At 34.5% G+C, this 72089-nt stretch overlaps 2 protein-coding genes across 5 annotated transcripts; both read right to left on the reverse strand.

Annotated features, from left to right (window-relative positions):
- Positions 1-2679: 2679 nt before the first annotated feature.
- Positions 2680-22101, reverse strand: LOC128211606 (sortilin-related receptor-like). 3 transcript variants are annotated; one of them, XM_052916589.1, is made up of 15 exons: positions 21947-22101; positions 19332-19546; positions 18536-18630; positions 15943-16085; positions 14264-14377; positions 13770-13901; positions 12926-13030; positions 12350-12454; positions 11626-11742; positions 7313-7438; positions 5971-6087; positions 5069-5170; positions 4506-4613; positions 4046-4156; positions 2680-3035 (listed from the first exon to the last, which is right to left on the reverse strand). In XM_052916589.1, the coding sequence occupies exons 1-15, from the start codon at positions 21993-21995 to the stop codon at positions 2929-2931; spliced, it is 1746 nt and encodes a 581-aa protein (XP_052772549.1). In that variant the 5' UTR covers positions 21996-22101; the 3' UTR covers positions 2680-2928. The 3 variants fall into 3 exon arrangements, with proteins under 3 accessions (XP_052772549.1, XP_052772548.1, XP_052772550.1); XM_052916588.1 differs by having other exon boundaries at positions 12926-13042; XM_052916590.1 differs by lacking the exon at positions 12926-13030.
- Positions 22102-29947: 7846 nt separating this feature from the next.
- LOC128212463 (uncharacterized) lies at positions 29948-51196 on the reverse strand. 2 transcript variants are annotated; one of them, XM_052917937.1, is made up of 8 exons: positions 50766-51196; positions 42705-42744; positions 42178-42442; positions 40392-40498; positions 37022-37153; positions 36295-36460; positions 32186-32286; positions 29948-31792 (listed from the first exon to the last, which is right to left on the reverse strand). In XM_052917937.1, the coding sequence occupies exons 1-8, from the start codon at positions 50778-50780 to the stop codon at positions 31680-31682; spliced, it is 939 nt and encodes a 312-aa protein (XP_052773897.1). In that variant the 5' UTR covers positions 50781-51196; the 3' UTR covers positions 29948-31679. The 2 variants fall into 2 exon arrangements, with proteins under 2 accessions (XP_052773897.1, XP_052773898.1); XM_052917938.1 differs by lacking the exon at positions 50766-51196 and adding an exon at positions 47456-47548.
- Positions 51197-72089: the final 20893 nt, after the last annotated feature.

The following is a 72089-nucleotide window of genomic DNA, read 5'->3' on the forward strand; positions in this document are numbered from 1 at the left end:
CAAAATTGGTCCCGACCGCGTGATAAATTGCGTCATAAGTGGTGTAGTAAACGAAAAGTTATTTTTGATTTTAGTCTCTTTTTTAAAGCAATACGTGGCCTTCCGACATAGCATATATGATGTTATTTATCAAGTGGTATACACACACACTGAATTAGCATTGGTTAACACTGGTTATCATTTTACACTTTAATTGACCAATAAAGGAATGATATAAACAGTAAATAATTACACACGTTTGTTTATTGCGATGGAGAACCTTACCAATTCGGACACGTCACCAAGCGTGATGAGACTCTTCCAATTGGCGCCATGGTAACTATTACATGACTATCTATGAAGGTGCCAAATGAAATTATTAACGTTTCGAAGAATAAAAGCTTTAGGTGTATTGTTATAATGAAGTGATTTAATTTATCATAGTTCTGTTATACTAAGATTTTATGGCGGGGATGAGTTATCAGTTTTCTTCAAGAAATTGTAGTTTTCTGTTCGTCACTGGGGTTTATTTCCATTGTGTCGTTTTGGACTTCGTTGGTTAAGGGATTTAAAGGTTAATTTTGATCACAAATCTGATCAAGAGAAGCGGAAGCACAGACGTGGTGGGCGGCGGTGTCACCAAGAATTACGTCCGCTTCTTTTAACAACCCGATCGTCGTTGGGCGTGGTCGAGGAACACCAAGACCCAAAGCAGCAATGAGCATCTCGTTTGAGCAACCACGCCCGAAGACTAAAAAAATAATATCATAAGAAATGGCGTTTTTAAGACAAAAAAAATAGTTTAATCAGTCAGAAATACAATAACTTAGTTTCGAAAGTGTTGAACACTGTGTTGTAATATTCCAATATCAAGGGGTTTTGAATGATTTGGGGTATTAGAATGTAAAGGGGGTGCTGAAAATCCTCATTTTCAAGCTAAGTAAAGAAAGGAAGTGACAGCATTTACATTCTTTTACAATATTGGATTGAAATAATTTGCTAGCGATAATATGGTAGTAATATTGGATTGATATGTGCCATGGTAACTCTTATAATATTTAACAAGATAGTAGTGCATGTAGTTGTTTCCCTTAATAATAGTTCACATTGTGTGAAGATAGTTGCGTTAAAGGTAATAAGACTTTATCATTTCTTTGTACTTATTGTGAACAGGAGTCATGTTCGGATTTGTAAGATGGTTGTAGACTACCTGTTTCCATGCAACCAGAGGAACTATTCTCAGAAGATAAAGACGTTATTTCTTCCGGCAGAGAAAGCCCTACTGTCCGTTATTATCATTCAACTTCAGATAAATGCAGAGTAAAGTGTAAAAAATCAAATATGAAGTGACAGTTACTCAGGAAAAACAAGTTAACCAATCGATATAAAATTATGAATTGTGTAGTTTTCATTTGGCACATATCATTGCAAATGAAAGTAATCCCTGTACCGTTCCTGATTAAAATTGTCGTTCTGTCTGTATAATGAGGGTCATTAAGGCCGTAAACAAAAAAGGATCCCATAAATACTGAAAATTTAACTACGTTTGATTTAGATTCTTAAAACAGTACTTCAAGAGATATTGCTATTTCTTAAATTACATTTACAGGATATTTAAGGATTATTTAATTCCTAACTACGACGTTCACATATTACCCTTAGTACAAAAAGGATATCATTACAACTATATTTTATTACGGATGATCTTAGAAAACGTATTAGATTCTGGAAACAGTATTAAAAGAGATAGTGTTATTTTTATACTTGCATTTGCAAAATTTAACGGTAACATAGCATTGTTTTAATATCTTTGAAAGGTAGTAAGAGCACGTTTATGCTTTTCCATGAATAATAACCATGCTTTAACTATCGTGCATATATCTTAAAATGCTATAAACTTATTACGCACGCGAGTTATTGAACGCTGCCCTAGACAACATGCTACGAAACAGTAACTTAATACATCACTATTGAAATAAACACTCGCGTTAGAGCACTCGTGTATCAAATACTCGGGATACCATACGTAACTATTATGAATAAGAACATTGCATCATATGTATCAGTGGGGGAAACCAATACACCAATAACATGCTACGAAACAGGAACTTTATACATCACTATTGAAATAAACACTCGCGTTAGAGCACTCGTGTATCAATTACTCGGGATACCATAAGTAACTATTATGAATAAGAACATTGCATCTAATGTATCAGTGGATCAAACACCAATACTATTTCAAAGGGATATTTTCATTTAAAATATTTTTGTTAAGAACTTTCTACAGACAAAACATCTCAAGAGTCGGTCCACAAATAAAAACATATTGAAAGTTGAATGTTTTGCTTTTATCTATCTTAAGTAAAAATGGCTTCTTTTTTCAAACCAGTAGAATGACTCATTATATGATCGGTAGCACGTGCTTGTGATGCGACATATCATTCTGCATTTAAATACTTTTAGACACAATAAAGATAATGAAATGGATTGGGAATTGGGATCGTTATTATCCTTGTGTCACACATTTCCTTAAAGTGAAATAAAAAACGTTTATTTTTGGACAGGAATCCGAACAACGGCCTAATTTTGGCCGGGAATAACTAAAAACAAGTCTTTAGAAATCCTCACAGTATAAGATTATTAGATCAGATAGCTTCAAGTGTATTATAATTTCATAATAGGGCTTAAAATTAAAGATTTTTAAATGTATATGCGTATTTATTCAAATCAGTACACTACACAAAGATAGTAAATATTAAAAACATATTTCATTAACTGAAAGCTGGTTTTAAAAAATCACGGACCGGGGTTTGCAAAAAGTTATTTCGGCATTTTTAACAGTTTGAACCAGTTCATTTAAACATGTTTTAATCAAATTTGTTTCGTTAATAATATACAAGACAATAATATATTCCTTCAGTGAACAACGTCTTTTTGAAAGTGGATCTACACAGTTCCAGCAGTAAATCCCCCTTGCTCGTCACATCCCTGGTCGTTGGCGATACACCTTCCGTCAGGGCAGCGCCACTGTCCTTCTGCACACGGAACTTTATCTGCAACAATTTAATAAGTAACATTTTGCAAGAATAACAAACACGATGTTCTCTTGAGAAGATGACCCTGATAAAGAGCATTTGGCTTTAAGAATATAAACGTTTAAAGTTCGTGTAGTAATTAGCATGCGATTAGCATGTATTGAGGAAATTCCTGCAATCTGATTGCAATCTTAGTTTAGTACGAAAACACAACTTCATATAATTGTTCTGTTGACGTCATCCTTGCATTAATCAAAGTTTACGAAAATAATTAGAAAGGAAATATCAAAATACGGTATTTAGACTGATTGATTTGCTAAAATTAAAATTCAACACTATTTGACAAAAACAGGTGGAGAATGTTCAAGGGCGATGTTGAAAACTATCATGAATTTCCAATTAAATATACATTTTTTGAAGATAATTATATAAGACTGAATAAGAATGTTTTCCTTACCACTCATGCAAGGAGGGTCATATTTAACTATTTGCTGTTAAATTTGGATGAAATATCGGTCTTCTTAAATGCTTTAAATGAACTTCCACTGCTTGTATTGTTTGCGGTAGTCATATATAACGTTTCATTTAAAAACACAATAAAGTTGTTACGTGCATTTAAAAGAAATATGTCTTAAACTAAAGGTTATTCAAATTACATATCTAATCCATTCACAGATTTTCGTTGTATTTCTCTGGTTTCTCTGGTTTAATAATTATTTCTACAGCGTATTAGCCAAATCAGCCATTTAAAATCGGTCAAAAATCTCAGAGGATTTCATAAAAGGTGTATCCTCAAATGTCTCAAATGTCCGGAATTATTCTCATGCTTTAGAATAGGAACTACCGCTATTTTGTTTGAAATTTACGACAGTCTATACAAATGTTATGGACTCGATGGGCGTTATCAATTTAGGTTAACGCTTTCACCGTTTTAATTTTTAGCGACCATAGACATCTGAGTTTCCGTCATAAGATGACATAAAAATTATTCTTATATCAATTATTTCTTTGTTTTTAATACTATCTACTTTCGCATTGGAACTCGTCTTCTTCCTCCGCACAGTCCGGAGAACTATCACACACAAATTCTCTCGCTATGCACGAGCCATCGTTGCATAGGAACGGATTCGTCCCACAGCCTTAAATAAAGGAGTTTTCGTTTAACCACAAAAGAGCACCTTCGTACCACATTGATCATGTCGCGAATGTTGTATCAGAATGAGTCTGCTAGATATTGCGGCTTTAGGAAATAAATTAGGAAGTGTCAATAATACATGGAAGAGAAACAGTGGCTCCAGCCGTTTTAGAAACTGTAAAGAATAAAGAGTCAAAAACCTTTTCCGAGCTAGAGACAAAGGCCGGAGGTAACGATAACAATTACATTTGACTCATTTTTTCTTTAATATCATGTTCTTCAGTAAATATGTAAAAATAATGTTTGATATTAAGAGAGGTTTTTTTATTTAACTTTTATAACAAGAAAACTACCGCATTTTTGCTCGTCTTCTTCCTGTGCACAGTCCGCGAACTGGTCACACACCTGGTCTCTCAGTATGCATGATCCATCCTTGCATAGGAACGGGTCCGTTCCACAGGCTTAAAAAGATGAGTGATCGTTTAACCACAAACAATGCAATTTGTAAATCATTGGCCACGAGGCAATTTAAGGAATTGAAGTTGACGATAGTCTTTGTCATATTGGGCCTATGTCATTAGTTACGATTACCATATATCTGCTGTTATATCAAGCGGGAAAAGGCATTTATCTTCGCTTATATATATTTTATCTTACATAAGCAATCCGACAAGCAAATAGGTTAGTTATCTTATGGCTTCATAGTCCAAAATGTTTCATATTGATGTTAAGTGTCGCTAGGTAATGTTGCCACCACTTCAAGGGGTCATGCAGACAGTCTTCAGACACCAAACGTTCAAATATGAGTAAGTCACATACTGTTTCTTCAGTGGTCAGTGCTTAAACAGTGTATACCGCATTTGGTGCAAGTTTTATCCAACACACTATGGCGGAAAAAGATATATTTAACACTTACTGCAGTTTCCCGTCTCGTCGCTGGAGTCGTCACAGTCATGGAACCCGTCACACACGAAGTTACGCGGAATACAGTCTCCATTACCGCACTCGAATTCACACTCTGTTGTAAAGATAACATGAATACACCGTGAATTAGGAATGACTTGTGATGGGTCAGACACCTCATAAAAGATATATGTCCTATGTCGAAGTTCGCTGAGAATAGAATAACCCTACCCACAACTGATCAATTGTATCGACTCTTTTCAGTTTAGTATGAATATTTCTACGAATAAGTTTTTTGGTTAAAAAAAAGACACAAAATATAAGATAACCTATTATATTCCGGAAAATAAACACTAAACACACATGACGTTTTCGGATGCAGTACTGGAACATGTCGAGATTTTGTCGCGAGACTATACGACACGGGCCACGGAAGACACACTAAGAGACTAAGAGAATAAAATTTCACATGGGTAAATTGATGGACTGATCTCTCCAGTAAACACAACAAATTTACTTTAAAAAACAAATGCTGGTTGGTCAATATACGCATAGAATTGGAATTTGTATTTTAAACTCTGTCATAATAACAACATATTCTTGTGTTGAGTGAAATAATTATTGTTGAAAGTCTTTAAGCAAACATTATAGTGATATTGCAGGAAAATTAAAAATAAGAAGATTTTTTGACAGAATCCATGTAGTTGTATGTCATGATATATATTGTTGTTTATAATACGCGAAACGTCAGCGAGTCTTTCGTTACAAACGTGCCATCCTTGCTGAAAAGGGCATTATATATTCAGCAGTGGAACTATTTTTGCACAAACGCATTATTGAGAAAAGAAATGACGAAATACTGTATATTTTTTAAACAGTGCGCACTTGTCAAGTGGTTTCTTTCGGAATATTTACCTGAGCCGCAACTTAGTTCGTCAGTCATGTCAAGGCAGTTAGGAATTCCGTCACACACGAGACTCTGGCTGATACACTGAGCCCTTCCTACCTCCATAGCACAGGGAAAATCACAGCCTGGATAACAGGAGCACTTCATAAGCAGGATATAAGCGTACACAATCCTAAGTCATTCTTGACTTGATCGAACTTGATTTTTAAACCAAATCATTTATCATGATTATCTTTAACATAATTTCCTTTTAAAGACGAAAACTCCACAAGTGCTTACTTAACAAAAATATGACCTTTCTGAGCTTGATTTTTGTATAGACGACTTTTAATTGTCGAGAAATTGAGGCCCCTGGGCTCAGTCATACAATTTCATCTTTATTGCATTTCAACTCAGAAGATAGTTGGTTGGAAAATTATAACAGGTGTGAAACTATATTTATTTATATGTATATCGGTCAAATATGGTATAGATGTCCGATATTGATATTGTCTATCAAGGGGAGTCATACCCCGGAATCACTTGATATATAAGTGATTAATAAGGCTTGACCTTTTCTCAATCGTGTGTATATTTGTAGTGTTTTAGTAACTAGAATTGCTCTGTACCTCACAATCAAAACGACAAGTTTTAAATATATTGTCCCGACATTGGCAATGCCATACATGTAAGATCATTTCACACACGAACTGTCATAGTGTTTGTGATAATGCTTGTGGCCTTCATTCAGTTTTCATTAGTTGAACATAAGGCAATATATGATTGACCTTCTTATCAGAAGATCGTGAGCTTTTCAGAAAATACCAAACAAAAGGACTCATATAACTACCTACTTTAACTACCTACTTTATTCTACGTTATATATGTAAGCATTTATATTCAAAAAGTGATAAGAGTCTTTGAGATCATATGGTGAAAGGCCCAGCAGCACTATGACGTACTTTATCACGTGACATACACACACTTTGGTTCCAAAGCCGAAACATGCACAGAAACTCAATAGCTCATAGTTATGTTTTCTCGTAGAAAACACATATTCTTGTGAATTGCTTGAATTGAAATCTTAATAACATGTATGCTGACATTCACACTACAGAGTAGATGTAAACAATGACTTTTTGACAGGATTCATGTATTGCTTGTCATGATATATATTGTTGTTTATAATACGCTCAATGTATTGCATATCTTTTGTTACAAATTTGTAATCCCTGAGAAAGCATTGGTTTTAATACAACAGTAATAATATTTTAACCCTAAACAAAAAAGCATATTCAGATACAAAATGACGAAACACTACATGTTTTAAAGCAATGTGCAATGGTCATATAGTTTATTCTGAATACTTACCTGAGTCGCAATTTTGCTCGTCAGTCTCGTCTTTGCAGTGGAGAACGCCGTCACATACGAGACTCTGGTCGATACATTGAGGCTGGCCAGCCTTCCCTACCTCCAGAGGACAGGGAAATTCACAGCCTGGATAACAGACGAAGCTCATAAGCAGGATATAAACGTAAGAGTATTTAAATCATTATTTCAGAAAAGGAATGCTCGAAATATTGTGATCAAATTGTGATCATATGTTCGTTGACTCAAATTGGATGTTAAGGACCGATTTCTTGATACTGAAGGTAAACATTCCCGATTGGCTCGAATTCCTAGAGGCTTGAGGTATTTTCGCCGGTCCTTGGGACTTCAAAACAACGGGGTTCGATTGTTTAACAGTCGTTATGACAGGAACGGAATAGTCATCATACTTGTACCATTAAACTCTTTATCAGAAATACAGACAAACAAATTTCTCCAGATATATAACTAGTATCAACTATCCTAATACATTAGCCAAATGACTTGAATTTGGAAACCAAAACAGTGTATCGTGATTATCAATCAAATCTAAAAACGTAAGACTACTGGATTTGTTCCTGCAGCTTTTATTGTACTTATAAACAAATTGAATAATAACATATTGAATGCATGGGTAATTAAAATATATAACATTCATTAAACACTCAAAGGTGGCGTCGGCTGCCGATTATCATCATTCTAGGTTAGTCTTGGGGGCATTACAGACGACCGTGCTAAACATAGTGCCATCGTCGGATACCCTGATAACTTACTACGCTATGCTTTGTTGTGAACCGTGGCTGATATTGTAAGGAAAATCTCGTAGTTATGAATAATTATTAATCAACTGTTACGTATTTGACGAGATATGCCTAATATGAGAAATATGCTGGAAAGTATTTTTAAAGGTAGTCATTTTGTTTTCCGTTTTCCGACTGTTTTGCTTCGTACTATTTGGAATACTTGAACCTATTGAATGATTGAACCACTTTGTGCGGTTTGATATTACAGTTGTTATTAACCCGTTGGTGGATTTTACGACTATTATGATTTTGTACACCGACAAAATGGACGACGAAACGGTGAAACATATGACATTTTGGCAAACGATTTACGAAATTAAGACGAAACGACATGCTTCCTTACAATGTACAGTGCTTTATTCATAAGTATGTTCAATGTCACTTTAAGGATGCATGTCAAAATCAGCAAAGTCAAGTCTGGAAAAGCAGACACCATGAATGAATAAGGGATAAATACGGCTTTAATGTGAACTAAAGTTATAAGAATGTTTTTAACCAAAATGGTAATAGTTAATTAATAAAATACTTATTAATTAGGTGATTTCATATTCGCCTAGTTATTTGTCCTCGGTCAGCTGTATTTCGGGCTCAGGCAAATACAGCTAACCTCGGACAAATAACTATCCAAATATGGAATCACCTAATTAATAACATTATATTAATGAGGCAGTTTCAGTTTCGCAAGATTCCAAAGCAGAAATATGCACTGCCACTCAAAAACTCATACTTATGTTTTCCCGAAGAAAAAATATTCTGGCGAAAGCTTGATATAAAGTTCGTCCACCATTTTACTACAATTTTTTATTATCACCATCCAGGGCTTGGTTGTGGATACTCCTTTTAGAACTTGTTATCGAAGAATAACTTTTCGCAACACGCAAATTCATTGGAAGAACAGTTGTCTCTCCTGCCTCATAAATACTCATTAAATCGAGATTGTGTCAGTCAGTTGTCCCACGGTATTTAAAAAGTGTGACGGAATAAAGACCATAGTTACCGACGATGCCATAGTGTATACAATGATAAAAGTTAAAAACACGTAAAAGTTCAATATATAATTTTGGATTTTGGATGATTTTGGGATTGTTTTTAATGACTATCAATCTTTGAGCGTTCCAAGAGGATAGGCGCATTCTTAAGATACCTTTATTGATTTCAAGCATATTCTTAAAATATAAAGTATCCCAATGCTTGTTTAGTTCGATTCGGGCTGAGGCACTACGTAACACTGCAAAAGGTTAAATCAACACAATTCAGACATACCTCACACAGATTCTATACGAGACAACAAACGAACAAAAACACAGTCATTCCACGCACAACACACCGGAGACATACCACACAAAAACACCACTGATATACCACTTACAAAACACCATACACATACCACACACAAATCACCACAGAAATAACACAAAATACAACACATACGTACTACAAACAAACTTCAACATACATACCACACACAACACAACACAACACAGACCTACCTCATAAAACAATCACAGACATACCAAACACAACAGAACACAGACATTACAGACACAAACCACCACAGAAATACCGTTAACAGCACCAAAGACATACCATACATAAACATCACACACATAACACATTGACACCAAAGACAATCACCAATCACCAATCACATCGCCACAGACATATCACTCTTAAACCACCACGTAGAATCCACACACAAACACCACAGACATTGCCACATACAAACACCACAAACATACCAAACAAAAACACCACAGATATACCAAACACAAACACTACAGACATACCAAACACAAAACACCACATGCATACAAAACACAAACACCACATACATACCTCACACAAACACCACATACATTCCTCACACAAACACCACATACATACCAAACACAAACACAACATACATACCAACCACAAACACCACAGACATACACCACACAAACACATCAGACATACCACACACAAACACCACATACATACCACACACAGACACCACAGACATACCACACATAAACACCACATATATACCAAACACAAACACCACATATATAGCAAACACAAACACCTCAGACATACCACACACAAACAACACAGACATACCAAACACAAAAACCACAGACATAACACACAAAACCACCACAGACATACCACACACAAACACCACAGACATACCAAACACAAACACCACAGACATACACAACACACCTTAGACATACCAAACACAAACGCCAGAGACATAAACCACACAACACACCACAGACATACCAAACACAAACACCACACACAAACACTACATACATACCACACACAAACACAACATACATAGCACACAAAAACACCACAGACATACCACAAACAAACACCACAGACAAACCAAACACAAACACCACAGACAAAACACACAAAAACACCACAGACATACCACACACAAACACCACAGACATACCACACACAAAAACCTCATACATACCACACACAAACACCACAGACATACCAAACACAAACACCACAGACATACACAACACACCCTAGACATACCAAACACAAACGCCAGAGACATAAACCACACAACACACCACAGACATACCAAACACAAACACCACACACAAACACTACATACATACCACACACAAACACAACATACATAGCACACAAAAACACAACAGACATACCACAAACAAACACCACAGACAAACCAAACACAAACACCACAGACATAACACACAAAAACACCACAGACATACCACACACAAACACCACATACATACCACACACAAACACCACATACATACCACACACAAACACCACAGACATACCACACACAAAACACCACATACATACCTCACACAAAACACCACATACATACCACACAAAAACACCACATACATACCACACACAAACACCACAGACATACCACACACAAAACACCACATACATACCTCACACAAAACACCACATACATACCACACACAAACACCACATGCATATCACACACAAAACACCACATGCATACCACACACAAACACCACATGCATACCACACACAAACACCACATGCATACCACACACAAAACACCACAAACATACCACACTTAAATACCACACACAAAATACCACATACGTACCACACAAAAAACACCACATGCATACCACATACAAAACACCACACGCATATCACATACAAAATACCACTAACATACCACACACAAAACACCACATACATACCACACACAAAACACCACATACATACCACACACAAAAACCAAAGAAGTACCATATACAAACCAATTTTCTTTGCCACAGATGGGCCGAACTAAATGAGCGAATGCCATTTTCTAGGACGTTTGTATTACCAGTAGTGTGCGTACATTTAAGAACACATTAATCAATCAAACTATAGCCAAAGTATATTGAAACGTTCAGTGTTTATATAAGAGGACATTGTTTCTCAAATATGAATTTGAAAAAAAATCTAGACTAAATTTGAACATAAAGTGTTACGATTGACAACTACCTTGGCACCCTCGCTCATCCATCCCGTCCTGACAGTCCTCAAACCCGTCACAGATCTCCTCCCGTTTCAGACACCTCCCGTCCCCACACGTCACCGCGCAAGCTGGATCGTTGTCACCTGGTCATGAAGGCGCAAGAGTTTAAATACAACTTTTGAAAAAATATATTCTGTTCCCATATCTGTTCTAATAAAAAGCTTTGTCATCCTACTTCATGGGAGATGCCAGTTTCTAGAATGGCGCCTCCCCCTCCTCCAAAATAAATCTCAATCCTTGAACAAAAACGAACAAAATGAACACCTGTTTTCACTAAAATACATTTTTGTCCTCAAGATATGTCTGAAAAGGAACTACAATAGTTCAAAATAAGAATGTGTTTATTTGAGTTAGTTATTTCACAAAATGCCAGCTGTTTTTATTGAAGACTTTTAATGTCATTCAATGACTGATTCCTAAAAATAAACTTGATTGAGTTCAATTATGCAAAGAATGGTACGTCATCAACGACGCCCAATAGGCTTAACTTATCATCCTCTGTCAATTTGTACATATTTTTCTGATTTGTCTTTTTAAACGTATTCGATTATGAGTCTATTCACCATCGACGTGAACATAAAGGATATGGTTAATTACGTAGGTAAACAGACCTACCCATTGAAACAACAATGGGCTATTGTCTGAAAATCATTATGATGTACGTATAACTTTAAACACGTCACAACATACATTCAAAGTAGACTGAGTCGTCCACGCATTCCACCTCGCCGCTACACACGAGCTGCTTTTCAACACATGCATCCCCACACTTTATTTCAGACTCCGAGCAAATGACTGAAACAAAACGTTTTGTAATATAGCGGTGGTAAATATATTTTGAAAGAGCAATTCTTATCTCTATGATTAAGTTAAAATTAATGTATTGACCAAGTCACATTATTTTATCGTGATTATTTTAATATGAACGGCAAACCCCAAAACAATATTATTTTCTTTTTTAAAGAAACAATATGCGTAAGTGTGGCTTATATGTTTTTCCTCACACTCGGATATAAGTGTCATTACAATTATATATGAAAACAGAAAATCTTTCTAAATACTTATATACACACTAAGCACAATTAAGCATATCATCAAGATACACGTGTGGGTAACATGTTGTTAATCAGTGGTATGGACGACTACGTAAGCAGACGCGGAGACAAAGTAGTACCGAAATATCAGTTGATAACATCAATGTTATGTCACACAAACCAACGTATCTATACTATTTTATAAGTATCCATTTTTTTCAACCAATCTCACCACAACCGTTTTCGTCGTCACCCAAATAACAGTCCTCCACACCATCACAGACTTGGTCCTGATTGATACAAAGATCTTGATTTTCGCAGATATGCCCACTGCAATCTGCAATGAATACTATTGCCTTTATCCTAGCGATTATTTTGAATTTCAAAGGGGTATTATATAAGAAATCAAAAAAACTTGATGTGAGGATGACATTTTTACAGTAAACGATCGCGAATAGAAGGTATAGGGAGGGATTATTTTATTGCAGCGCCGGAATTCATAAAGCATCTTAAGTCGTTTCCTAACTGAAGTCGATTTCTTAAACTTTCATTTAGTGTTTTCAATATTAAAGGATGTTCCCTAAATTAGTTTAAAAATGATATGTTTCAGGAATTAATCTTTTATTGCATATAACCATTGTTATACATTGTACTTAAATTAATAAATTGACTAATGTTAGGTTGTTAAAAGAATACCAGCCCAGTTCTTCTTAATATCGTTTCCAATAACACAGTTTCAACACAGTTATCTCAAAATGCCAGTATTTCAGAAAAGTGTTTTCTGAATGTAACTGTATTAAGTGTATAACAATATGGACCATTGCATGGTTTGAGGACATGTCCTGAATTGTAAGGAGCAGTTGTATACATAAAAGTATACAATAGTACAGCTTTTATTTGATCCATACCCATATGTCGCAAATCCCTGATGTCATATTTTCTTATTTACCTAACGCTTAGACTCAACTGTCCCACCAGCTTCGTCACAACACTCACCACTTCAGGATGACAACAAAATTCTGAATATATTATTTCGAGTATAGAATATTTCACATTATCAGCAAGAAAAATATTACCTTGTAAACAGTCTGCTTCGTCTTTTCCATCGCCACAATCCGGATAATCGTCACACCAGTAGTCTTGGCTGAAACATCGACCCCCATCACAATCAAACTCGCCTTTAGGACATATTTTTGAAACCTCTGTTGCTGAAAAGAAAATCGACGATAATGCCCAAAATTTCTTTGACAGTTTCTTGATGGAAGGCAGTACATGGCCTTATGTTAGAAATCGAATAATGCACAGTGATGTACTTTATGGGAAATTAAAAAAAAAAAAACACTTTACAAATCTGCAAAAGCAATAGCATATGTGCCAACTTTAAATATATTTACATGATGTCCGCAAGCATCCACAATATCTTTAGAATTAAGTGTTTTATTCCGTTGTTATTAACTAATTCTACTAGAGAAACAACCTTGCAAAGTTACCGGATAAGTACCTGAAGGAGTGACAGAAATATTATCATAAGCATAATTATTTCAGTTCTTAAAAATGGTTTTGTACCGACCATTGGCACACTGGAGTTCATCTGTCCCATCATCACAGTCACGTTTTCCGTCACAAAAGTTGCTCTCGTGTAGGCATGTGTTCACATCACAGTGAATGTGGTCAGCGGGGCATTCTGTAACCAAATGTGATAATGGCTTACAGAATAAAAAAGTAACATTACTATGTTTCATTGTTATCCTGGCCATTAAGAGAACTCAAATGTCACGTTTATTTATGGTCTGAAATGCTTGTCTCGAAAAGATATAACGATAAAAATAACTTTCTTAAAGTATATTATTTCTAATTTGCTATAGTTGGTTAATGCACGGACGTACATAACACATGTGACCGTGTTAATAGTTGCATAACACACCTATCACACCAAATTTCAAAAGCATTTGTGAAGAAAGTTGTTAAAGTAGTAAATGTAGTAATGCTTTTAAGTTTGTGCACGTAAACTACTTTAAACCCCCGGTAAATTAACATTTTTCTGACCGTACCAAGGCGGTACCTAACAATCCTTGATGAACATACCTAGTTTTTTTATAAAGTATATATGCACTGTGCTGTTTTAGGAGAGTTATGCTGTTGTTTCATGTTTCTTGTTTGTGAATTTTTGCTTTTGTGATCTATGTCTTTGGCGTTTACCATGTTCCATTAAACAGGGTGTATGTTTTAATTAGGGATGGCAACGAGTAGTAAAATTGGTACTCGAGTACTCGGACAATCTTCCGATCGAGTACTCAGGTACTCGATTACTCGGATAACTTGAATTGGAATTCGGGAAAGACAAGTCCGCGTATACATGTATCGCTCATCTACATTGTGCGTTGGTCGTTATATTGGCCAATTCATCTATAAATAAGACTGTCATTATGTACATTAACAGTGAAATCAATAAAAAGAAAAAGAATATTGTTTCATGCTTTTAATTTGTCGTTTTCATTTCATTTTAAACGTGTATATGTATTACAATATAAATGGAAAGTAAAACTCGGATCATTTTTGAGCGTCTAGATGATCGAGACTACACTCAATAATGAACAACATTCAGTATATCAATAAACGAAAATTGTTTATAAACTGTTTAGGTGTTTACTCTACGGAAATTTGAAATGACAGTTTTCCTTATCAATATCCTCCAATCAATTGTGTAAATCATTGCAATAGATACGCCCATTCAGGAGTCATTGCAAGTAACGATCGTTACTAATTCGCTCGTCAACGTCCATTGTTTGGTGAAAACACACTATAATTTGTAAACAATACAATTCTGTAGGAAATATACCGCTATTAAAACTTTGCTAATTGACATCAGTGCTATTTGTTAGGGCCCTTTGTTGACAATTTGCAACTCACACAACAACTGTCAAATAGTTTATTAGGGTCAATTGTGTACACAGCGGGGATTAGAGGGGCCGAAGATTGTCGGCTTGGAAACACGAAAGATCTGTTACTTGAATTTGGTTAATTTTATAAAAAAAAATATATTGTTTCGAGTGATTTGATACTCGGTTACTCGGATGATTGATGGAATACTAGAGTACTCTGGTACTCGTTGCCATCTCTAGTTTAACATTTGGCTAGTAAGCTTGTTTATGTAGCCTTTCACATAAGTATTTCATTAAGTAGTTACAACGACTAAATGAAATGTACATTATTTACAATATATATGAATTGTATTACACGTAAACTTACGGAACCCAAGCTTAAATGATTTTTCCCTGAAGCCGAGTCCTTTAAGCCAGCCCTTGCAAGTGTAATTACCCTCGTCACGACGGGTCATGTCGTCAATGTGTAGGATCGCGTTCCGGTCATGTGTGGTGTAAACAAAATAAGGGCTGCAAACATATTCGAACACATGTTTGATTAATACATAATACAAAGTCTAACTAAATATTGCTTTAAAAAAAGCCTCATTGCGTGGACGTAGGTGAGATATAATCAATGATTAACAAGGAATATGTACTTTTGGACTGGAGACGAACTAAAGTAGGCGTCATCAGCTGGTCCTGACCTGCATATTACGTATCGAGTTCCTGTGTTTAAGTATAAAGATCCTAGTGCCAAGCATTATTTAGTTATACAGTGGAAATCGTTATTTGACCTTAAGGTCACCTTGACCGTTAACCTACTGGCTGGAAAATCGATAGGGGTCATCTACAAGTCATGACATACTGGCATTCCAAGTATGAAGTTCCTATGTGCAAGCGTTCTTTAGTTATTATGCAGAAAGAGTTTTTGACCGTGCGGTCACTGCTACCTATACTGCGACCTTGACCTTAAACCTACTGATCGCATCATCAATTGGGGTCATCAAGTAGTCATGATCCACTGGCATACTAAGAATGAAGATCCTAAGTGCAAGCGTTCTTAAGTTATTGAGCAGAAACCGATTTTCACCTCACAGTCACTGCGACCATAACCCTTTTGATCCCATAGTCGATAGGGGTCATCAAGTAGTCATGACTCATTGGCATACTAAATATGAAGTTCCTAGGTGCAAGAATTCTTCAGTTAATCAGATTAAACCCTTTTCACCTCAAGATCACCGCGACCTTAACATTTGACCAACATATCACAAATCTAATCGGACCAATTTCTGGACATGACAAACTGTTATAAAAAGTATGACGTTCCTGGGTTGAAGTTTCCTGCACAGCTACCTTGACTTATGACCTAATTATCTTAAAATCGATAGGTGTCATGTTCTTGTCATGACCAACTTACAAACCAAGTATAAAGATGCAGGACCCAAAGAATCTTCAGTTTTCATCGCAAGTCAAACGCGACAATAACCTTAGACCTTCTTATCTCAAAATCATTAGGGGTCATCTGAGGGATATGCATAATAAGTATGATGATGTTCCTGGATAATATACTTATTAAATTACTGAGAGGAAACGAAGAGTGACGTACATACTAACTGACTAACTAATTGACGAACAGACGGACGAACGGACAGGGTAAAAGCAATATGTACCCCCCATTAATGGGGGAGACATAAAAAGTTGGCTGGAAGCTAGTATTACGCTTTTCGCATGTCTGATTTAAGGACAATGCTTTAGCAGAAATAGAACACGAACTAACACAATATTTCCTGCAAAGGCAAATAGCCATAAACATATGTATGTTTATCCAAAGCTATTCTTGTTTTGTTGTTACCTCGGTTGACTTTGATGAAGCTTAACACGATGCTTTGACCAAAGAAATGACAATCGTATACTTTACGATCCTAATGTGTTCTTAGTTACGTCTGTAAAGTTACGGACAGAATTGATGCGAAAGATGTTCTTACGAAATGTTTATTTGAACGCAGTTTATCTTAAAACGAGTTTACTCCTGGAAATCAGCAATTATAAGCCTTACTATATTGACGTAGACGGGGACCTGGTTACTATCTCAAACACGTATCGTATATCAATATCTTGAGTTAATTTTCCTATGAGCAAGGTTTAACGAGAACGTTATGTGACAGATAAGGCTATGTACTTTTTAATGTACTGGGAAATGTGCACGATATTTCTAGTATCCTCAAAATGTCGTCCAATGTCCGTATCCTTTGAAATGTTGAGATAAAACTGATTTAGCAATGCATTTATTAAAACGTGACACTATTAGCGTCTCGGAAGCAACTCCAATTCAATGGATTTAATCAAAAAGGTCATTAGAAGAAGCAACATGTTTAGTAAAGTTTAGTTAAGATGAATTACATCACGGATACAATGATATCACTATAAAAAGACGACACTCATCAACAATTATACAAGACGTCATAATAATCAATCTGCAATTGTTCTCATGAACTTCGAAAAAGACTGTTTGTTGAAAACACATAAGATGGATTGTTACATTTTAATTAGTGTGTGTACTTATGTAACTTCGCGGCAGTTTTTGTACTGGGTCGGAAGTAGACCTCGAAATAAATAATCAGAGAATTTGGAGTTTATGTTTTAACTAATAATGAAGTAATCCTTTGAAATTAAGACAATCTTCCTGAAAAACAATATATGTTCATCAAACTATTTACTTGAAATGGCATAAACATTGATCAATCAATACACTGTGTAGTACTTTCGAGGTTTATTTACAAAATATGTGTAATACAAATACTTGGTATGCTATTTTGCCTATCTCTAATATAACGTTACGGATTTGAGTCCCATTAAATTTCCCATTTCGTTACCACATAAGGAACACTGGTATTGCCTCCTACCATGTATACAGTAAATTCATCAATATCATCCAAATTATATTAGTAAATAATGAATTAAATAATCATCATTCATACCGTTGGCTAGCAATCCTCGACAGAAGTTTGCCTTCCTTGTAGAACTTTAGGGCCGGAGTGATTCCAGAACCGGTGCAAAAGGCGCTACAGAACACCTGTACCAATATTGATGTAGAATATGGTAATGATATATGTTCGTATTTAACAATTAGGATCCCTGTATATTCGTGTACGTTTATGGAAGTTAACCTAATAAAGTGTATCGTTTAAATTGCGTATGCTATGATTTGAAAGCTGTTCAGTTAACACAAAGTTAACCCAATAAAGTTTATCTTTTTAATTGCTTATATTGTTTTGTTTTTTTTCTTTTGAAAGCTGACTTTCACGGAATAAGTCAGTTCATCCTTTATTGGACGTATAGGACATACCATTTTAAGAAGGTCCTTTGAACTGTGGCTGTGGACGTATAACAGCCACTCAGTATTTAATCACTATGTATAACTGTTCATGCTGTTGTTGTAATCACAGCTTTGATATTTATCACCTAAAGTCTTTTGCAATATCGAAACCACTTTCGCACTCACTACGTTAATGACTCGCTTTTCCAATATCACTATCATCATCAGCATCAGCAGCTATTGTGGTTTCGATGTCGCTATCACCATCGTATGATTATGACGTCATTTCGGTGCTGGTGATTGAGTATAAGGCTAAGTAGTCTATTATTTTATAACAAATGTTTAAAGTAAGATCTGACCAAAAGGCCCATATATTCACGAAGACTTTCATCTCTATGGGAGCACCCACGTTTGATGTATGAAATATTGCGATTCCACACATAAAACAACAGACTAACCTGGTTGAGCTCTCCGCGAACAGCTGTAACGTAGTCACCCTCCTTTATTTCTACTCCCTGCTTCTTGATGGTCAACGTACAGTTTTGATCAAACGTTTTGGTATCTTCAATAGCTTTAATTTCCACTTCATTATCATCTAATCGGATGTCAATATCTGCTTCCAATTCACGTGCCCCATATTGTTCTTCGGTGTTCGAAGGCAGTGTTCCCCCGTCTGTGGTTGAATTCAATTGTAAAATGTATTGAAATAGGGCAATCGTAAAACTTTGGCAACTATTGACAATTATTTGTGGCCGCGTCTGGCATGAGCTGCAACGTGGTTACTGATTATTTATGTGATATTGTTTTAAACAGTTTTACTTATAATGAGACAATGCATCAAAAGTTGATTTGTCCCTGTGGTTTAATAATTGTTTTGAATCAGGCAAATAACAAACTTATTTCGCCGTGTCGCTTATGACTTGCGCACGTTTTATATTTGTATTGAATGAAACGAGTTAATTTAAATCCACAACTTTGCGCAGGCTGCTCACTAGAGACAAAGGTATTGACTCATATAAGTCATTACTTAACCTTGAAAGTCATTTTAGGAATTAATTCTTACAGATAAAACAATGCCAGAAAAAAGTCTGGTCGACAATAGCTATCATTGTTTAATGGAACAGTGCTTCGGTCAGATAACTACTTTACAACGATTGAAATTTGAACACACTGTACGTTTATGAAAAGCGTAATCAAGAACTTTTACCATGACTTACAAAACTTTACCCAAAGTTCATAAATAAAAAGGAAATTTATTAAAAAAGAAAGACAATCAACAGGATGAGAACAAATTGTGTTTTGACTTCTTAGTTTACTCTCTGGTTACAGTAAAATTATGCAAACATACAACTTTACAAATAATTGTTGCTTTCCGTTGATGAATATGAACATAATAAATGAATGTATAAAATGCATGGGCTTATAAGAAACTCACACACAAATTGAATATGCAGCTCGTTAAGCACTGGATTAGCTAAAATAAGGACATAGTTTGGTTGACTTGACCATTAAATGAGGAAAGAGCTGAAACATAATTAAAAATGTTTAGAGTGATTTATTAATGTTATGAATTTTTAAAATGCAGTAAATAATAAGTATTTAGGATGATGGTATTGGTCATATTTGCATTTGGAGAATTCTTTTTAACCATAATTGTGTTATTCTTTTTTAAGTATGTCAATATTATGAAGTACATTAGAAAAGAGTACTCATCTAATCATTAACATATATAGTTCAGAGTGAAACGGTGTAATATTAAAACCTCATGTTAAACAACACTTTATGTGCGATCGCATTGCGGTATATATTTGAAGAACACCTACTAAAAGTTAAAAAAACGAAAAAGAAATAGTTATCTTTTTGATATTATGAAAGTGTAATGACCTTGACCTTGACATTTCAGAAATCGGTTAATTATGTGACTTAAAATGAAGAAAAGTAGTAAATAGGTGTATGCAATACATTCAGATCTACTTTTGATTTGCGCTGGGACATTTTTTCATTAGACATGCTGTTAGAAACGTAAGCTGTTTTTGAAAAGATCTGAACCATTAATATGATTGTAAATGAAGAGTCATACAATTTGGTCTACTTTCAACAGTTTATGCCACAAACTTAATCCACATCAATTAAAAACAGAAAACTATATAGGAGAATAAAAAATGGGGTATTTGCGATACGCCGACCATTACCTTGAGTTTAACGTGGTCTTTTTTTTATTTTATAAGTACATTACGAGAGAAATTATATCCATGCGGATAATCATCCTAATCTAGTTAAAGATTTTTTTTATAAACACGATAGTTTTTCTTAGTTGACATTGAATGGCGTCAATTTTGGACGCCATCTTAGATTGAAAATTGCTTGTAAACTTTCCCTTAAGCATGCAGCTTTTGACTTAGTTGTCAAACCATTAATAGTTTAATAGCGTGAAATGAAATAAGTTTGTTTTTGCTATGGGAATCCTTTCACAGTTATTTGCCACAACAAACTCTGTAATGATTATTGACAACATATTTCTTTTAACAAATGTAAAAGCTTTTTCTAGAAATAAAAAAAAATAAAAAAAAGAAGTACGTTTTCAGTCCATTACATTGGCAACAAAATCATTTTGGTGGGAAAATGTTGCCATTGCAACATAAAGGCGTACTACAGAACACAATAGTAAGTAAAACTAAACAAAGATATTAACTACGGTCATATAACAATTTATTTATTATGATAGTTACTCTTTATGTTATTAAAGTGACTAGACACCAGATGATACCTTTGCAAGAAAAAAGAAAATCGTCAAAACTTCATAGACTGATATTGTTGTGAACAACGCATTTAATAATTCCTTCTGAGGTATCACATCGCTCACGATCCGTGTATCTTTCGCATTGTTTGCGTATTTTTTCTATTCGAAATTTACTGAGATTGCCTAACATGTAAATCCCAAATGTCAAATACCATTCACTTGAATTTGCTACAAATTAAATGTCATTGATTTAAAGAAAAGTGAATAGCTATATTTTATCCGAATTCGATTTGTTTATTTATCTTTATTTGTAATAAATGTAATTTGTCTTACCCGCAATTCTAAACAGCAATATCAACGTGCAGGCTTGAATAAATTGCATGTTTCTATCATGTAAATTAACATCCAAAACATATAAACGACTGGCTTGCCTTATCTTATATAAACAATTTATACTTGAACATGGAACGGAACACGGTACTCAAACATAAAAGGACCTGTTGTATTCAAATCCGGTTACTGTAAATGCCTAACATTTAACAAGGATCTGTTAAAGCTGCACTCTCACAGATGGAACGTTTTGACATTTTTTTTAATTTTTTGTCTTGAAACGAGAATTTTTTTGCGTAAATATCTGCAACCAATGATAAAAGACTGCTGACAAAAGATCAGATTGCAGCTTTACATATTTCCGTCCCAAAATTTATGTGTTATGCATTTTTCTTAAACCGTTAGTAGTAACGGTTTAAGCCATGAAACATTAGATTTGGAATGGAAATATGAAGTTCTGCGATCTAATTTTTTGTAAGCAGTCTTTAATCACTGGTTAGCAGATATTTACGCAATATTTTGCAATTCCAAGACAAAAAATGGAAAAAGGTAAATCTGTGAGAGGGCAGCTTTAATATTTAGTTTCGGTTTTATATTCATTTGTAAATAACATGTGATAACAACGTGATAATCTTACATGAATCCCTCATTTGTCATTTTGATTAGTCTGGGCATTTGCTATTTTGATTGAACTGGACACCATCTACTTTGATTTGTCTGTGCACCAGAAATTCAATTGGTCTTGGCACCTGCAATTTCGATTGGTCTTGGCACCTTTTATTTTTGATTGGCGTCGCTCTTTCCATTTCTAACTTTTAAATAAATGTTCTTGGTGATATATTTTGTTTCTGAAATCATATTAAACATCTTGATCTTAAATGTAAAATGAACAAGGACAAAATTATTTGATTACAATACCATTTTAAAGAGACAGTATTACAAATATTATCCCATAATTAGCATTAAACAAGTTGGCCAAACAATTATTCCAATAATGGCCTGTCACGTCAGAAGAGCGGTCGTCATTTCAATGCCACTGACATTTATTGTGTTGCTTTCCTTAAAATTAAAAGAAAATGATTAAAACTAGTTTAGTTCCATGTATTTTTATAGTTGGCGTGGGCATATCCACCGAGGTGCCCAAACAGAACCAAAAAAGCATAAAGCTGTCGACTTTGGTTTGTTTGAGTTGACAATAATATGACAAAATCTGTCGTTATAAAGCCTCTTCGGATGGACACAAAATTCGCGAAATATATAAAACACTGGTGGCCAACAAGTCAAAAAGAAAACAGAACAATAATGGTTTGTTGCAAACCGAATCGTTCAAGTGATGTTCATCTCGAGGGATATCGAAATAACGAGAGTACGTTATACATACTAATCAATTCTTTATTAAAAAGCCAACTGGAAGTCGAAAAGAAACGACTTTGTTGTGAGTGTTGTCTTTCTACCCCCAACTCCCCCCCCCCCCCCTAAAAAAAAGAAGACAAACTATTTTGTTATTTACGTCTCTTTCCACCCAGAAAATAGCAAAACTAAGCAAAGTGAAAGAACAACAAACTTTAATGCACTATGACAAATAGACGTTCGTCTTGTAGGCAAAGATACAAATTAATGTAGGCAAAGATACAAATGAATGATATATAATGATTTTTATGTCAGGGTCCAAAAGACGGCAAAATGTTTAGCCGTATTTCTGTCTTGCCTCTTTCTGAGTGATATGCACATTGAGAATACATATTATTACTACATGTACATTTCAATCTAAAGAGACTAGCATAATACCCAAATAATAGCCAAATTCCTGTTTAGAGCCACAAGATAAAGACCCGAGAGAAACTGAAAGGTACACATATAACGTCAAAAAACAAAGACAAGACATAGTATTACGTCAAAATATTTTCGTTTATAATGAATGGGACAACCGCATTAAAAAGGTCTATGAAACAAGAGTTAACAAGGGGAGGGGTGATTTTTTTCGGGAGAACTCATCCTCACTCTTGCCCATTAAGGCATTTTGTTGTAAACTTTCTGAATTGAAACGAGTTTCCAAATGATTTAAAACCGATATCGTTTATATTATCGAACATCTCGTGGGATCATGTACATAAGTGTCAAACACATGCTGATTAGAAGGGGTAAATACCCGGTTTTCGTTTTTTCGGATAAACATCCGGCTAATATTCCAATCATGACACCAACTGCCTAAATTGTATTTTAAATTCAAAAAGGATAAATAAGTGAGAATTTGGAAGAAGTATTTGGAAAATTTAATTGTGTATCTTAAACAAATTCAATTTTGACCTTTGATTTACATCGGGCAACTCTTAAACTATTTGTAAATGTTTGTATAAAATCGATTTAAGTGCATTAAGCTAGAGGTTCCAAGTTAAGGTTGTTTGGGATTTAAGCCTGAATCTAAGGTTAAAGTCCAACAGAATACGACAATTGTCGAAGCGCAAACTTCGCTTTGTTTCATGTTGTTTATTAAATAAAAGAATATATAATTTGAAAGAAGGTGCCTAATTGTGTAGGAGATTGCAAAACAAAGTTAGACAAAAATACATTTGGGAAATCATTTTTAATTAGATTCATTGATGTAAGTAATGGTTAGGAGAACAAAAGCTGTCAACACAGTGGGAGGATTAACTCATGTTTATTATCTTTTTGATATAACATTGGCCTAGTTCTTATTGTTAGACCCAAAAACATGTTAACTATATTTCGTACTCATTTAAAATGTTTTCTTAAGACAAACAAACACGTGAATTCGTTTTTAAAACATTATTGGTAGCAAAACATTAGGTGTTTCAAGACAATATGAATGTTTTGCTTCTTATGCATGCAGAAAAGGCCAAACCAAATTATATCATTTGTTATTATCGAGTTCCGATGTAGCTTCGTACCTACCAAGCATAAACAAATGGCACAAAAAGTTTTCTTGGACATATACGTTTACAACTGTATGCAAATGTTATCATACAATCGAGCAGGTGTCAAAAAATCGTTATCTAAATTTTTGTATGTACACCTATATAACTCATATAAACTAGACAGGATAGATTAACATCAGACAAAATATCAAACCAATGACAATCCAAATTTACTAGACTTGCATCAGCAGGTAACTGATCCACCATATATGGTATGGTGCGAATCAAGTGGCATTTCTTTTTTTATTCATAGATGCCGTATACATGTATACTAGGACCCTGTTTGTTTTTTTAATTCACGATATCATGGGGCAGAATGTTTGCATATGCAGAATTTGGAGTCTAATAACATACAATGTATTAACAAAATACGGGTAAATCATTTGGTGCTAAAAATGCTATACGTTTGTTAAAACATAACATAAAGATAACGGACATTTATAAGCATGTTTTGCGTCGTAATTTCACCATAACTTGTGCCTAACAGTAAACAAATAGTGCTTAACACTTGAAACTTCCACTCCACTTGAATTGGCTTAAGAGTCTGAAACGGGCGAAACTGCAATTATGGGAAATCCTTAACTGAAACCCAAGAAAATAAATGTTTTGTTTTTTTCATCAACAAAGGTAAAAAGTGCAATATAAAGCATACCTCCTTAAACCAGGATTTATCACTTGCCGCTCCTTGTCCAGAATGTAATACAATCATTACGTATTTTCTTTCACTGCATAAATGTACTTTAACTTGACATTGGGGTCATTTCGCCCTAGTAATCGAGCGTCAAACGGTTTACCGAAAAGAATATGTTTATCCGCATCTGTTTCATGTTTCAAACAAATCTTCGATTACAGTTACTAAGTTTACTAAGACGTAGTCAACTACAGTGATCCGGCCAGATTACTCACGATTTCAATTGGCAATTTTGATACCGGAAAAAACAGTTATTTTACACTTATTAGAAGTGACATTTTGTGAAATACTAATCCCATCTAACTCCGAGAATTCTCTTTAACAAGGCCTGATAAATAATCACACTTTAATTTGTGAAAAGCAAGTTTTAAGGGTTTAGGTACATAGCTTATCCAATTTGAATGCCCAGATTTCTTAAATGTACAGCTAAGCAACTGCATATCATTCAAAGATTTAGCCATTTTTGACAATCAAAACTAAGCTTATTATCTTAAAATATTTTATAAGATCCAATTTCAACTATTTTCCTGTGGAGTGTTTTTTTGTAGCAAGACCATCACATCAAAAATAAACAATTTTCAATAGCGAGGTTCAAAATATGTTTTTATTAATAACACCTCATGGGAAGGACTCTTCGCTTTAATGCCAGGTATGAACGGTCTCCCAAAGGAAATTAGGTGCTCTTAAGATTTCTTAGAATTGTGAAGGCTGATCCGCTCCATGTACATATCATCTTTTATTACGTAAAATTATATACAAAAAAAATAAGTATTCTTTTAACTGTATTTTTCTTTTAACTTTGTTTCAATCAACATCTTTATATTTTGTCTTAACGGTAAAGGAGTTCAGCGGGCGTTTCGAATTTTAAATAACAAGGCTAATGTTTACTTTTTATTGTTCAAATTAATATATCATTAACGTATGTCAAAGACATACGACCATTTGCTTCTCATTGCTTTACATGCTGTAATTCCCATGTACAAAATGCTACTATCTACAAATTTGCTGTTTATAATGCATACTATTATATTCTTTAATATTAACATGTCATATTTACCAGTATTCGGCTATTCAGTAAAACAAATGTACTTGAGGTAAAATCCGGGTTTTAAAACACTAAGTGGAGGCCGTGGTTCAAGTACCGTGCTCTTACTTAACAAGCTAAGTTAAGTGTTTGTTGGCAAATTTGCCAATTACTAAAGCCTAAATACATATGTCATTGTTTTCTTACTGATCTTACTGATCTTATATTTCATTCTAAGCCATAATGTTAAGGTCAGTTTTGAAAAAAAGAACTTTTATATTTGTCATATTTTTTCGCGACGTTTATCAAAGATTTTCCTACCTTTACTGGCAATAAAATATATTAAATATATATAAGGCATTTTAAAAGAAAAAGCGTTCAGTTTATAGTCACCAATCCATCCGGACAAGTGGATTTTCTCTGGGTTTTCCAGTTCCCCCACACAAGAATACCACACTCTCGCGCAACAACTTACAAAAAGATTGACATGATAAAAATCATAGGTTAAACTATTGGCAAAAGGTGTTTCTAATAGATTTTATTCCAACTTGAAACATTGACGACCTACTTAGACCTTTTTTCACATGCAACTTGAAACAAAACTCCAGGCAATATCACACGCTCATTATTTTGTGTCATATCTCATACGGAAAGAGTTCTGATGGCGTCTTGCTCTGCAGGCATATCAAAAGTAAGCATTCACAATGACAGTTGCTCTTTAACACTGTAAAACAATTGCTATAGATCGAACCCAGAAATGCACCAGATTAAACCATTTATTATAATATTCGTATTTTCTTACCCGGGACACGCCTGACCCCATCCAAAAGGGACAAGCTTCGTAAAGTATGACACTATGGACAAAAGATGTACTGTTACGAAAGTCCATTCAAGATCAAAAGTTTTGGAATGAAACTTTGAAACGGTTACACATTAATGGGCAGAACACTCTAATAAAAGTTATCATGAATTTTTTTTGTTTAGAAAGATCCCAGAAAACATCTGTTTATTTCGATAAAACGCAATTGAACGACTAAAAATGTACAAAAACATGTTCTTCCTTGATCAATAGTGTTAAAATCAAAATTTCTTCTTGTGGATTTTTTGGATTGTAGATATTCCGGGAGAGCATTTTTGATGCATACTTTTGGAATAAATGTAACCATTTTAAAGAGCAAATTCTGCGGATATTAAGTTCGAATGAACTTTCGAAAACTATTTTTTCAATCTTTGTCTTTATCTTATCGTAATTATGTTCATAGCGTAAGCGCTTATAAGCCTACCTTAATTATGCGGATGAATAATTTAATGTCACCATCCAATTTGCCGATGTTATGAACCTTAAATAAACTATCATATTGAACGGAAATTGTGTTTCTAGTTTAAGTAAAATGCAGCTTGACCCTGATCTCACATGCTCAACATACACTCTAAAGGTACACATCCTTATATGAGCATGCTATAAACCAAGTTTCATCATTATACATTATTCATAACTAAAGGAATTGAGTGGATAATGTTATTTTCTTCTTTTTTAGTTACAGCGACTTAAATGACGTTGCCCAAATGTCCCCGATCCCCCCCTCCCCGACACGCATCCACGAACACCGCTTGAAAACACGCACGCACGCACGCACACACGCAAACACACACGCACACACACACACACGCACGCACACACACGCACACGCACATACACACGCACATACACAATGCCATCATAAGGTAACGTTTTCCATTGCTGCAACAGCGACCTTGACCTTGACACAACAACCTTCAAATATAAATCTCAAGTGTTCACACCATGTTTTTTTACAACACATACTTCTTATCTGAGTAAATAAGCGGGAAAATGTTTTTGTTTTAAATATAAACATCATCAACATTGACCTTGATTTTATTTATTAAACGCGTATAGCGACAACAAGGTTTGTCTTTAAATAAGCGTGTAACATACAACGGGTATCACCAGAATTTTATTAACTGTTGGTGGTTTTTTAAACCTGGTAAAAAAATACTTACTTTTAATCATTATTTATAACTGCAACATGTCACGTTTCCTTTCAATAGGCACATACACAAATGTATCAGTAATCAAAAGTGTTTAGTAAACTGCAGCAATTTATCTTCCATAAATCTTGACATGCACCCGATTTTGTATCATACTCAAATAGTCTGTATGTAAAAGGAGTGCATTTCCAGAGACAACACAATTAGGCTGAGCGTTCCATAAATTATGACCGTCGAGTATATAACTCACTCCACCGTGAAGTCCATAAATCACCAGTCAATTGTAACCACTTCCCCCCCCCCGAAGGTCCGGGGGTATACCGGGGATAGCCGGGGGAAAGGGCCGTGTTTTTACTTTCCAGGTGCCCCCGCAGGGCCGGGTGACCGCGGTGGTTTTGTCATAGCGCCAAATTTAGCGGAGATTGGGCTTTATTTAGAGTCTCTGGGGTGCGGGGGCATTTGGCCGGGGTTAAACCATCAGTTCGTCCCTGCAGCGCGGGGATTTTACCGGGGGTTGGCTGGACCGAAAGTCAAAGTCCCGGCTATTCCCCGGACCTGGGGGGAGGGGGGCGTGGTTTCAATTGGCTGGTGCATAATTTGTGTTGGCTCGAGTTTGAAGGCAACACTCTTACACTATTCATCTTACGATTCCTTTACTGCTACAGCACACGATTTCCCAGCAATGTAACTTTAAAGAAAATATTTGAAAATCCAGTGTCCACCATAATGCTTAGGTTTCACCAAATACTATGGTTTGATTCAAGGCCCGTTTTTTCACGTTTAAAATATTCGATATTTAGCCTGTTGGATGCGTTGCTTTAAACAGAGCCTGTGCATGTCTCTCAATTTTAACGACGGAAAATACATGTAAATTGATTGAAGAAGACAACAATATTAGACAAGTTCCAGTTACAGTAAAAAAAGATGGCTGTTCCTAATTGTCTGTCAAGAAGTTGGACCCGATGAATGCGAATGTGAAAAGGGTGTCAAAGAAAGATGTTTAATCTGTTTTGTAAAACACTAAATGCATCAGATTTAGTAATAGAAAGGGCACATGACCAAACGGTGTTCATGTTATGACGTATTAGAATTGATGGCGATGAATGTTTACAGTGACAATGAGGAAAATTAATACTTACCTGTGCACGAAGTCGAACCAATGCAGGTAAATGCACTCCAAAGAGGGGTGTGCCTACATTTTGTGAAGGTATTGGAAATGATTGAGATAGGTGTGCATGGTTACAAAGACGAGAGTAGTTGAATAATAAGCAGGGTTTAGTCCGAAAAGATAATAAATATAAAAAAATAAACAACGAATACGTATATTTCAACGAGTAATTTATTTATTAGATTATTGAATGTTGTAGTCAAATGGGTAATTATGTTATATGAAAAAATAAAATTAGAAAAGTACACAACCAGGGTCAAACACTCAGCATATACAATTATGTACAGTGACAAAACGTCAGGACCAACAATATTCATTCAACCACACAATAGTATGTACATGTTTTCTGGATTTTAATAGATTGATTGATAATTTAATTTTTAAACCAAAACATATTCACTTACTAACGTCCTTTTTCCTGACATGGAATCACGTGGTTAACATTACAGTGAAGCCAGAAATACAATTGTGTACATATACTTGAATGCGCGGAAAACAGTTTGCAATACAATACATGAATGTTTTTAATTGCGGTTACTATTGTATACTTATCAATGACACTGTCAATTTCATTGTCACAAACATAGTGTCTCAATATATTAACACCGGATCCAGTTTAATAGCCCTATGGCTGCTCGGATCAAACCATATGTGTGGTTGTGTCGCTTTCCTCAATCCGTTTACACATCAGCATAAACCGGACTGTGGTTACTTCCCTTTGAAGCATCTTATTAGAAAGGCCGTGAAACTAATTTCCCCTTATTTTAAAGAAACTAATCATTATTTCAGGCATGCTTCCTGAACGAAATGTATACCAAAAAACGACAATGATATAAAAAGCTCTGTTTTTTTCGGAAAACTTTTCTAAATTACCCTTTTTAATAACTTAAGCATTTTAATAAATGCACGTTTTTCATTCAAACGGTGTTTGTAGTCCTTCACTCCATACTAGTTCGACTTCCCTGTACATAATGTAACTTTGACCTTGGACAATACATAAAAAGCGCTACATTGTAAAGGCTCATTGCTGAAATTCAGCTTAAGTCGCAGCGGCATTTTCAGCTCGTTGGGCTTCAGTTTGTTGTGTAGGAATTTTGTTAAACACTTGTGGCCGCTTCAACCACTTTAATTGGTCTAGAACAATTGTTCAATCCTTTCTCAAGGCATCATAATGTTGTTCTTGTGAATTGATTGAGTTTAACAGATTTTCACTATTCCAAGTTCCATGACAACTCAGCAGATTATAAGTATCTTCAATGGCCGAGAGTGTAAGATAGGTTAATCCCGACTCGAGCGTAGGGTGTTTTGCGGAAACGAGGTTTACCGAGTTTCCGAAAAACACCCTGCGCGAGGATCGGGATGAAACTATCTTACACGAGCGGCTAAGGTATATGCTTTTTCTCCCACCTCAGTTAAACAAAATTAATTAAAAATGATTTTTTTGCTGGAAATCTTTTGTGCTTAGTGAAAATAATTGCGTATGGATATGCGATAGCACTTGGTTGTCATGGATATGCGCACAGTGATCCAGTTAATGTTAACAGTCAAATCGGTCTTTTTAAATAGTTCTAAGGAAAATGAAGCATTATTTCTTGAATGGTGCGTGAAAACTGTTTTATGGGGACATTTGAAGGGAGAAACAATTAATTAGCGTTCTAAATATTGCCATAAGACAAGATTTCCTTGATGCTACTGACGACAGTCTTCAACTAGGGAGGTAATTATAATGTGGTGACCGTTAAAAAGAAGTTCCATACGGGCATTTTATCTTCGCCCGTGGGCCAGATAAGACTATCTAGCATGGTTAAATTATTGGATCTTCTTATCTGAGGTAGGAGAAAATTGTATCTATTAAGTCTTAGGCACAACCCAAGATTAAGTTGAGATACTGGCAAATTAAGTAAGGCTTAGTATAGAAATTCCGGGCGCGCCGGGCTGCCCAACCAATCACAGTCCTCCTGGAGCGCCACCTGTCGCCCTACAGGAAAAAGCCGAACCATCCCTTCCATGTGATCCCCGCCTGAATAAAAGATAATTTTAAACTTACATTATTTTGATTTACGAAGTGTGTCAGTATAATTCAGTGAAATATATGTATCCACAAAACTATGTTACTTCATTTACACGGACGAGTGTTTTATGTTTACACAAAATCAATTATGAATCATTTATATAAATATACATGTGAACGGAGCCGGTCTTATATCTGACATATTTCTAGAGGACGTTACCAATTCAGTTCTTTAAACCAACTATAGTTCGTCTCCCCTCCCTTGCTTACAAACGTTATTTTTTCATCAAAATGTTGGGAAAAACACAACATTTAAAATATTTAATACTCTGAAAGCTAGAGGCCTATTTGACTTGTTGAAGACAGAAAAACTAATTAAAATAGCAACGTAATTATTCTCACTGTTAAGCCTAGACATCTCAAACTTATAATGCGGGTCTTCCCAGAGCCGTGTGATGTTGAAACACATCACGCCGTCTTGTCCGTCCGCAAATTCGAATTCTCTGAAATGGAAGTGAAAATTGCGTATGTTATATAGACTTTCCGTCTAAGGCAATTTGCATCACCGCTTACAAAAGTCGACTTGACTGTGTGAAACAAACCTTACTACGACAGCTGCTAATTCAAGGACGGTACTTATCCGTAACAATTTTTTTGTCTACATATATCATGTGGATGTGTGTCTCTCCTCGCGCGTGCGATGCAGCTGCATGTTACGACAACTCTTTACAATGTATTTAAAGCATGTTGAGGTGTGTCACTCCTCGCGCGTGTGATGCAGCTGTATGGTTCGACAACTCTTTACAGGGTATTTAAAGCATGTTGATGTGTGTCACTCCTCGCACGTGCGACCCAGCTGTATGGTACGACAACTCTTTACAATGTATTTAAAGCATGTTGAGGTGTGTCACTCCTCGCGCGTGTGATGCAGCTGTATGATTCGACAACTCTTTACAGGGTATTTAAAGCATGTTGATGTGTGTCTCTTCTCGCGCGTGCGATGCAGCTGTAAGATACCACAACTCTTTACTGGGTATTTAAAGCATGTTGATGTGTGTCACTGCGCGCACGTGCGATGCAGCTGTATGGTACGACAACTCTTTACAGTGTATTTAAAGCATGTTGATGTGTGGCTTTCCTCGCGCGTGCGATGCAGCTGTAAGATACCACAACTCTTTACTGGGTATTTAAAGCATGTTGATGTGTGTCACTGCGCGCACGTGCGATGCAGCTGTATGGTACGACAACTCTTTACAGTGTATTTAAAGCATGTTGATGTGTGGCTTTCCTCGCGCGTGCGATGCAGCTGTATGGTACGACAACTCTTTACAGTGTATTCAATGCATGTTCATGTGTGTCTCTCCTCGCGTGTGCGATGCAGCTGTATGGTACGACCTGTCTTTACAACGTATTTAAAGCATGTTGATGTGTGTTCTCCTCACGCGTACGATGAACATGTATGGTACGACATGTATTTACAATGTATTTAAAGCATGTCGATGTGTGTCTTTCCTCACGCATACGATGAACATGTATGGTACGACATGTCTTTACAATGTATTTAAAGCGTGTTGATGTGGGTCTCTTCTCACGCGTACGATGCAGCTGTATGGTACGACAACTCTTAACAATGTATTTAAAACATGTTGATGTGTGTCTCTCCTCGCGCATACGATGCAGCTGTATGGTACGACAACTCTTTACAGTGTATTCAATGCATGTTCATGTGTGTCTCTCCTCGCGTGTGCGATGCAGCTGTATGGAACGACAACTCTTTACAATGTATTTAAAGCATGTTGATGTGTGTTCCCCTCACGCGTACGATGAACATGTATGGTACGACATGTATTTACAATGTATTTAAAGCATGTTGATGTGTGTCTCTCCTCACGCGTACGATGAACATGTATGGTACGACATGTCTTTACAATGTATTTAAAGCGTGTTGATGTGGGTCTCTTCTCACGCGTACGATGCAGCTGTATGGTACGACAACTCTTTACAATGTATTTAAAGCATGTTGATGTGTGTCTCTCCTCGCGCATACGATGCAGCTGTATGGTAAGACAACTCTTTACAGTGTATTCAATGCATGTTCATATGTGTCTCTCCTCGCGTGTGCGATGCAGCTGTATGGTACGACCTGTCTTTACAATGTATTTAAAGCATGTTGATGTGTGTTCCCCTCACGCGTACGATGAACATGTATGGTACGACATGTATTTACAATGTATTTAAAGCATGTTGATGTGTGTCTCTCCTCACGCGTACGATGAACATGCATGGTACGACATGTCTTTACAATGTATTTAAAGCGTGTTGATATGGGTCTCTTTTCACGCGTACGATGCAGCTGTATGGTACGACAACTCTTTAATATGTATTTAAAGCATGTTGATGCGGGTCTCTCCTCGCGCGTACGGTGCAGCTGTATATTACGACAACTCTTTACAATATATTTAAAGCATGTTGGTGTGTCTCTCTCCTCGCGCGTGCGATGCAGCTGTATGGTATGACAACTCTTTACCATGTATTTAAAGCATGTTGATGTGTGTCTGTCTTCGCGCGTGCGATGCAGCTGTTTGGTACGACTACTCTTTACAATGTATTTAAAGCATGTTGATGTGTGTCTTTCATCGCGCGTACGGTGCAGCTGTATGGAACGACAACTCTTTACAATGTATTTAAAGCATGTTGATGTGTGTCTCTCCTCGCGCATACGATGCAGCTGTATGGTACGACAACTCTTTACAGTGTATTCAATGCATGTTCATGTGTGTCTCTCCTCGCGTGTGCGATGCAGCTGTATGGTACGACAACTCTTTACAATGTATTTAAAGCATGTTGATGTGTGTTCCCCTCACGCGTACGATGAACATGTATGGTACGACATGTATTTACAATGTATTTAAAGCATGTTGATGTGTGTCTCTCCTCACGCGTACGATGCAGCTGTATGGTACGACAACTCTTTACAGTGTATTCAATGTATGTCCATGTGTGTCTCTCCTCGCGTGTGCGATGCAGCTGTATGGTACGACAACTCTTTACAATGTATTTAAAGCATGTTGATGTGTGTTCCCCTCACGCGTACGATGAACATGTATGGTACGACATGTATTTACAATGTATTTAAAGCATGTTGATGTGTGTCTCTCCTCACGCGTACGATGAACATGTATGGTACGACATGTCTTTACAATGTATTTAAAGCGTGTTGATGTGGGTCTCTTCTCACGCGTACGATGCAGCTGTATGGTACGACAACTCTTTACAATGTATTTAAAGCATGTTGATGTGTGTCTCTCCTCGCGCATACGATGCAGCTGTATGGTACGACAACTCTTTACAGTGTATTCAATGCATGTTCATATGTGTCTCTCCTCGCGTGTGCGATGCAGCTGTATGGTACGACCTGTCTTTACAATGTATTTAAAGCATGTTGATGTGTGTTCCCCTCACGCGTACGATGAACATGTATGGTACGACATGTATTTACATTGTATTTAAAGCATGTTGATGTGTGTCTCTCCTCACGCGTACGATGAACATGCATGGTACGACATGTCTTTACAATGTATTTAAAGCGTGTTGATATGGGTCTCTTCTCACGCATACGATGCAGCTGTATGGTACGACAACTCTTTAATATGTATTTAAAGCATGTTGATGCGGGTCTCTCCTCGCGCGTACGGTGCAGCTGTATATTACGACAACTCTTTACAATATATTTAAAGCATGTTGGTGTGTCTCTCTCCTCGCGCGTGCGATGCAGCTGTATGGTATGACAACTCTTTACAATATATTTAAAGCATGTTGATGTGTGTCTGTCTTCGCGCGTGCGATGCAGCTGTTTGGTACGACTACTCTTTACAATGTATTTAAAGCATGTTGATGTGTGTCTTTCATCGCGCGTACGGTGCAGCTGTATGGAACGACAACTCTTTACAATGTATTTAAAGCATGTTGATGTGTGTCTCTCCTCTCGCGTACGACACAGCTGTATGATACGACAACTCTTTACAATATATTTAAAGCATGTTGGTGTGTCTCTCTCCTCGCGCGTGCGATGCAGCTGTATGGTATGACAACTCTTTACAATGTATTTAAAGCATGTTGATGTGTGTCTGTCCTCGCGCGTGCGATGCAGCTGTATGGTACGACAACTCTTTACAATGTATTTAAAGCATGTCGATGTGTGTCTTTCATCGCGCGTACGATGCAGCTGTATGGTACGACAACTCTTTACAATGTATTTAAAGCATGTTGATGTGTGTCTCTCCTCGCGCGTACGATGCAGCTGTATGGTACTACAAGCGATAGAAATAACGCTTTTATATTGAGGAAATAGGAAATTGACTCTGTCGCGAAAACGTGAATGTCTTTGCGTTTTCCAACTTAACTGGTGTAGATACATACGAGAAATAAAACAAAAACTCAGTTTTATGCCACTTGGCATTCACCCCACAATACGTGTTCATAGGAACTAAAACACTTTAAGGTATACACACCTCAGCACGTAAATATCGCCTTCATTGACGTTACAGTCAAACTTGTGCACACGTCCGTCCATGAACGTAAACGTAAATGTTTTCTGTGCGAACGCGACGTGCCTGGCTTTTTGGTGTGTAAAATTCCACATGCGATGAAGCTCATCTGGGAACAAGCAACGCCGTTCTGGAAAATCGCACACATGGGGACAAAATAAGACTGTCACAATTAAACGTAACGTATGTAGCGTGTCTGACTACTACGTGGAGCACTTAAAGAAGCACACTTATTAGAAATTAGGATTTACCACGATCAATAATATTGTATAAATATTCCAAAAAGGATGAATAAATGTTAAAAACAATGCTTCTTATGAAGGATACAAAGTTTAAAGAAGTAAGAATAAAACACGGTATTTCTACATTCCGAAAATATAGTAGACCACAGTAAATCTTCAAGCATTCACCAATGATTAAAACTATTTTGCGCTTTCTGCTATTAAATACACAGTTACGATCTTGTTATCAGTAATTAATATTTTCCATAAATGCATTATCTAGTAAGTTGTTAATAGTTTGTTAGCCAAAATTGATGTTTGTTATACATGTGTGTGTATTGATTTTGAACTAGAACCCTAACCTTAAGTCACTTTAAATGAATTACACCAATATAGAACTTAACATAGTGTCGTATTGTAAACAATGAATAAAGATGCGGGAAAACATTTATTGGCAATTCGTATCTTACCCACACGGACTATTTCTGCGTAGTAATCTTTCTGATCTCTGGTTTGAACGCACGTGTCATTGAGTGTCGGCCAGCTAACAGCGGTATGGGGAAGGCTTTGTGGACCCAGCAGGTGACGTTCATGTCCGGCCACTGCAACATAAGTGAGGGCACGATTAAATGCAAGTTTTCATAAAAGTACAATGTATACAGCAAGTACATTGAAATGGTTATGCATATGAATATATGAAAATGGCAGTGTATTTTCCATATCCGTGCTAATTTACCTAGTGTTTCTTTGTACCCACAAACGCCACGAAAATCATAAATCACTCGACATAAGATCATCAACTTAGAAATTGTTAAAAAATATATAGTTGTTTTGTCTATTCTTTGAACTTTAAACTGTACATGTATATCTTTAAGGACTATAAAATAGACCCAATTATTTTTTTATTACTTGGAATGTATAACTACAATATATAGCAAGTGTTTACGTATAAATGATACTTTGCTTGATCTGTACTTACTTTGTACTTACTGTTTGAAGCAAGTGTTTACGTATAAATGATACTTTGCTTGATCTGTTTACACTTTGTACTTCCTGTTTGAAGCAAGTGTTTACGTATAAATGATACTTTGCTTGATCTGTATATACTCTGTACTTCCTGTTTGAAGCAAGTGTTTACGTGTAAATGATACTTTGCTTGATCTGTACTTACTTTGTACTTCCTGTTTGAAGCAAGTGTTTACGTATAAATGATACTTTGCTTGATCTGTATATACTTTGTACTTACTGTTTGAAGCAAGTGTTTACGTATAAATGATACTTTGCTTGATCTGTTTACACTTTGTACTTCCTGTTTGAAGCAAGTGTTTACGTATAAATGATACTTTGCTTGATCTGTTTACACTTTGTACTTCCTGTTTGAAGCAAGTGTTTACGTATAAATGATACTTTGCTTGATCTGTTTACACTTTGTACTTACTGTTTGAAGCAAGTGTTTACGTATAAATGTTACTTTGCTTGATCTGTATATACTTTGTACTTACTGTTTGAAGCAAGTGTTTACGTATAAATGTTACTTTGCTTGATCTGTATATACTTTGTACTTACTGTTTGAAGCAAGTGTTTACGTATAAATGATACTTTGCTTGATCTGTATATACCTTGTACTTACTGTTTGAAGCAAGTGTTTAGGGGTACATGTTACTTTGCTTGATCTGTATATACTTTGTACTTCCTGTTTGAAGCAAGTGTTTACGTGTACATGTTACTTTGCTTGATCTGTTTACACTTTGTACTTACTGTTTGAAGCAAGTGTTTACGTATAAATGTTACTTTGCTTGATCTGTATATACTTTGTACTTCCTGTTTGAAGCAAGTGTTTACGTGTACATGTTACTTTGCTTGATCTGTTTACACTTTGTACTTACTGTTTGAAGCAAGTGTTTACGTATAAATGTTGCTTTGCTTGATCTGTATATACTTTGTACTTCCTGTTTGAAGCAAGTGTTTACGTGTACATGTTACTTTTGCTTGATCTGTATATACCTTGTACTTCCTGTTTGAAGCAAGTGTTTACGTATAAATGTTACTTTGCTTGATCTGTATATACCTTGTACTTCCTGTTTGAAGCAAGTGTTTACGTATACATGTTACTTTGCTTGATCTGTATATACTTTGTACTTCCTGTTAGAAGCAAGTGTTTACGTATACATGTTACTTTTGCTTGATCTGTATATACTTTGCACTTCCTGTTTGAAGCAAGTGTTTACGTATACATGTTACTTTGCTTGATCTGTTTATACTTTGTACTTCCTGTTTGAAGCAAGTGTTTACGTATACATGTTACTTTGCTTGATCTGTATATACTTTGTACTTCCTGTTTGAAGCAAGTGTTTGCGTATAAATGTTACTTTGCTTGATCTGTATATACTCTGTACTTCCTGTTTGAAGCAAGTGTTTACGTTTACATGTTACTTTGCTTGATCTGTATATACTTTGTACTTCCTGTTTGAAGCAAGTATTTACGTATAAATGTTACTTTGCTTGATCTGTATATACTCTGTACTTCCTGTTTGAAGCAAGTGTTTACGTGTACATGTTACTTTGCTTGATCTGTATATACTCTGTACTTCCTGTTTGAAGCAAGTATTTACGTATACATGTTACTTTGCTTGATCTGTATATACTCTGTACTTCCTGTTTGAAGCAAGTGTTTACGTTTACATGTTACTTTGCTTGATCTGTATATACTCTGTACTTCCTGTTTGAAGCAAGTGTTTACGTATAAATGTTACTTTGCTTGATCTGTATATACTCTGTACTTCCTGTTTGAAGCAAGTGTTTACGTGTACATGTTACTTTGCTTGATCTGTATATACTCTGTACTTCCTGTTTGAAGCAAGTGTTTACGTATAAATGTTACTTTGCTTGATCTGTATATACTCTGTACTTCCTGTTTGAAGCAAGTGTTTACGTGTACATGTTACTTTGCTTGATCTGTATATACTCTGTACTTCCTGTTTGAAGCAAGTGTTTACGTATACATGTTACTTTGCTTGATTTGTATATACTTTGTACTTCCTGTTTGAAGCAAGTGTTTACGTATACATGTTACTTTGCTTGATTTGTATATACCTTGTACTTCCTGTTTGAAGCAAGTGTTTACGTGTACATGTTACTTTGCTTTTTCTGTATATACTTTGTACTTCCTGTTTGAAGCAAGTGTTTACGTGTACATGTTACTTTGCTTGATCTGTATATACTTTGTACTTCCTGTTTGAAGCAAGTATTTACGTGTACATGTTACCTTGCTTGATTTGTTTATACTTTGTACTTCCTGTATGAAGCAAGTGTTTACGTATACATGTTACTTTGCTTGATCTGTATATACTCTGTACTTCCTGTTTGAAGCAAGTGTTTACGTGTACATGTTACTTTGCTTTTTCTGTATATACTTTGTACTTCCTGTTTGAAGCAAGTGTTAACGTATAAATGTTACTTTGCTTGATCTGTATATACCTTGTACTTCCTGTTTGAAGCAAGTGTTTACGTGTACATGTTACTTTGCTTGATTTGTTTATACTTTGTACTTCCTGTATGAAGCAAGTGTTTACGTATACATGTTACTTTGCTTGATCTGTATATACTCTGTACTTCCTATTTGAAGCAAGTGTTTACGTGTACATGTTACTTTGCTTGATTTGTATATACTTTGTACTTAATGCTTGAATAAATAAAATGTCCATGACAAAGAAAAACAACAACAAAAAACAACAGTTTGATTGGCTTCGTCGTACATCATTGATTTTAGTGATAATGTACATAATTATTCATTTCAATAATGATGCACGTGTAATAGGAGAAAGATACGATGCATGTTACCGTTGAGCCTGACGATGCTGTACTCGCCGACAACATCACTCCCAAAGATAGCAGCAAACCCCAGACAGAGAACACCGGAACCATGGCTTCCAATACTTGTCTCCGTCCTAAAATCAAGTGTTTGATTAAGTATACTATTAATTTAGTTTAGTTAAGCATATATCATCGTTAAGTGTATATTAGTTCAATTGTGTAGGAAACTATAAGGTGGTATTAGAAACTAGCACTATTAACGTGGATGGTAACCATGGGTGAGAGGCAAAGACTTTACTTATTAGTTATGGGTTTTCTAGTAGGGTTTTTAAGGCTCTACCTAATGCCTATATATATAGGCTTATCATAAGTTACATAAAATGCCACAGCAAGTGAGTTTGAGTATTGCGCAAATACATACACGTTGATTATAAAGGGAAGATGTGTGTTGTTTTACGTATTGGTCTAAAGGGATAGTTTAAACTTTATTCTCAAATTTTCTGGTGTAATACAAACATCCAAGTTAAAATGGGTCTTGAAATGTTTAATCCCAAAAACCCTTTAATTTCTGGGTTTTGCACAGAAAGTTCAAGTATAAATTAATGTGTATATTTTTAGCGTGTTTAGTGAAAATTCCAAGGTGGCATATTGTCTTTTATTTCTAGTCGGACTCAAGACGATTCACGGAGTATAACAACCGATCTACCTAGGACCGGACGGAAGTATAAGAAAATACGGTTTGATATTATTGCCCAATCTCCCTTTCGATTCTCGTCGTTTCTTTTGGAAATGTCGCAACAAGATAAAAAGTTTTTTTCTTAAAATCAATTTCTATAGTGAAACATTTTTATAATCGATTGACCAAGGGAATCAAATAGGCAGATGGACAAATCACTAATGGAATTTCAGCACATTTAACCAACTAACAGCGGAATACACAAAAAAGTTGTCGCGGTAGGTGACGCAGCTGTGTTATGTCAGACGTCATACCATTCTAGTCAATCTTCTTAATGTAACAGATTTCGTCTCCATTAGGAATTTCCGAACATTCCTGTAAATCAAAACCAGCCTTTCTTTCATTAACTGCCGGCTTAACGTGTGAATTCATGACGCTTTGTTCTATCAGAAATCGGTGACAGGCAAAAATAGCTATTTCCTTCTTTCATTAATGGCCGACGCGCGATGTTTAGGAACAAGCAAGAATGACAAAGAATTATTATTCAGGTGATTATCTTGGCGTTATTAGTTCTGTCTCAAATTCCGCCCCAGCGGACCCGCAGTGACGATTGTCCAGTCTTTTACATCAAACTGTCCGCCTGTCAGCGACATTTCGTCTACGGAGGGAGGTAATTACTGTCGGTGATCCCCAGAATACCCAAAGGTCCATCCAGATTGCGAATACATTAATGTATATCAGTTCGTTATTTTGAGATTGATTTCTGATTTCCTAGTCCCACTACGTGAGAAAGGAAAACCTAAAACAATACAATTGAAATTAGACTGAATAATGGTTACCGATCTAAAAGTATTTCTTATAAACTGATGATTTGATCATGTAGTCTTGTCGACTTGTTTTATATCAATTTGGCGAGTTATATCATGGCATGTTCTTCAACTTAAGTGAACTTATTTCCTTGCTTATTGGATAATGTTGACATGATTTGTATCGGTAAATAAGGTTAAGCGTAAGAAACGCTTTGTTGACATATTTTTCATTTTTCATTTTTCAAGTTGTCGATTAGTGATATAACTCAAATTGCATAAACTTATATTTTTACTAATTGTGTCAAAGATAAACAGGTGGACAATTTACCCGAGAAGAAAGGTATGTCCTCTACTCTCTAAACACCGGTACCGGACCCTGGTCAAATTCGTTGCTCCAGGATACCTCGCTGTCATCGAGTGTGCCCGGATACGCAGCCGCTCACGGTCGGGCGTCAAGAGCGTCCAACGGTCCCTGAGGCGGCCGGGTATATCGCAAGTTCCGTTCGGCTGGCGCAGGGGGCGAAAAGGCGGTATGTCACGCTGTGAGACTCGCCGAGACTCCACAATATACTCGCACGTTAGGGTTGGTGTCGCTGCAACGTCGGTTTTTGTATTAGAAACAAATTATTTATGATAATATTAAAACAAAATCTAAAACGCTTTACATTTCATATATTATCTTAAAAGTAAGAGGTGATATACTTGGAATATTGATTCAAGTATTATATTACTTGTTTCTTTTCTGTTCATGCAGAATATAATGTCTTTGACTTGCAGAAGTGATAACATTATCACTTACAAATGACATACCGAGCTCTTCACGACCACTCTAAACGGTATAAGCATTGAACTTACCTAGGTCTGCGACGGCAGCGATCAGCACAAGGATCTTTGTCTATGTGAAATAAAAACAAAAGTATACGGAATGTACAGCTCATATATGTGTTATGCTGCACATGCTTAAAAGAATGTATGCTATGGTTATTACTAAATTTTGTCGTCATTTTTTGCGTAGGATATAATATTTGGAGAATCATGTAATATTCTACAGTAATATAAGGATTGAACGTCGAGGAAAAGATATTCCACATTTTTAGTATCTTGTCGTTTTCTATTTCCGTACAAAAGCAGATGAGTGTTAATTAGACATCGACTTGGTTATAACAATTACTGGACGTTCTAATATTTACGGCACCGATTCATTTCATTCAATTAAGGAATGAATTGTGGGGTTGATGTCATTATCGGGGTATGAACGCAATTGGGTTGGTCAATGTGTGTGGAGTCCGAAGGACTCCACGCGTACTTTGACCAACCCAATTGCGTTCATATCCCCGATAATGACATCAACCCCGCAATTCATTCCTTATATTTACACCAATAGTTCATTATTTCATTCAAGAATTGTTAAAAAAATACTTCATTTCATTTAAGAAAACCTTTCAGTAATCCGTTCTTACCCATTCTGTAAATAGAACGACACGACTATAAACGGAAACATTTTTTTTTTCAAATGACGACACAATAACGCGGGAAAAGATCAACCACTTGAAATCACTTTAAAACGTAAAATTGAAACACTTCTGGTACCAATATATTTAAACTAACAGTTTTAAAAATGTTGATCTATATTTTACGGGACCTGCAGACACAATACAACAAATAACAAGATCAATAGCTTTCATATATATTGTTATGCAATGAATTACGATCCGAACATATCCGAAGATGTTGCGTTCATCGATTGATGAACGCAATTGCCGAAAGGCAGTTCATTTAAGGAATGGAAGTTGAGTTGTAAATATTTGGACTTGGTAGTTCAGTTGTTCCCTGAGTACACAAAAAAAATTGAAACGCTCCATATCAAAAAAGATAAAGTTAGATCGGAAAGAAGGTAAAATACAGATTTTATTTATTTCGACTATTCTGAAGATTTCTTTTTGTCGTAGAAAAGCAGGTTTTCGAATCCCAATGACATGATCTCTATCATAAATACCAGTTACTAAGGTCAACATAACAAAAAATAAATCCATTAAAATGAATAAATACATACTAATTATGGAATATATGCAATCAAATCCGAAATAAAAATACTAAAAAGAAAACAACGAAAAAACTATAATAATCGATATACTATTTTAATATGTTGACTTTAAATTTCTGTTTTATTTTCATTGTTATTATTTCTTTTAATATTTTTATTAATTATTATGATATATTATTATTATTTTCATCTTTTTCTTCTTATTTTGTTTTCATAATAATTATTATTATCATTATTGTTATTATTATTATTATTATTATTATTATTATTATTATTATTATTAATTGTTATTATTATTATTATTATTATTATTATTATTATTATTATTATTATTATTATTATTATTATTTTAAGTATTATAATTATTATTAATATTATTATTGTTATTATTATCATTTCTTTTATTATCATCGTAATTATTTATATTATTATTTTTTTTTTATTATTATTATCATTATTATTATTATTATTATTATTATTATTATTATTATTATTATTATTATCATTTTTATCATTTTTATCATTATTATTATTATTATTATTATTATTATTATTATTATTATTATTATTATTATTATTATAATGATCATCATTTTAATTATCATCATTGTAATTCTTACTCTTTTTTATTATTATCATTATTATTATTATTATTATTATTATTATTATTATTATTATTATTATTATTATTATTATTATTTATTTTTTTTATTATTATTATTATTATGGTGATATTTACGTGATGAATTCACAGAAGAATAATAAATATTTGTGCATGTAATGAGTACTGATATCAGTTCGATGTTTGATTTCTTTTCGTAAATTAATGGTATCTTACTTACCCAGCACATTTTCATAATTACTGCAAAGTTCAAAGAAACATAACTGACATGGTAAAATAAGCTATTTTCCTCAATGTAGTTTTACACTTTGAAGATTATATCCTGTTCAATCCATGAATACAGATGTTCTTCGAATCATTCCAAAACAAATTGCTTTCTTTTGCCAAAGCTGTAATGAATAAAGCATATATTTGTATCGGTATTGGCAATCACAACAGTTCTCAAATATCCTGAATTTAAACAGTATGAAATAGACCAAAGGTCAGTCTTCTCAATCATACAACAACGCTTCGCCAACAGCACTCAGAATTGCCATATTCATATAATGTTACCTTTCAGCGTTCCATTTTGATACATTTGTAACGAAAGTCACTCTTTTCAGATTCCACGTAAAACGCATAATGTTTAATTTTGAGGTCTAGCACAGTACCTTGCCATAGTTTCGTTACTTGTTTTTGAGTTGGTTATATTATAACATGAACTATAGTGTTGGTATTAGCTTTAAAATAATTACAAATTGTGAAATCTTTCATTCACACGTGATCCCAAACCTGTTCTATGTTGATTTTATTGTATTCAGTTTTCCTTGCTTGTACTGCATTAGTTGATTTCCTTTGAGTCAAGCATAAAGATGTGTCATTCCCATTTTAAGACTAAAAAACTACTTGTAGTTGTTCTTTGAAGCTTAACACTACGAATTCATTCTGGTAAATATCAAATTAGTTACATTATTATAAACGCCATGCTCATTTACGAAATACGATGACCGTTCAATTTGTCCAATGGCATACTATTATTAGTTATTTTAACTGTTACTGACCCACTACGGAAAAATGGGGTGGGGGGGTCTGTGAAATTCAAAGGGGGTCGAGGCCAGGCATTTTTTCCGTAGTGGGTCAGTAACAGACCAAATAATTGATTTATTTCATCGACCACCTATCATGAGCAAAAATGTTAAAACTATAATATAAGAATGGATAAATGGCGGTCATTTTTGTCGACTTTTGACTTACCTGACCCACTTTGGAAAAATAGGGGGTCACCATGTGACTTCTCGTACCCAATGAAAAGGTCAGAAAGTAGTGGGAGGTGAAATAGATATGATTATAATGTGAATGCGTCTCCCAGGCCCAATCATCACGATTATATTTAAGTCTAATCTCAATATCAGTCTCACGTAAATGTACCACATAGCATCAAAAGGTTTCTTTTTTTATATAATTACTATGAGTATTATTATTATAATTATTATCAGTATTATTGGATTAATGGCATAATCAGGTACGTCAATCTCCTTTATTTACGTATTATTTACCTATGACATTTCCACTATTAATGCAAAGTTTAAAGTCAAATTACTGATATGGTAAAAATTAACTACTATTCAATGAAGTGATAATCTTTGAGATGATATCCTGTTCAACACATGGCTACATGTTTAAGATAGCTAGCATACTGATTTCCTAATTGTAGTTATTTGTATAGCAATACATTGCATTGCCGTTTATGTGAGTTACAAGCCATCTGCTATGTATAAGTTCTCGGATAACCCCTCGATGTGTCCAGGGCCATCTAATATTAAAGTCCTTATATATCCATTTATGTCATGTCGTTGTAATTGATTAAGTGTTCGATTTTGTAATCAATATACTATGACTTTAATATGAATTCCTAGTATGTCCGTGTTTAATTAATTATTTGTCGCGACTATTGTTTGAACAAAACATTAGCCGTAATCAATCATGGATGCTCGGACAGATGCCTTACATCGAACGTCTTTTTAACGGCTTTTAGGCGACCCGCTGATAAAAGGCTTTCTCCTGTAAATCATTATGTACACAAAACACAATTCAGTGCTTTACCGTTTGTCAGTGAACATTTAGATGAATAAAAACAGTGTTCTAGATCTAACTAGTGTTCCATAATGGCAGGTATAAAATCGTGAAGCATAAAAAAAACAGAAACATGTTGTTTTATCGCAGGACGTCGCCCCATGATGTTCCACTAAAAATTATTAGAATAAGAGAACCAGTTTATTGCACCTAAATAATACAATCAGTTTTGGCATACAAGTTCAATCACCCCATTTTGAATGTTTTTCCAGTGTTGTTGTCATGCCAAACATAATAAACATTGTTTCTGTGAATATTTCCTTTGGAACGCACGAATTTAACTATTATTGTTTACCAAAGGATTCCAAATCATCTTCAACTTTTCTGACGATTTTTTCCGCTTCTGAACTGTTTAATGTCTCTGACATAGGCATTAATTTAACCATATGAGATCTGAACATTGTGCATGAACTAGTACGCAGTCACAATTTTCCAAGCGTTCGTGCCTGCTTTATTTTAATGGTATTATTAAATATAGAAATCTAGAAATACTTTTTAGTATTTACATTTTAACGCTGCTATAACACCTAGATATATGATTACATTTTATTACTTACCAATGAAATAATTCAACTTCACGTCAAATGTTTATTATGAGTGGTCGTACTCATGTCAATTAATTATCAAATTAAAACGTTAATGATTCCATTATTAAAACTACAAAAACACATAATCGTTATACCAATACCAGCTAGCACATGAAATCGTTCGATATATTTCCGTCGTTATCAACATTTATTATCATTTTTTATTATTATTATTATAATTATTATTATTATTATTATTATTATTATTCTCCTTTCGAAAAAAATATGACAACTCTCTTACCAAAGACATTTCCATTATAACTGCAAAGCTCAAAGTCACATTACTGCAAAACAGTGAGCTATTCCCTGATATAGTAATATTCTTGGAGAAGATATCCTGTTCAACCCATGGTTACATGTTTTTGTGAAATCATTATGAACTTAATAGGCAGGCTTAACTGTTGTGATTTGTCTGAGCTGTAATGAATTAGGAATAGGAATTTTCAAGAGCTCTGAAATATCCTGATTTTGGTAAACAAAGTTACTCTCTTTATATCCAACATAGAAAAAAATCATAGGGTCGAAATTCACAAGTCTGTGAAAAGTAATGATATCAGAATTCAAGGTTCACAACTATCACTTATTCACACTCTATCCCACACCTTTTCTATGCCAATGTTATTGTCTTCAGCTGCACTTGCTTGCAGTGCATTAGTAAATTTCCTTTGAGACAATACGAAACATGTCTTTTTGCCTTTTTAAGAATACTTTCTGTTCAAAATAGTTGTATTGCATTTCCATCGTGGTGAATGAAATAACTCAATTCCTATTGTCAATTTTTAATATTGAGATTTGTTTGTACGCAATGCACTATTTTCCGAAATACGACGGTTGCTCCAGTTGTCTCGAGGCATCTGAATTAAGTGAAGGCTTCTCCCTAGCTATGATATTCATAGCTGGCACTGTCGTCGTCAATAACGTGGTAATTGTTTAAGTGATCTGATTTCGCAATCTATATACTATTAGCTTCATATGAATTCCTAGTCTTTCCGTGAACTTATTAATATTGATTTTCGCAACGATTGTTTGATTTTTACAGATTATCCAATTTCCTTCATTGATGCTCGGACAATTAACTCACATCTATTTTATTCCTTCTTTTGCACCTATGAGGAGGCTTGTTGTGAAAAACGTTTTATCCTGTAAATCATAACGTACGGAATACACCTCCCACAGAGCTTTTATTAACTCGTGAATAAACGTCTGTCAGTCAAACATTTTCAAAGTAAGCTGCTTTACGAGGGTATTGCACTTTCAACTGGATTCGATTGCGACCAACTTTGGGCTAAAAAATGCACCATCTAAACATCTTCTTTCATTCGGAACGCTTGCATTAAACAACTACTTGCAAAGCAATTGTCATGCAAAGCAATTGTCATTAAAGGCAATTGTGGATATATCGTCTATATTTCTGACGATACTTCCGCTACTATGCTGCATGAGTTCCCTGACAAAGGACATTAACACAAGTACATGTAATCAACATAAAACATTTAAGAACCACTATTATGATTTTATTGTTTATATTTAAAAATGTTTATGCTATCGAAGAAAATTATTTAAGATTGCCTGACGACCAATCCGTAATGTGTATTGCAAATGCTGAGAATTTGAAAATTGGAGATGTTTAACTGCAAGTTGCATTATTCGAAAGCAGAAGGTGATGTATTGATACTGACGTATTTAGTTGGTGATTGTTTTTATTTCAAGCACTGCATGATGCATACTCGCAATAAACAGTAACCACCATTGTCATAAAATTGTTTGAAAGTGTACAATTAAATCATATTGTTTTTAAAATATGATCAATATAATATGTGCAATTTAGATATCAAGAACTTGACTCATCATTTGGTCTGAAATTATGTTTGAAATTCATTCAGGGACCATAACACTGTTTTGGACAAATAACGTTTAGATTTGGGTTACTGACTTTCAAACATCATATCAGAACAAACAATAAGTCTGATATGTGGTCGAAACTACACTTCAGTTTCTTACTATAAGGTACTAAAATCAAGAATGTGTTCAAGAACAGTTCACAATTTTAGTTGATTCTACACAATCAGGACCCATCAGGAATATACTTTATGAATTGATCTCGCTGACAAAAGTACCTTTTTGATTGAGAGACGTCATGAACTTTCTTTATTAGGGAAGTTTTAGTTACATCCTGATACCTTTAAGTACAAAATTAATTTCAATCAAGATATTGTATATGTAAAAGAGAAACTGAGATGTGCACATATACTGAAATTGAAATATATTTTCGTAATTGACCTGAACCAAATAATTCAACAAATGTACCAGATAAAATAGGTTTCTTGGTTTTGTTTTCAATCAATGAAGTCATTGCGGTAATAAACTGGCCTAATTCGGCCTAATCTCATGGTGGACTACAAGTCACCCATAACATACAAACAGTGTTCCCGGTTAAGTATATGTGTATTAACAAGCTCTTGTCGTAAATTAGTGTCATCTTTCTAACCTCGGACATTTCTATTATTACTGCACAGGCTAATTTTATAAGTAGAATAAAATTATATAAATATGGCAAAATGAGTTATTCTTTAATGTAGTAATTTTCTTTGCGAGGATATCCCGTTCAACTCATGCTTATACATAATGTAAGGGTACAAACCCCTAATTGTAGTTATTTGTATAGCAATACAATCCATTGTCGTTACATGACTTACTGCTAAGTAAATGTTCTCGGATAACCGTTGGATTTGTCAAGGGCAATCAAAAACAAGAGCTTATATATCCATACATGACATAGTCGTTGCAATGTTTCGATTTTGCAATCGATATACTATTAACGTTGATATTGAATGACTTAATATGATATCAAAGATTTGTGTGCTGTTGCTCCGTGTTTCCTGTGTGTGATGTTTTTGTTTGATGTTTTATGTCTTTGGTGTTTACCCTGTGCCATTAAAAGGGGTTTTGTTTAAACTTTTGGCTACTGAGCTTGTTTCTGTAGTTTTTCACATAAGTATTCAGATAAACCAGACAATTACCTGTGTAATACTGTGCATTAGTAAATACAAGTTTTACTTCAAAACAAAGCAATTCAGTGCTGCAAAAGGGAAAAGGGAAACAACGTAAAATGAATGTCACACTGAAAAGTCAGAAATACCACCCAGTTGTCCATATTGTTTTTTTTTATAATTTTATTTATTTATTTGAATTATTTTTCAATTATTATATCAAATATGTCAGCTAATCGTTGAAAAAATAGTATGCTTCTAGAAATGCGTTTTAGTATTTTCATTTTTAACGCTGCTTTTACAAATAGATATACGATTAAATGTTATTACTTACCAATAAAATAATTTCACTTCACATCGAATGTTGATTGTGAGCACTTATGTCAACATAATATAAATTAATGTTAACTATCAAATTAAAACGTTAAAAAACGATTCCATTACTGATACTACAAAATTATTATTATTATTATTATTATTATTATTATTATTATTATTATTATTATTAATGACATTATCAGGTTACGTCAATCTCTTTTAGTAAAATGACAATTTACTTACCCAAGGCATTTCCATTATAACTATAAAGTTCAATGTCACATAACTACAAAACAATGATCAATTCCCCGATGTAGTAATATTCTTGGAGAAGATATCTTTCTCAACCCATTGTTACATATTTTTTAAATCATTCTCAACTTAATAGGCAGACTTTTGTGATTTGTCTGATCTGAGGAATTTTAGAGCTCCAGATTTTTGTAATCAATGTCACTCTCTTTATATCCAACATGGAAACATATCATAATTGCGACATCACAAGTCTTCGGATAGTACGGCTGTCAGCAATGAAAGTTCACAACGTGTAAATACAACTATCACTCATTTGCACTTTATTCCACACCTTTTCTATGCTACTGTTATTGTCTTCAGCTGCCCTTGCTGGTAGTGCATTAGTAGATTTCCTTTGAGAAAATAAGAAGAATGTCTCATTGGCTTTTTAAGAAATATTTCTGTTCAAGCTGTTTGTAGCATAGCATTACAAGTTCGTCGTGGTGAATTAAATAACTCACTTCCTATTGCAAGATTTTTGTACGCAATGAAAAAATTTCCGAAATACGTTTGCTCCAGTTATCTCGAGACATCTGACATAAGTGAAAGCGTCTTTCTAGCTATTATATTTATGGCTGCCACTGTCGTTGTCACTAACATGTTAATTGTTTAAGTGGTTTGATTTCGCAATCTATATACTATTAGCTTGATATGAATACCTGGTCTTTCCGTGAGTTAATTGATATTATTTTTCTCAACCATTGTTTGTATGTTACAGATTATCCAATTTCCTCCATTCATGCTCGGACAAATAACTCGCATTGATTTTGTTCCTTTTCTAGCGCCTCTGAGGAGGCTTGCTGTGAAAAACGTTTTATCCTGTAAATCATTACGTACCGAAAACACCTCCCACAGTGCTTTTGTTAACTCCAAATTAACGTTAGTCAGTGTTTAGATGATAAAAACAGTGTTCGACCCTCACTGGTGTTCATTAATGGCAAGTATAGATCGACAAATACGAAATTTAAAAATGAAATAAGCTGGTTTCCAACGCAGGCCGTCTCCCCATTTAATGTTGGAGTACATATGCTAGTATCAATTCCATACCCAATTACAACCAATTAACATAATATATTTTGAGACATCACTATGATCTTATTATTTATATTTAAAATGTTGATATTGATCCAAATAAATTATTCAAGCTGACCTGACGCCGAATTCGATATGTTTACTGCAAACGCTGTAGAATCTGAAAATTGGAGAAGTTTAACTACAAGTTGCATTATTCAAATGCGTAAGGTGATGTATTGATACTGACATATTGTGATCGATTTTTTTTATTTCAAGTAGTGCATGATGCATTCCCGCAATAAACAGTAATCACGCTGGTCATTCGATGATTTGAAAATGTGCATTTTAATCATATTGTTTTAAATGTCCAATATCATATGTGGATCCTAATTGCGTGAAATACCTACTTAATTTGAACCAATGCATTGTGTATGTGAAAGAGCAAATGTGAAATGCGCATTCTGAAATTGAAATATATGTTTTTAATTTAACGAGAACAAACGCTACGTGCCTACACGTTTCGTCTAATATACCATACGGTCAATACACATGCAACACCAAGCATTCTGGAGCTTATCTATAAACAATTTATAAGAAAAAGTCGGTGTAGTTTTATTGTATTAATGTATAAAGTTTATACATTAATACAATAAAACTACACCGACTTTTTCTTAGTCCAACAATTGAACGAATAGAACGAAATATTCTATTTGATTTCAGACAAGGCAGTCTATGCAGTAAAAATAAATTGGACGGTAGTAAAACAACACAATTGGTTCCGTTTATATGGAACCTTTAAGAAAAGCATTAAGTTGTTGTGAGGAATTGACACTGTCCGGAAACGGCTGGTGGCTCTGTTTCAGTCGATTGGTATTAACCACCATGTAAAGTACGGAAAGGGACAATCCTCTTGATGTAACGGAATTGATTTGGTTGTGTTACTGATTCGATCTCTTTGTGAAATTATTTCATCTTAGTTGTATGATTGTTTTGATTTCCGATATTTCTGCGAAAAACTACAGAAACAAGCTCAGTAGCAAAACGTTTAAACATGATTTCGACCCTACATGTAAAAATAACATCTATGATATACGTGTTTGGTGACAGATATATATCGTATATCTGAAAGATGTGGCAATTCGGAACTAATAATACTGAAATTTCTTTTAAATAAATGGCAACGATTTATCTGGATATCTCGGGTTGTACCGTTATGCTCCATCCTAATGTCGGGGAATAGGGGGTTAAATCATTTGACCATTATCAAATCTCTATTTGTACGATTTTGTTACTTTGTAAACGCCAATAAGAAAAACGAAATTATCTATTAAAGTCTTAAAGATGCACTCTTACTCCCAAATAATGGTTAAAACAATTAATACAATTGATTTAATATGCACTAGATATTTTAGCACTCACTAATCATGTAATAGTTTTGAGCATTCCGCCATTAAATACACGGTAACAATCTTGTTATAAGTAAACAATAATTTCAATAAATGCCTTATTTTGTAAGAAGTTAAAGGTTTATCACTCAATTTGTTTGTGTGTTATGCATGTGTATGTATTGATTTTGAATAAGAGTGTCACTTTAAATTAGTTAGATTTGTTTTCAACTTTGCCTGATGGAAAACACTTAACTGTGCATGCAATATCAAACCCGGAAAGTAACCTGTTAAAATTGATATTAAAATAATTTCATTTAGTCAAAGATTTAAATAAGTCACAATAACCATTCACGACCAAATGTCTTGAACCATTATTTTTTTCAAATAGTTAACCCCGTCGCTTCTCTTACAATTTTGCATATTTAAACAATCAAGACAGATGGACCAAATGAATTATACATCTATCATTATGTACAAATATTCATATGCCTGTTTTTGAGGGATATCTGTATTTGAGATGTGCTAATAATTCAAATTGAAACAGCAATCCATAGTTTAAATCAATAGTTCATATCATAGCCACTGATCCGATGAACAATAAATTATACATTATGATTTTGTTTTCTTTCTTTCTAGTCATGTTCTTGATTTCGATTTAGATGTAATATTTCCAGACCTGTAATGCTACTAAATGCACTCATTATAAAAAGCTAAAGTTGAATGACTTAATGGGTCTGTAATCGGGATAAATTGGGGTGGATCGAATTATAATCTCACATGCCAGGTGTCACATAAGAAAAAAAAGAAGAACAGTGTGATTGGCGGAGACATTTCACAAAGTATTAACACACATCTCAATACAACCAGTCGCAAAGAAAACAAATACGGTTACATGGTCCATTTTATATTCGCTTCTCATCGTTACTATAGATACTTTTGAAGGCAATAAAACGCCCTTAATTTTAATCAATGTATATAATATAACATTGTTTAAAATGACTGACCTAGAGGCAAACACTGAACTGTTGCTGTAGGTTGGGCATCTGTTTAATACCAGACCATTTTAGTCAATATTCTCGATGTGACAGAGTGTGTCTCCATTAGCCATTCTGTGAAATGCATTTCTTTCATCAACTGCCGGCAAGTCGTGCGATTCCTCAATTTTTCGTACTGTCAGTAACTGGCCACAATTAAAATTGCTTGCAATCTTCAATAATGACCGACGCGCGATGTTTATAAGCAACGCATGGTGACAGAGTGCTCTTATGTAGGCTTTTCTTTTATTCGTTATTAGTTTTGTCTCCATTTCCGCCCAAGCAGCGATGTCCGTCCAGCCTTTCATATCAAATTGGCCGCCTGTCAAAGACTTTCCTTTTGTGGAGAGATGTAAATACTCTCAAAGATATTTGTACTACTCGAAGATCAAACCAGATTGTGAATGAATCGTTGTATATCATGTTGTGATGATGATGATCTTACCTAGCCCATGTGTGGATATGTTGACATAAATTGTATCGACAAATCGCCGTTATTGAGTGCGCCCGGATACGCAGAAGCTCTCGATCGAAAAGACCGTAGTTCGGTCCCTGAGGGGCCAAGAATGTCGCACGTGCACGATAGACTGGGTGTCGCTGCAACGCCATATTAAAGTTACAGTAAAAAAACTGGCAATGGTAACAATTTAGTACTTTTCTCATACAATGTTCAAATCATACACTATCTACAAAATTATTAGTATTAAAACAAATTAAATCAAAAAATGTTTTTATCATTATACTTTTTTTTTTTGTCTCTTAATGCAGAATGTCATCTATTTTCTTTGCTGGAATAATGATAAATTCACTAACAAATAACATACAAACAACACCCCTCCCCCCACTCAAAACGGTAAAATCATTGAACCAGTCGCCCAGTTGTGGCCTGTTGCCATGGTAACCAGGATAAAAAACAAACTCTTAAATACCATTCAAATAAGATAAATTATAGTAAATTACAGGGGTAACATACTTTAACTTCTAGATATACATTGGTTTGTATTAGGTGCAAGTTCCAACCTAATGTCAATTTATTGTAAAATATTGCCAATAAACTACGGTACTTGGCGAACAGTTTTTATTTATTCGGATTTTTTTTAATGTCAAATACAAACACCATGTACAGAAAGGTTTGAGGAAATCAATTAACAAATCAATTATAATGCCTCATAGGGCATTTATTGTATATTTAAATGCTAATTTAACCCCAAAACGCCTTTTTCAATAATGGTTGCCATGGTAACCAATTAATTTTTATTTATTTTCTCAATAATAATTGAGAATTGTTTTGAAAATATATTGTTGTCGTTATAATGTGGGAATTGTGTATATTGTAGTGATGAATATTTATTGCATCTGTGAATACAAATGTTTCAATAAATTCTTGAACTTTACCGAATTTCCAGCTGTTTCTTAACCAAGTGCCCTTCTAGTTTTTGTCATAATTTCGTTAAAAATAGGAATTTTTGAATTTTCTTTTCAGTATTTTTATCCTAAAGAATAGTACAGTCAGAAATTACTCATATCTCATTTTCGCCCAAAAAGTGGTTTCGGGCCAAAAATCCCGTGACTAGTCACATATATTAATCTGTAAACAGTCTGAATGGAACATCATCAATCTGAAAAATAAAACGGATTATAGATTTTAGAGTTTCTAATATTTTTGCGATTTACTTTTTTATGTCATGTTTACATCCCTAAATTGGGTATTTGTCTGACAGGCTGCTAAAATCTGACAAAGGGAAACAATGGCTTTTATATGCAGGTCATTTATCACGTCTACTGCGAACACACAGACGAGATTTTCCAGCCAGAGATTTTTCTAGGGTTGCTTAAATTTTAAATTTGTTTGTTTGTGAAACATTCATCAATTCCAACATTTGAATTTTGCATTAACGCCATCTTATAAAGCGACAACAAACACTTTCAAAACGTGTAGTTTATTTAGCAGTTTTTTATTTGAATAATTGATTATTAATTGATTCAAAATGTTATTAATTGCATTTCAACATACCATGCAAATTATTCTTTTCATTTTCTATATATGTAAAAACATCTACTCCATATGCATGCATTGTTTTCAACATTTCTTAAACATCGATACGGTCGGGAAACGTTTCATTCATAAACTCACGATTTCCCATTCAAGTAGTAAATATAATCTATAATCTAATCAGTAAATAGAATCTGTAAGAGTAAGCTGTTTGTCTCTCGTTCAATGTATGCTAGACTTTTATCTCTTATTTCCAACAGGGTATTTGTTAGTGTGGCTGCTGGGTAAGTCCCGGTACCTTCCGTTGTATTATTTATGCCGGACGAGCGTCAGTTTTAATACGTACTGAACGCCCCACGTATGTTTACAATATGTTCCTTAGCGTGCCAATTACGCCATTTCACTTGGTTAAAATACAGGGCATCCCTTGATAAAGAGGAGAATAGACATAAGATAACTTACAACAAAACCACAACGCCTTCACATACGAACATGTTAAAACGAAAAAAAAAGAAAAATATTACAACAATGAGAAAACTAACATTTCAAAGCTCAGCTCATTAAGCAGCGATCTTATCTTCTCGTCAGGGGGTATCTGTGCTTAGAAAGTTGATTCATATCTGGCCCCTTACCAGGTTCTTGGTATTGAACCGTAGTCCAATTCTTTATCAATACATCAACTGTTTCCTTTTCAGATTGATCTTGTGTACTGGTTTGAGAGTCTTTCGCAAATGTTCAAAGACATCTCCTAATTATGCTTAACTTAAAATTATACTCTTCATACAACCCCAGTTTGAGTAAACAAACAGCAACACGTGAAAGGCCTAAACGATAGTAAAGAAATTCAGGGCGCGCAGGACTGTCCAACCAATTACAGTCCTCCGGGAGCGCCAGCTGCGGCTGTTCAACCGGTAAAAGCCGAAGTATCCCTTCCATATGGTCCCCTCCTCAACACAATGTAATTTTACCCTACAATGTTTACGTATATATGCATAATCCAAACATGCTATAATACATATGAGAAGCCAGTAGTGAGGCAACTCCTTATAATTTAAAACGGAGGTGATGGGTACTTTTGGCAATTTCATCCCATGCTTTACCTCTATAGGCTTTATATTCATGCATTAATACTAACTAGTTTATATAACTAAAATTCCGCAAAAATGGATGTGTCGACTGCATTGAATGCCTATCATTACATAACCAACTGTAATATCAATTATTAATGTAAATGAGAAAAGTGGTGTTGTAAACGGAGAACTTTGTCTGATTATGTTTTCCAAACCATAAATAAGTCAGCTATCTTTCAATTTTAAACGGGCATAACTCTGGTTTAACTTGAACCCTTAATCGTATTATCGTATGCCTACAATCACAAACACGATCACTAAATTTGATCTTTATTGGATTATAAATAAGTAAGTTACTTTCTGAACAAGGAATTATAACTATATTCTTCTGACAAACAGTAATAACTCTAGCATTACTGGGCTAATAGTTCATACGAACGACTCAGTTGTAGCTGCAGTTGTAGCTGCAGACCCTGTCATTAAGTTGTTAAATGAGTTGTTCAACTTCCTTTAGTCATCTGCAAGGGATAAAAACCTTCTATCTTTTGTGTAAACGAGTTCTAAGAGACGTGTGACGTTGTAACAGAGCACACCATCCTGTCCGACTTTGTAGTACCCTGAAAAACAAATGAGAATAGTTTGTGGTATGGATAATGTATAGACACGCAACTCAACGTTATCAAAATTGACTACACACATCAATTTGAATTTTGAAAGTGTTTTGTGTACCTTGTCTCATGTTATTAATGCATGTTTTACTGAAATGAAATTAAATGTAAAGCAGACATTGTAGATATAAACATATTAACCAAACGACAACTCTTTACAGTTTATTTTAGAAAACGCTGAAGTTTCTGCAGCGACGAGCGAATACTATAACGCATTAAAATTGAAAGAGTGAAATACCCAGAAAGTCCGTTTAATCAAAAATCAATGATTTCATTTCTAGTGCTAAACTCAACATTTTGAGTATGTAGACGAATGACTTGCGGAGACATTTCACAAAGTATTAACACACATATCAATACAACCAGTCGCAAAGAAAACAAATACGGTTACTTGGTCCATTTTATATTCGCTTCTCATCGTTATTATTGATACTTTTGAAGGCAATAAAACGCCCTTAATTCTAATCAATGTATATAATATAACATTGTTTAAAATGACTGACCTAGAGATAAACACTGAATTGTTGCTGTATGTTGTGCATCTGTTTAAAACCAGACCATTTTAGTCAATATTCTCGATGTGACAGAGTGTGTCTCCATTAGCCATTCTGTGAAATGCATTTCTTTCATCAACTGCCGGCAAATCGTGCGATTCCTCGATTCTTCGTACTGTCAGTAACTGGCCACAATTAAAATTGCTTACAATCTTCAATAATGACCGACGCGCGATGTTTATAAGCAACGCATGGTGACAGAATGCTCTTATGTAGGCTTTTCTTTTTTTCGTTATTAGTTTTGTCTCCATTTCCGACCAAGCAGCGATGTCCGTCCAGCCTTTCATATCAAATTGGCCGCCTGTCAAAGACTTTCCTTTTGTGGAGAGATGTAAATACTCTCGAAGATGTTTGAACTACTAGAAGATCAAATCAGATTGTGAATGAATCGTTGAATATCATGTTGTGATGATGATGATCTTACCTAGCCCATGTGTGGATATGTAAATTGTATCGACAAATCGCCGTTATTGAGTGCGCCCGGATACGCAGAAGCTGTCGATCGAAAAGACCGTAGTTAGGTCCCTGAGGGGCCAAGAATGTCGCACGTGCACGATAGACTGGGTGTCGCTGCAACGCCATATTAAAGTTACAGTAAAAAAACTGGCAATAGTAACAATTTAGTACTTTTCTCATACAATGTTCAAATCATACACTATCTACAAAATTATTAGTATTAAAACAAATTAAATCAAAAAATTGTTTTTATCATTATACTTGGGGTTTTTTGTCTGTTAATGCAGAATGTCATCTATTTTCTTTGCTGGAATAATGATAAATTCACTAACAAATAGCATACAAACAACACCCCTCCCCCCACCCAAAACGGTAAAATCATTGAACCAGTCGGCGACGGAAGTGAGCAACAAAACGATGTGTAAAAACCTAATATCAATTATATTCTAATTGAAACCTCACTATAATTCATCTGTTGAAATTTGAAAAGATACGTATCGTTCCAAGAAAGCTGTTCCCACTGGCCGGAAGAATCCAGCATGTGTGCTACAAATGATTGTAGTGAAGATTAACTTTTTATTCTGCAAATCATTTGTAGCGATGACTTTCAGTTTTACAGACGAACCTCTTTGGTGATTGTCGTGTTTTCAAATACACTGTGAAGCATAAGCGCAATAAACAGCAATCACTCTGTCCATCCTCCCAGGGTGGCTATAGGATCTTTGAAAGTGTGAATATTATTCAGAATTTATTTCAAATATGTTCAGTTTAAGATGTTGCAGACTTAAGGTATGGGAATATGACTCATCGTAAGGCCTGAAATGATGTTGAAAATCATTTTTTGACTAAGCAACACTTATTAGACTTTATAGACTTATATTTTGTTCACAATTAGATATCATTAATGAATTTGATAGATCTATTTAGACGAAACATATAATGTGACTTGTTCTCACAGTTACCTGGATCAAAGAATGTCCAAAATATATTTTATTTTAAAGTTTATAGTTGCGTCCTGATACCTCTAAGTTCCAAGTTAATTTGATTGTTAAGGAAAAACAGAGAAATTATACTTTGATGATATTAAAATCAGTTTACAATTATTTACCAAAACGAACGGCACAATTACGGTTTAGCTGCTTATCATATGATTCAACCCCGTACAGACGCTGAACACCACCCACTTGGTAAAGGCTTATAGCGGAGATTATATAATACCACTTATACCTTGATATAATAACATACCACCCACTCATGACTCAATTCATTAAATTGACACGATAAAGAAGGATTATAGTTTAAGTCAGACAACAAACAATGTTGCCATAAAGAAACTAGAAGGAAATTAATCAGAGGAAATGGCTTTAAGGGAAGCTTTTAGGGTTTAATTTAGTTGTGGGGAAGAATCGAGAATTTCAAAAAATGGCTGGCTGACGAAAAAAACGCATCACTTTACACTTTACATTTTACACTTAAAGGGACTGGATACGAGATGATACCCTTGAAGAAAAAAGGAAAATTGTCAAAACTTACATAAAATGGATATCATTACCTACAATGCATTGAATCTTACTTAACTAATGTCTGACATCGCTTTCGCCAAATTCATTTCGCAGTCTGATCGTATTTAAGGTTCGTTTGTCTACGCCATTAATCTCAGTAAGATTAAGAATATAGTCGTCATTTTTATCATTACTCATAACGTGACTTTCCCATGCTAAATATACATACCTAATGGCTTCCTAAAAGGACAGACAGTGCAAGGAAACAGAAATCGTCTGCGAAACTACGTAGACAGAGAGCTCGAAAGATTAACATTGGTGGTTAAATTGATCTATAGAAACTTTGAAAATTGAACAAAACTGTGGGAAATGAGAGTGAGTTGTGACTGGCTAACACGTTTCAAGGAGAGTTAGTGTTAAAAACAATCACAAGACTTTCTATGTGTACTAAAAGAACATTTCGATTTTTTATAAATGGGGAAACCATTCCGCGCTTATTTTTTAAATAAAGAATCTCAGCTGAGACTAAGTTATGGCCGACAAGATTGTTGAAATAATTCTTTAAAGTGACTGTACACCAGATTGGCACCAAAAAAAGTTTTTTTCTGTAACGAATCTCAGTACAATTATTTAATAGAATGTGTTTCTCTTTGATATCATAATTGTAAAAAAAAATACAAAAATGTAAAAAGAAATTGAGTCGGAGAACGGGTTCGACTCCGTGTCGCCAAAAACCTAACTTGGTAATATCACGTGATAACATCGACTTGCCAATCACGCATAAGGAATTAATTCTACTAGGTAGACATACCTAGTAATTTTTTAATGGAAAAATACGAAATAACAGCTAAAAATAAATTAATTGTAAACTATGTGGTACTTCAGTTAGTAAGTTTTAATGCATTTTACACATCCATACCAAGTTTTTGTCAGTTTTCGATAATTTTCTTTTTTTTTTTCGCTATTTCATGATACGGAGTACTGCCCCTTTAAATCATGTAAAATGAATCGGCAACATACTAGCTCGTTTTGCCATTTCTAGGCTTGTTTTAAGGAAATACTTTATTTGATGATTTGCGGACCATCTGGTGTCTCGGCCCTTTTTGATGGAAGGTTTTTCTTAGTATTATTTAATATCAGCCCGAATTCAAAACGTTGATTCTGGTTCACCATGATATCTAAACAGCAACGACACAAACTTCCCTTTTACACCAAGACGAGTACCTTTCGGTTCTAAAAAGTTTAACTATGTTTTTGGGTGGATGAGATCCGTAAATGCTTAACATAAAATATGTAAAAAGTATTTGAATAATTTTAGACGTTTCATAATTAAGTATGTATCTATGTTGCTCGGGTGGCACCATGATGTGTCACGATCGTCCTAACATCATATTATCAGAAATGTTTCACTGATTCACCATAGACATTGAGACAGACCCTTCATACACACAAATCCCCATTCATAGTTGCGGGAATTTTGTTAACTTACTTTAGGGGTCGATTTTCAGTATACTAGAAATTATTCACACCTAACGGGTGTCCCGTCTAAGCCATCACGACTATCGAAGCTTAAATACAATAAATCATTGTCACGGTCAATACATAGCACATTACGAAAACAATCGTACATGAATTCATGATATTTCTATTCATGAATTTCGATAACTTGTATAATATAAATTACGCATATTCATACCAGAATGTATTAGGCAATAGTCATTTTTGTTAATAACGATTTCGGGATTATATGCAAACATATGTAGATGCAAAACACGCATGTATATTGTTTTATGGTGTACGCTGTTAGCTCCCCTGACGTGGGAAAGGGTTAATGGCAGGCAAATGAATAGGTATGTTATTGTTCGGTTTAAAAATACCGCACAAGACATTTTCCCTGTGAGATTCTGTTACAAGATACATTTGATATAGCCCTACCCACATCATTAAACTTATTCAATTTAGATGCGTCTTTTGAAAGGAGTTTTATTGGATCGGATATTAAAATGTAAACGAAATACCCGTTACAATGATAACAAATTATGAAAAGTTCCAATTTGAATTATATCTTTTAACAATATTGAAAAATGTTTTTTTAGGTTTACCTGGTCAATGGGATCAAACTATTTTTTTTACCAAATGTTTGCAAATGCTATGCAGAAAAATGTATGACCTATGTCACCTTAAATGTATTCAACGGTACGATTTTCAGTTACACTTAATACATTCCGTAGTAAAATTGACTGACAAAATCTCGTTTTAATAAGAATGCATAGGATAGGGGAAACAGTTCTTCTTCCAATGAAAACGCATGTTAAAATTAAATGCTTAATTAAATAGCCATATAGTGTCACTTGTCTCCACATGCGAATGGTCCAAGTGTCTGTTTAAAACTTTTAGTGATCTGGTAGACAGAAATCTATTCCAGCTTTCGTCAGAATTCTTTTTCTACGGGAAAACATTAGTTTAAGTGTTCGTGCATATTTCCATATTGGTTGCGGAACCAATTAAACTGCCTCATGTATTGCTTCAGCATTTATACTTGTTTTGTTGTTGTTGTTTCAGTTCAATAATAATTCCGAACATAGTAATGCTGTTAACATTGAAAGTTCACAAATTGTATTTATTATCCCTTTACATTATATCCATCACCTTCTCATTGTTGCTGTGTTATTGTCTTCAGTTGCTATTGTTAGGACTGCATTAGCAGATTTTATTTGAGACAATAGGAAGCCAAGTTAAGTGTCATTTAAAGAAAAGCAAACTTTCTATTGTAGCTCGTTGTAACATTACATTATATGTTCATCATCGTGAATTCATGTTAATTTTCGAAATGATCGTACGCAAAACACGTTTCCCTAAAAATGATGTCCGCTCGATATGTCTTGACACCTGATATAAGAGAAATCGTTTCCCTATTATATATATGGCTGCCACTCTCGCCGGCAATAACGTGTTAATTGTTTAAGTGTTTTGATATCGCAATCAATATACTTTAACTTGATATGAATTCCTAGTGTTTCCGTCAACAACTAATCATTGGTCGCGACCGTTGTTTGTACGTTAAAGATTAGTCGGATGCTCGAAAAAATGGCTTACATCGACTCTTTTTCGAACGGCGGCTTTGAGGTGGCCCGCAATGAAATAGCTTTTTAACTGTAAATCATTACGTACACAGGAATCTCCCACAGTGCTTTCATATACTCAAATATATCAGATTGTGAGCATTTATATGATTAAAACAGTGTTTGAACTCTCACTGCTGTTCCATACTGACAGGTATTAAAGTGTAAAGTTAGAAACCCCTCGAGATACGACCTCAACCCATTAAATTAAACAAAGCCTCGTTAGTGTACGCGTACAAGCAAGGGCTTATTCTAAATTAAGTTGGATTCGACTATGTCTAGTTTTGGTCAAATCGTTCCAATCTCCCAGATTTGATATTACAGTGTTGAAGAAATGCCAAAATAAGATATATTGATTGTTCCAGATAAAAAAATATAAATATATGCTAACCTCTAATGCGACGCATTTGACATTATTATCAACATTTCTTACGATTATTTTCCTCCCAAACTGTCAAGGTTCCCTGATTCAAAATCCAACTAAAATCAATAAAAACATATCATTTTTAACACCACAATGATTTAAAGGTTAACATTTGAAAATATTGATATTGATCCAAGAAACTAATCAATTGGCCTTACGAGGAAATCCTCATGGTACTGCAAAGCCGTAAAAGCAGGAAAGTGGAGATGCAAGGTGCATTCTTCAAAAGCATGATGTGATGTTGTTTTATTTATATGTGATAATGTAAATATCAGTATGAATTAACAACATGTCAGTATGGCAATATGTCAGTATAAATAAACAATATATAATAATAAAAAAAATATGTTCTTATTTCAATAACTGCATTCTTACATTAGCACAATAAACGGTAAAACACTCTGTCCTACCTAATGGGAGGTATTCGATATTTTAAAAGTGTACATTTTATTCATAATGTTTCAAGCATATGTTCTATATCAGATAATCACTTTACATATACAGGAAATTGATCCATCATTTGTTCTGATGTTAGAAAAACATATGAGGACTACATAAACACTTTTGTTGACAATGCCTTGTTCAAAATTAGGTTTCATGAATGACTTTAAAACGTCATTTCAGACCAAACAATTACTCAAATTATTGTGCCTAAAGACTGTTTAATTAAACCGAAGTACTTTCCAGGATCCCTCTTCCAATAAGAAATTAACTTTATGACTCTCAGACACAAACACTCTTTGGTTACACGGTCGTCCAAAATCTTAAGTTTTTGATTGCATCATGATACCGTTTGGTACCAATGGGATTTAAATCAATCTGCTGTGTATGCACAAGCCATCATTTATACAACGTGGAAGATACTTACCATGACTTACCTGCGCGAACTGCACGAACGCGATTAAGCCGATATACACACACACTGACACTGCATGCCACCCACATGTTAAAGGCTTATGTTGGAGCTCATCTTTTAACATTTTAAACATTTATACAATTAACCATCAGCAAATCATATCTTTATCCATCGAAATGGACGCTATGAAGAAAGGTTTAATTTCATGCCAGACAACGTCTGTATGGTAATAAAGAACTTAAAGGGTAATACAACGAAGCAAATTGGTTTGTTATAAGAACAAAGTGGTTTTGTTTTCATGGAACCTTTTGAGACATCATTTAGTTATCGGAAGGAATTGTAGGGAAATGACTGGCTTTTTGCTTTAGTTCAGTCTCATGTGTTGTTCCGAAACAAAGTCGTCTGGTGTAACGCACAATCGATTTCGTGGTGTTGCTGAATCGATCTCGTGTTCGATTTCAAGCCTAATATATAAATAGTATACGAATATCACACTTTCAAGTGTCAAATGCAAAGCGTATATACACATCTATTAGTTTTTCTTTCGCAAAAGTTATATATCTTTATATGACAGATCTGTCAATTCTCTACCTCACAAACGGACAAAAAGGTTTTGAGTAAGTGGTGGAGACATGTTCCAATGACTTTCCAAGTGGACCTTGCAAAGCTTTGTTGTTTTACAATATCGAACGATTTATCTTAAGATTGTTTGTTCTAATTGTTTGCATATGCTATGGACAATGCAGTATGTGATAAATGAATTCAAATGAAACGAATAACTGCATAATACCAATTAATATTTATGAGTTATTCTAATTTTTATCCTCGACATATTTTGAGAGGTATAACATAATCTTTTAAATATTTTGTCGAAAAACGAAATACTAGAAACTGTAAACATGTCATATTGTACCACTTATATTCATGAATATTCGTTATTTTCTTTCTAAATTATAAGTCCATTTAGTCCGCATACTGGTTATTCCTCGTCGTAAGTAGGTCAATCGGTCACACCGAATAATAATAATAAAAAATACTGCAGACAATTTCTACCAGACTTGCTCAGATTTGCTAAGGTGATAGAAGTAAGTGTAGTTTTTTCTAACCAAAGTCTTTGATTTCGATCAGATACGTATAACTTCCGGAAATGTAATACTATAAACTACGGTCATTATAAAAGGTAGATGAAGGGATTTGCAGTTTTGACAATATGGAATTGATCATGTATGGAATTTATATATTAACATGCCAGGTGTCACGTGAGGCCAAAGATGGGGGTTTGCTTCACGGTGCGGCTACTGTATTTTTGTTAAGGAAAAGGAAATAAAAATTTGGCATTTAATTTAACTCGTGGTTTTCAACGCATAATTTCATTCTAAATTGTTGTATCTTTTCAATCAAAATATGTATAGAACTATTAAAGGAGGGTTTGACTTCGAATGCTTCAATGGAAGAAATACAGACATGGAATTGGATTGAATTGAATCATGTTGTAATAAGTAGTTATGTAGTATGTACATACTGTTTCGCAACTATAAACATTTTCAAAAAAACACCCCTTTCTTCCTAGACAATGTACTGAATATCTAGTCTGAGTATGTACACCACACAGCATTTGATAGATTTGTCTGCAGCAATAAATGGTGTGTTTTTTAAATGTCTTGAATATATTTATCTTTAAAATCGTTTCTAGATATGAATGAGTTGAATCCGTCGCAAAAAGTTTGTATTGAGTATGCGCAGTGCGGGATTCGAGGAGATGCTTTACAGGAATAATGTGAGAAAGAAGGAGTCCTAGGTGATTGTGTGTGACATCTGGGTAAACATCTTCTAGACCATTCTTAGGTAATATTAATACTAAATAGCACAGTGTACAAGAAATGATCATACGTGTCACGTTTAAGCCACACGAAGTTGATTCTGTGCTTTACGTCAGTAAGTCTCAATTGTTTTGCTCTGAAACTGTTGTTTCTGTGGATGAAGATTAGTGTTAACAGCCAAAAGATTTATCCTAGATGACATTAAACCGAAACACATAGCAAGCATATGTTAACGTTAATTTTCTTTTTGAGTTTATTAACTCAAAAGAAAAAAATAAGATATTCTACGTTCGCATTACATGTATTTAATTATTATAGGTTTTTTTCTTGAATTGCTACAGTATTAGTTTAAAGAGGTCAGTGAATCATTCAAGATCAAGTTTCTAATTGAATACATATATTTTCGTTATGTTTTATCTTGGTTTGTTAACAAAGTATAAACAACTCGATTTTAATTAGTTTCAATTCATTTATTTTGTAAACACGCATCACCTGTTTTATCGATGTTGAAAATAAGTTGCATGGTCTGTTATGTTGAATACATCAAACGAAAACTCTCGAATATGTGATTCTGTAAAATGTCTAAATTAAACATCATACCTTTGAAAAACGAAACGGGCGGTAGATTTTAGATTTTCGAATATTTCTGCGATTGATGCGTATTGTCTGCCATGTTTACAAGCGTTAATTGAGCATCTGTATGACAAGTTGCTTGAATCTGACAAGGGGAAACATATAGCTTTTATATGCAGCTCATTACTCACGCCTACTGCGAACAAACCGATGGCATTTCAGGCCAGAAAGTATTCCCATTATTTGCAGATGTTTTATGTTATTTGAATTTGACATTTTGATTTTGTGGAACATTTTTAAACTTTATCGTATTAACGCAAAAATGAAAACTGGTTTACTACAAAAAACACTTTCAAATAAGAGGTTTATTTAGCAGATTGTTTTTAAGAAAATGATGTAATAATTGATTTAAATAATTTTAATTGATTGCATTTCAACATATTAGGCAATTCTTCATTTTCATATGCATTATTTGTAGAAAATAATACTCAGTATGCATGCAATGTATTCGACGATCTTAAAACATCGATACGGTCTGGAAACCTTTCATTAATAAACCCAAAAATTACGACGATTTCCCATTCAAGTGTTAAACATTGATGCAATCACAGTTTAGGATAAAGTATCAAATTAAAAGTAATCCAGTTCAATGTCATATTGTCAATCAGCTAAATTAATTAGCAAAAACACCTTAAGCATTACTTTGTAAGTAAACACGCAGGTTTCCAATGTTTAAAACTATACAATAATGTTTGTGTATTCAAAAGTAGTAAAAGTAAGCTGTGTGACCCTCGTTTAATGAATGTTAGGCCCCAATCTCTTCCTCAAACAATGTGTTTGTTAATGTGGCTACTGGGTTTGTCCCTTACTGAAAGTTCAACGACAGTTTACCCATTTACAACAGTGTGACAATTTCGTCGTTTTAGTTTGCTGAAATAGAAACAAAACCCAGACAACAACGACTCGAACATTAGAACGTTGTTTAACCACTGATTGCCAACATGTTGATTTTTGAAAAGAAATCACTTTAAAAAAATTCAAAATTCAACAAAGAACCGACAAAAGTTACAAAAGAAGCAAGTACGGAAAATAATGTCACATACACGTAATGGCATATGGAAAGTAGCAAATATAAAAAGTATACTGGTTGACGGTACATTTTCGAACAGGGCACAAATCCCGAACACCGGCTAAAACGCATTTTTCATAACAAAATGCCATTCAATATTTATACGCTTGAAGTTCAAAATGTAGCACATGGGGGAATGACGTCAGAGGGCACACGCGCATCTTTAGGTGTTGCTGTTATGTTGACCTACATTCAAGATATTAATAAATAGAAATCACGCTTTATATTTGAATTGCATGTTTTGAAAAAACATCGGAAACAATAAATAACTTTGCAGCCAAGTGTTTGTTTAATATAGCATACATATTAATTATAATTGTATGACCATGCATTTTCGCTTTGCAAGTGTTCGGTATTTGTGTCCTCTATAGCATAAATTTATGGCTGATTTACTGTCCATAAAATGAACGATTTTCAACATAAAATTGATGAGATCGTGAATTTGTACTATGACAGATCATTAACCAATTTAAGATGTTTTTACGCAATTTTAACTTACTACATCAAAAACTCTCCCAGTTAATTGTGAAACACCTCAAAAATAGTTCGGATTTGTGACTTAGCGTGTACAATTAGTATTCATTTATTTTAATCAAAGATTGTTCTAATAATGTATTATACCTTCAATTTGCAAGTGTTCTTATGTGGTTAAGAGGGAATAAGACTCCAAAAGTACATTAAAAAAACTTAATATGTAGTTTAAAGTAAATGCTATAACTCTTAATTTCTAGATTATTTCGGGATTTTAATCAAACCAATATATATGAATAGTTGTGTCAACTATTGTAATTTTGGTAAACAAAAAACATTTATGACATTATAAATTAATAACAGAATTAGAAAAGTACACAACTGGTAACACTAGTAGCATATACAAGTATGTACAGAGACAATACGTAAGAACCAACGATATCCATTGACAACAACATATTAAAAAGATCTAGGTTATTAGATTGAAAGTCAAACAAACATTGAAGTATATTATAATATTTATTTTAGAAAAGCATCAACAATAGCTCTGGTTCTCTATTCTAACATGGAACAACTTGGTTTACTTTGAAATGGAGCCCGAAATACAATTTGGTAATTCTTCAAAGCGCAAAAAACTGCTTATGTTATGCATGTACCTCCTACATATCAATGTCTCAATTTTATTGCCACACAAAAAAGTTTCTTAAGCTGTTAACATCAGATCCTGTTTTATAGCCTTATCACTGCGAGGTAAGTGTAAAGTTATGTATTGTTCAGGTGGTGACTATATGAAAGGGATGGTTCAGCTTTTACCGGTCGGATGGCCGTGTCACTTTCGATGGACTGATTGGATGGATAAACTTATCGTTAATGCAAACGCAGCATAACCTTCGAGAGACAATGGCTAGTGATCCAAGAATCTTGACCATAACAGCATACCCACAAACAATGTCCCAAAGTTTTAAAATGTTTGGACAATAATTGCTTACTTCAATATTCGAAAAAAGTATAAACATTGTATGTAGTAGTTCCAGTGAATAGATCGAGACAGTATTTTCACACAAAAAAACTGTCTTCAAATTGCATTTTAATGTGATAAACGAATTCTTTAATCATTTAAAGCACAAAGTTTTTGATTCGCCGAAACCTACGACAAGAGCATGCACCATTTTGTTTTATTTTTTATACTTAATATAGTTCGCAAACATTATGTGATAAAACATGGTTAGCTTTCAAACAAATTTTGGGAAAATGCGGGGTTTAAAGATATTTCTGGAAGTTAATTGACTTTCTATTGACAAGAAAGACCCACATGAAAAAGTAATTTTCTTATTGTTAAGTCTAGTCGTCTCGAACTTATAATGCGGGTCTTCTAGGCGCCGTGCAATCTTGTAACAGAGCACTCCCACTTGCCCATCTTCGAATCCGAATTCCCTGAAATTAATTGAAAAATAGTTTGGAGTTATGAAGAATAAGATGAAATGCAACTTAACAGTTTGCAAACTTAACTGTCGGAAGCAATCTTAACTCAGTCAGCTGCTCATCTAAAAATGTTTGTGTACCTAGTCTCATTCTAGTTATGCATGTTCTATTGCAATTAAATTAATGTAAAGTATACGCGTTCGTTTAAACAAATTAACGTCACGACGAATCTTTACAATGTATTTAGAGCGTCATGAACATTCTTGTGCAACAAGTGATACCAATAACGCATTAAAATTGAATGAATGAGAAATTGGCACTGTAATGGTCATGATAATGTTTTCTCTTTTGCAGATAAACAATGAAATATTGTTGATGCATACATTTATAATCCAATATTCCATTTTATACCGCTTGTAGTGGTACCAAATGGCAATCACCACATAATTCGTATTCATCACAACTAAAACTGTTTTTTAATAAACACACTTCAAGACGTATATATCACATTCACTGACGTTAAAGTCGAATTTATGCACACGTCCGTCCATAAATGTAAAGATAACTGTATTCCCTGCGACCGTGACGTGCATGACCTTATGGTGTGTAAAAATCCAAGTGCTCGTCTGGAAACACGCAACGCCGCTCTGGAAAGCCATACAACGTAGAACAACATGATCTCATTAAGTATACAACGTTTTTGCCCAACATTTAGGAAACTTTAAATGTGTGTGTAAAATGTACAAGTTTGACATGAATATGCACAGGCTGGCGACAAATGACATACAACGCAACAGTAATGATATGACAACAACAATGCGTTGTTAGCGAGTTTCAATAAACCTCCTTTTTTAACAATAAAATTGATATAATAAATCATACTACTCAACAGTTATTCATCCTACCCTCCTATTTTTTCGCGCTGTATTTTTTTCTGGTCCCCGCACGGTGAACGCACGTGTCATTAAGTGTATGTCAGTTAACGTTACCGGTTGTACGGGGAAGACATTGTTTAACGAGCAGGTGACTCTCATATCCGGTCACTGAAACAAAAATAACGCTGAAAATTAATCCAAAGTATCACAAATGGCCCAGAAATACTGGAAACTATTTTGGCTTTTGTAATACATCATTTGTATTTAACAGTATGAAGATCATTATTATTACCATTATTTCTCATTGCGACCAATAACCAATGCATGTTACAGTTGAGTATGACAATGATGTCGATTATGTTCCCGAATATTGCAGCAAACCCCAGACAAGGTACGATTGTCAGAGCATCTACGAGTCGATATGACAAGCCAGTACCGCATCCGTGTTGCGATCATCATTGGTGGTGTATGAGCCACCACATGGGCCACAGCCAGTCAAGTGATTCAAAATATTGTTTAAGTAAAGCAAATAATGTTCCGCTGTATATTTTAAGGTTTATCATTAATCTTGTAACAACTCACAGCCATTCTTTACTTACCCAATTATATGACGATATATGTATGATTACATTGTATTGCAACGTACGTAATTGTATCAACGTACGATAAATGTTGACCTAAATTTTGGTGTTTTAGGAGTATTTAATCTTTGTTTCTAAACCTTTTTGGAAGGTGCAGACATGAAACTTAATCTCAAATCCATTCATTACTTCATTCTTCGAGAAATTACATTATAGCCGCTGTGTTTGCCCGATATATTTTAATTACATCCCTTTAGTATATATCGGATACACATTTAAAATTTGGGATTGTTTAAAATGCCAGTTAATATATCAATCTCTTTA

The sequence above is a fragment of the Mya arenaria genome, chromosome 12 (assembly GCF_026914265.1).
Source record: "Mya arenaria isolate MELC-2E11 chromosome 12, ASM2691426v1".
NCBI classification, from domain to species: Eukaryota; Metazoa; Mollusca; class Bivalvia; order Myida; family Myidae; genus Mya; species Mya arenaria.

Coding starts and splice junctions, on each gene's coding strand:
- LOC128212463 (XM_052917937.1), bottom strand. Junction 42,443..42,704: donor CGCTGCCGTCGCAGACCTAG/GTAAGTTCAATG, acceptor CCGACGTTGCAG/CGACACCAACCCTAACGTGC. Junction 32,287..36,294: donor GGCGATATTTACGTGCTGAG/GTGTGTATACCT, acceptor CTTCCATTTCAG/AGAATTCGAATTTGCGGACG.
- LOC128211606 (XM_052916588.1), bottom strand. CDS start 21,995: ATGCAATTTATTCAAGCCTGCACGTTGATATTGCTGTTTAGAATTGCG. Junction 7,439..11,625: donor GGATGAGCGAGGGTGCCAAG/GTAGTTGTCAAT, acceptor TCTGTTATCCAG/GCTGTGAATTTCCCTGTCCT. Junction 3,036..4,045: donor AGACGAGTTCCAATGCGAAA/GTAGATAGTATT, acceptor AAATTGTTGCAG/ATAAAGTTCCGTGTGCAGAA.